The sequence below is a fragment of the Puccinia triticina genome, chromosome 12A (genome assembly GCF_026914185.1).
Source record: "Puccinia triticina chromosome 12A, complete sequence".
NCBI lineage: Eukaryota > Fungi > Basidiomycota > Pucciniomycetes > Pucciniales > Pucciniaceae > Puccinia > Puccinia triticina.
Genome location: NC_070569.1, coordinates 1,771,729 through 1,843,261, shown reverse-complemented (window position 1 = coordinate 1,843,261; position 71,533 = coordinate 1,771,729). Strand labels below are relative to the sequence as shown.

The following is a 71,533-nucleotide window of genomic DNA, read 5'->3' as shown; positions in this document are numbered from 1 at the left end:
AGCAGTTTGCCTGTGGAGTTTTGCTCCCAGGAAGACTGCTTTAGCAGTTTGCCTGTGGAGTTTTGCTCCCAGGAAGACTGCTTTAGCAGTTTGCCTGTGGAGTTTTGCTCCCAGGAAGACTGCTTTAGCAGTTTGCCTGTGGAGTTTTGCTCCCAGGAAGACTGCTTTAGCAGTTTGCCTGTGGAGTTTTGCTCCCAGGAAGACTGCTTTAGCAGTTTGCCTGTGGAGTTTTGCTCCCAGGAAGACTGCTTTAGCAGTTTGCCTGTGGAGTTTTGCTCCCAGGAAAACTGCTTTAGCAGTTTGCCTGTGGAGTTTTGCTCCCAGGAAAACTGCTTTAGCAGTTTGCCTGTGGAGTTTTGCTCCCAGGAAAACTGCTTTAGCAGTTTGCCTGTGGAGTTTTGCTCCCAGGAAAACTGCTTTAGCAGTTTGCCTGTGGAGTTTTGCTCCCAGGAAAACTGCTTTAGCAGTTTGCCTGTGGAGTTTTGCTCCCAGGAAAACTGCTTTAGCAGTTTGCCTGTGGAGTTTTGCTCCCAGGAAAACTGCTTTAGCAGTTTGCCTGTGGAGTTTTGCTCCCAGGAAAACTGCTTTAGCAGTTTGCCTGTGGAGTTTTGCTCCCAGGAAAACTGCTTTAGCAGTTTGCCTGTGGAGTTTTGCTCCCAGGAAAACTGCTTTAGCAGTTTGCCTGTGGAGTTTTGCTCCCAGGAAAAATTGCTTTAGCAGTTTTAGCAGTTTGCCTGCGGAGATTTGCCCTCAGGAATTGGCTAGCACTGGCAGGTTATGACCTACATGGTTGCCGAGCAGGTAAAAGCTCGCCAAGCAGGTACTTTTACCTGCTTGGCCATCGGGATGACCTGCTCGCTGAGCAGGTACAGTTACAGGTACCTGCTCCGGCGCGGCCAGCAGGTCAACTGGCCAAGCAGGTAACAGTACCTGCTGGGCGAGCAGGTACTTGTTCCCGCTTCGAAGCGGCTACAGGTATCTGCTTGAAGATCAGGTCAACCTGCTTACCAAGCAGGTAAAAGCACCTGCTCGGCGGGCAGGTCATCCTGATGGCCGAGCAGGTAAAAATACCTGCTCGGCGAGCAGGTTGACCTACTCGGCGAGCAGGGAAAAGCTCACCAAGCAGGTACTGTTACCTGCTTGGCCAGCAGGATGACCCGCTGGCCAAGCCAGAGAAGGTACGTGTAACTGTACCTGCCCGGCGACCAGGTTGATGGCCGAGCAGGTAGAAATACCTGCTCGGCGAGCTTTTACCTGCTCGGCGAGCTTTTACCTGCTCGGCAAGCTTTTACCTGCTCGGCGAGTAGGTCAACCTGCTCGCCGAGCAGGTACTATTTCCTGGCCAGCAGGTTGAACTGCTGGTTGAGTCGGAGCAAGTACCTGTAACCGTACATGCTCAACAAGCAGGTTATGCTAACGGCCGAGCAGGTAAAAGTACCTGCTCAACAAGCTTTTACCTGCTCGGCGAGTAGTTCAGCCTGCTCGCCGACCAGGTACTGTTATCTGCTTGGCCAGCAGGTTGACCCGCTCGCTGGCCAGGTACCTGAACCTGCTTGGCCTGCAGGTTGACCTGCTCGGCCAGCAGCTTGACAGGTTAACCTGCTGGCGAAGCGGGTATAGTACCTGTACGTGATCGGGCAGCACTGCTCGCTAGTCTGAGCAGTCTGCTTGGACCGGCGAGTCGAGTTCTTGGACCAGCGAGCAGACTGCTCCGGCCACTGTGGCTCGACGTGCTAACTGCCGGAGGGCTCCTCCCCGGGAAAGTTCTCCGAGGAGGGTGGAACAGCCGATGATTCAAAATCATCGGCTGTTGACTCACCGATGATTCGAAATCATCGGTGATTTACCCACCGATGATTCGAAATCATCGGTGATTTACCCACCGATGATTTGAAATCATCGGTGATTTACCCACCGATCATTTGAAATCCTTGGTGATTGACCCACCAATGTTCATTTTACTCGGTGGGTCCGTAACCGAGCTTTCATATCAGATGAAAGCTCGCTTGAGCTGTCAACCGAGCTTCCATTGCTCGGTTGGTGGCGGCCGAGGTTAACTCGGCTGGCCACTGATCGAGGAATTTACTTCGTCGGTCAGACAGCCTGCCGATTTTGGCTCGGCCGCGGACCAGCCCAGTTTGAATCGGGTGGCAAAACCCTCGGGTTACTGTCCCCCGATGTCAGCTCGGATGCGGATTGCATCGGATACGCGCAACCAATGTTAAATCGGTTGCGTGCATCCCAGATTAACGGGGATGCGCGCATCCAAGGCTTAAATGCTGGCAGTGGCAGTTGTGACGTGTCAGCGCTACCAGGCACGCCAAACCACATGTACATATGTAAATTACATAAGCAAACTGTGAAAATTTTTGTAGTCAAGATCCCCCTTGCCTGAGGCGGATCCACAGACTTCAGCAAACCAGAACCACACCCCAGAGAACCCCAGGATCACCACCAAAGAGATTACTACACTCCCAGTATACCTACGGTCACTGGCGCCTAGGATATTGACAGTAAGTAACCTCTTTCACTGAACCTTGTTTATCTCAGAGGTACAACTCTGTGTCTTGCTTGATCTTCTTTTTTCTGCTGGTTTTGTCTTCTTCTTGATCACAGGGCTGTCCCTCCAAATCTACTAGCCTTTGCCTCTATCTTGATCACAGGGCTGTCCCTTCTTATCATTTGGCCTTTGCCTCAAAATCTAGGTTCAGGGCTGTCCCTCAGGTTTCCGTTTAAGAACCTTGACTATCCAGAAGGAAGCTAAAAAATTGTGGCTGGATTAAACTTATCTAATCCAGATACCCTCCTGAGAGGAAGCTGTAGCACTTCTTAGCACAGATTAGCAGCACTCTTCTGAAGAGTAGCATTGCCAGTGGACATGCATTCCCACTAGAATAACCTAGTACTTCTCTTCATCTTGATCCTGCTCTGTTTTCTCTTTTCTCTTTCTCTCTTTCTCTTATAGTTGTATTTTCTTTGTCCCAAGAAATCCAACTATTGCCCCCCATTTCTTGTGTCCTGCTGTCACTATAGAGACTCAGGCTCACAGTTGCAGAGGAGGGCTCAGACCTTGAGGCATAGCTTGATTGACTGGCCTCATCTTGCGTGCCACCGGCTTGTATTTTGTGGTGAACAAAAGGAAATCCCCGCGTGTCCACGCATCCGCCAACGCCATCTGCTTGTGATAGCGTAGACCGTGCTCCATCAAACTCCACGTGCAATGCTCCCCACGGTCCTGGAAGGCTGCCTCATCTGAGAATGGAAAACCAAACGGAAGGGCTTTGCTGTGAGCCTGAGCCTCTATAGTGGCTACAGGACCCAAGAGAAATGGGAAACACTGGTTGTATTTCTTGGGATAAAGAACTACAAACAGAGAGTAAGAGAAAGAGAGGAAGAAAGAGAAGGAGAAAGAGATATGTATGATCTGGAGGGGGTCTATCTACTCTTTATAAGAGGATCCTCAAAGTCAACTTGAACCACCTGGAAAAGTGGTAAGGACAGCTGTGCCAGACCAACAGGGGCTACAGCCTCCGCGCGCACCAAGGAGACGGTGGGGGGACACAGAATAGTAAAACTAATCTGCTCTGATTTTTAGACCAAGTCTAGGATTAACAGAGTAACCTTGATCTTGAGAGGGGTTGATGTGAAAAGTAATAAAAAGAAGGAATCAAGAGACACAGAGAATCACTATGGATAATCAAGGTTCAGAGAAAAGGTATACTTACTGTCAATAACCTAGGCGCCTGTGACAGTAGGTGTACTGGGAGCGTGGTATCCTCTTGGGTAGTGATCCTGGGTTATCTACGGTGTGGTTCTGGGTAGTCTGAATTCTGTAGATCCTCCTCAGGCAAGGGGGATCCTGACTTCAAAAATTTTCACAGTTTACTTATGTAATTACATATCTACATGTGGTTTGGCGCGCCTGGTAATGCTGACACGTCACAACTGCGCATGCGCGCCACAACTCAAGAACTCAGGGAAGGAGTAGAGTTACCAAGAATTGGTAAGTTGTAACTAGGGTTAAAATTGCATGAGGAAACAGAATATGAAGTCAGAACAAGGATATCTCTTAAGATGAAAAAGATATGAAGTAATTCATATGTAAAAAGTAGAAAAAGGAAGACTTTAGGTCAGCTGAGTTGACTCTAAGGCTGAAATTTGCTCACAAGTGTGGCACAAGATAGAGTTTTGAAAACTTGCGCAGCATCACGCCTCGGAGGTGCACATTGGGTGGAACTTACTTCTATTCCCAATTGCCTCCACGGAACACCAAATTCCACCACACCATCTTCGCAATTCACAGAAAATTGTAGTTTACCCTCATTTTGGAGCAGTGCCGCAAACGTTGTGACCGTTGTGTTGCAGCCTGATGCCAAGGAAAGAGGTGGTCCCAAATTTTTGCTCACATTTGTGGCACGTGGTAGAGTTTTTGACACAAGTAGAGCAGATAGCCCGGAGGTGCATAATTGGGAGGAACTTACTTCCTGTCTCCCAAACCTCCGCAGATTCCCTATATCCTCCATTCCACCCTGCGCCATCAAACCATTGCCAAAAGGAAACGTGCCCAGAGCCGCACCAGAGAAAGGAAAATATCCACAAGCAAGCGTGCCGAGAGAACCAAAAAAAAAAAGTGAACTGAGATCTGATGATATGTTTTTGAGGGTTTTAGTGTTTTCTTCATGTTTTTTAGATTTGATATCTTTATTATTGAATGAGAAAGAAAAGCAGGACCGGTGAATCTCTTGATGATGAGTTGGTCCAGCGGCGCATGGGCAAGATCCTAGATTAACACAACTGCTTGACAGATCAACTTGACTCATAAAAAATGACGGCCCTCAACCGGGTCGCCACGCGCCATGCTTGAGCGCGTCAGGATTGCCTTCTTCCCATTGCCAGGAAATTTGCGCTCCCATTGCCCCGAGTCCGTTGCACAGAGGGAAACTTCAATGCGCCTTCCCGTCGAATCTGGGAGCAAAATCCTCTCCCCAACTTCCGCTGAAAAGCTGAGGGTTGTGTCAAAATCCATGAGAAAGGGACGGCTGAGAATCATGGGGCTGCCCATCCGAGTGATCCAAAAGTGACAGGTGCCCACAATTGTCTTTCCGATGAAAAGGGGAACATCCTCTGCAACACCAACTAACTTGCAGGCCTGATTGCCTATGCCATACACCGCCAAACTAAAATTGAAGCGTGGGCTAATGTTGAATTTGTTAGCCATCGCGTCAGAGATCAAATTCAATTGAGAACCAGAATCTACAAGGGGTGACGCGGTACTCTCCTTGTCTCCGACCAGACATGGCAAGTAACCCAGCAGGCACGAGTAGAGCCGCAGCTCAAATCTGTTTGCTTTGAAATCCACGCCCTCAGCCAGAGTACCTGAGGAAACCTTCAGCTCCTCTGCTCCAACCTTGACACGCTTGCGCAATACCCATTGCTTTGTTATGAGCCGCGCTTGCGCGCCGTAGCGCTCTCCACAGACATGTCTCTCATCTGTACATACATGTCACGCATCCCAAACCACAATGGAGAGCCGGGGGAAGATCAATTAGCTTTCCCCATCTAGCAATCTATTCTATAGCTTGAAGATCCAGACCAGAAACCCCAGATTGCCTCCTTACCCCGACAGACTGACTCTAACATATTGCTAGATCTCAACACAGGGAACGAGGCTAAAAAGAAGAAAAAGAAATCAACCTAGAAAACCAAACCAGAAAACCAAATCAGCCAAACAAGCAAGACCCAACTAGAAACCCCAGAAACCAGACAGTACATCGACTGCCCAACAAACAACTCAAGGCATCCAACACCAGATGGCCGACGATGCGACATCTTTACGAGCAAGGGTGGACGAAATGATAGCCGCCGTGCAAGAGGAACGAGGCCACTGCCAGAGAGCCGAGGCTGACCTGGCAGCAGCCCGCGCAGGTATGGTCACACCCGCTGTGATGCCCATTGTACCAGACCAACCACCAGCAGACACCACCGTCAAAGGCCCCAATATAGGACTCCCGGATAAGCACGACGGCACCTGGGGCGCTAAGGTGGAGGTTTACGTTACGCAGATCGGGCTGTACGTGCTGTCCAACCCCAGGATGTTCCCCGACGACCGAAGGAAGGTTATTTTCTCCATCTCCTACTTGACGGCGCAAGCTAGCGAATGGGCCCAACCTTACACGGCCAAGCTATTTGCCGGACAGCCAGTGACGTACCTTGAGTTCTCGACAGCATTCCAGATGATGTATTACAACACCGAACGCAGGTCTAGGGCTGAGAAGGTGATTCAACAGCTGAAGCAAACGAAATCGGTGACGCATTACACCTTCCAGTTCAACCAGCATGCCACCAATACGGGATGGGAGGCGACAACCCTAATAAGCCAGTACCACCAAGGGCTCAAGAAAGACATCCAATTGGCCCTAGTGCTCGCACAAGTACAATTCACCGCCCTCACAGACCTGTGCAACCTCGCACTGAAGATTGACAACAAGATCAACGGCGCTGACCCGTGCTCTACCGATGCAGCACATACAGTGGATCCTAACGCCATGGACATCTTGGCGATGCGGGGGACGCTCTTGACCACGGAAAAGGCCGACATGATGAGGGCCGGTTTATGTTTCTTTTGCGGCAATAAGGGCCATATTGCGCGGGGATGTTCAAAGAAAGGAAAGGGGAAAGGGAAGGCGGCGACACAAATTGCGGAGTTAGAGGAGGAGGTTTGCCGGTTAACAACGAGCACAGGGACAAGCGAGGGCGCGGGAAGAGCGGAGGGGTCAAAAAATGGCGCTGCTTGGGAGTGAAGGTTGTGCCTCCCCCGAGCAGCAGGGATACTGTAGTTACTAAAGTTGGATCTTGTATTATTGTTGACGCCAATGCAATGGATCCGAGGCTGTTTGCCAGCCTCTCATTTACTACATTACAGAAACCCCGAGCCACAACCCCCCTCATTGCCAAATTCCTGGTAGACTCAGGAGCCACCCACAAAGTGCTGAGTGAGCATTTCGCCACCAAAATGGACCTGCGCCTGACCCAGTCATTGGTGGGGAGGACCATCTCCGGATTTGATGGCTCCAAGAGCCAGTCTTCCAAAGAGGTCCAACTGATACTCAACACGGACACAAGCCCGACCACATTCATAATCACACAACTCAAATATGCTTACGACGGGATCCTGGGCATGCCCTGGACTAGGAAACACGGCCACCGCATCGACTGGCGCAAGCGGCAGATGGCACCGTGCCAGACGAGAATTGCCGCTGCTGAAGCAGCGTCGTTACCTCCGCCAACAACCTTGCAGGACGGGGAGGAGCCCGGAGCAAGGCAAGCGAGGAGAATAGACGAGGGGGTGCCCACTTGGTGCGGAATAACACCCCCGCAATGTGAGTCCATTGATAACCTCCAACCAGCAACCCAGTTAGGAGCAACTGGCAAGCAGATTTTCTTTCTAGAACAATCCCCAGGACCAACAAAAAGGAATCAGACCCCCAAGATCCGAGAGAACGTCGAAAGCACCCATCAGTGCATCATTGCGGCCGCTCAGAAGGCTTTTTCCAAGCCAAACAAAACCTCCAGTGGCGGGGAGGAGCCCGTAGGGAGGCATACGAGGCAAAGTGAAGAGGGGGTGCTCGCTTCAGGCGGGATAACACCCCCGTGATGTGAGTCCATCACCCATTCTATTCCAAATCAGCTAGGGACAACTGGCAAGCGGACATGTCCTTTAGAACACATTCCACAGGACCTGAGCATACCACACGCCATGGATGTACCGGAGGGAATTGCTACAGCCACTTGTGTGGCTTCATCTAAACCAAAAAAAACCTCCAGCGACGGGGAGGAGCCCGTAGGGAGGCAAGCGAGGTTAAATGACAAGGGGGTGCGCAATTTAGGTGCGGTAACACCCCCGCAATGTGAGTCCAGAATCCCCCCCATCCACCAAGTGTCCATAAGAGCAACTGGCAAGCGGGCACACCCTTTAGGACTTGACAGGCCGGCAAAGGCGTCGTGGAGCACGTCGGCCCAGCTGGCAGCTCAGGCAAAGCAAAACAAGCCGAAAAAGTCGGTTGAAGAGCTTGTACCGCTACGATACCATCACCATCTTGGAATGTTCAGGAAAACGGAGGCGCAACGCCTTCCACCTAGGCGCAAATACAACTTTTGCGTTGACCTATTGCCAGGCGCGGTCCCCCACGCAAGCCGGGTAATACCACTCTCTCCGGCAGAAAATGAAGCTCTGGATACGTTGATCAAGGAGGGGCTGGAGCATGGGAAAATACACAGAACCACCTCTCCGTGGGCGGCCCCGGTCCTCTTCACAGGGAAGAAGGATGGAAATCTAAGGCCTTGCTTCGACTATTGGAGACTGAACGCGGTCACAGTGAAGAACAAATATCCGCTTCCGCTCACAATGGACCTCGCAGACAGTTTACTCCACGCCAACATGTTCACCAAACTGGATTTACAAAACGTGTACGGTAATCTCAGGGTGGCAGAGGGTGATGAAGAGAAATTGGTGTTTGTATGCCGGGCGGGGCAATTTGCGCCCCTAACCATGCCATTTGGCCCGACGGGGGCCCTAGGATTCTTTCAATTCTTTATACAGGATATATTACTGGAAAGGATTGGTAAAGACACTGTGGCGTATCTAGACGATATTATGATCTACACACAACGCGGTACAGACCATGAAGAGGCGGTGTGTGAAATCCTTGAAATACTAAGCAGACACCAGCTTTGGCTTAAGCCAGAAAAATGTGAGTTCTCGAAAGCTGAAGCTGAATACCTTGGACTACTAATCTCATGCAACCGGGTGCGGATGGACCCGGCAAAGGTTAAGGCGGTAGCAGATTGGCCAGCCCCAACCAATGTAACGGAATTACAGCAATTCATTGGATTTGCTAATTTCTATCGGCGGTTTATTAGCCACTTCTCGCGCACAACTAGGCCACTTCACAACCTAACCAAATCAAATACCCGTTTTGTTTGGGACAAACAATGTGACGAAGCATTTGAAGCGCTAAAGTCACTGTTCACCTCAGCCCCAATCCTGAAAATTGCCGACCTGTACCGCCCGTTTCTCTTAGAGTGCGACTGCTCAGATTTTGCATTAGGTGCGGTCCTCTCACAGGTATGCGCCAAGGATAACGAGCTCCACCCAGTGGTGTACCTGTCACAATCACTGATCCAAGCCAAACGAAATTACAAAATCTTTGATAAAGAACTATTGGCAATTGTTGCGGCGTTCAAAGAGTGGCGCCATTACCTCAAGGGCAACCCAAACCAATTGAAGGCCATCGTGTACACCGACCACAGGAACCTAGAGAGCTTTATGACCAGTAAGAGCCTCACCAGGAGACAAGAGAGGTGGGCGGAGACGCTGGGGAACTTTGATTTTGAGATCATTTTCCGGCTGGGCCGGCAGGCGACAAAACCGGACGCGCTGTCCAGACGCCCTGACCTGGCACCCACCAAAGAAGAGAAGCTGAAATTTGGCCAGCTATTGAAACCTTCGAACATCACGCCAGAGACGTTCACGGCCATCGCGGAGGTCGACGAATTTTTTGTTGACAAATCAGTTGAATTGGAGGATGCTGATTGGTGGTTTGAAGTGGATATACTAGGAGTGGATGAATTCGAGGGGCAGGAGGCGGGGGAACAGGCGGACCTCATACCAACGGACACCGAACTGATAAGTCTGGTCCGTGCCAATACACAAGCAGATCCCAGGCTAACACAGTTAATCAGGCAGTCTCATAACAAGCCATCTGGACAGAGTGGTTACTGCTTCAAGGACGGGGTATTATACAACCAGGGCAGGATAGAGGTTCCAGTGGTTGAATCTGTCAAGACGGCAATAGTTCAAAGCCGACACGACTGTCGTTTAGCAGGACACCTGGGACGCGCAAAGACACTGGCGTTAGTGCGGCGATGCTTCAATTGGCCAGCACAGAAGAAATTTGTGAACCGATATGTGGACGGCTGCGGATTGTGCCAGCGCGTGAAGGCGTCAACACAGAAACCTTTTGGGACGCTTGAACCCCTGCCAATACCGGCAGGTCCGTGGACCAACATTTCATACGATCTGATCACGGATCTACCGGAATCCAATGGCAGCGATAGCATCCTCACGGTGGTTGATAGACTCACTAAAATGGCACACTTCATACCTTGTAAGAAGACCGTCAATGCTGAGCAACTAGCCAACCTCATGCTCAGACACGTATGGCGACTACATGGAACCCCGAAAACAATAGTCTCTGATAGAGGGAGTGTGTTCATCTCCCAAACCACAAGAGAGCTCAGCAAACGACTAGGTATCAGATTATGTCCTTCCACCGCGTATCACCCTAGAACAGATGGGCAATCCGAGATTGTGAACAAAGCAATCAAACAATACCTCAGACATTTTGTAGGATATCATCAAGATGATTGGGAGGAGTTGTTAGCGATGGCGGAATTCTCTCACAACAATCAGGAACACGTGTCAATTGGGATGTCACCCTTCCGGGCGAACTATGGATTTGATTTAACGTACGGGGGAATACAATCTGCGGAACAATGTCTACCAGGAGTCAAACGGCGCGTACAGGTCATTGCGGCGGCGCAAGAGGAATTGAAAGCAAGTCTCAAAGCAGCACAGGCAACGATGAAGAGCCAATTCGACCGCAAATTGGCGCCCACCCCGAAATGGCAAGTGGGGGAGGCGGTATGGTTGAATAGCAAGAATATATCAACTACAAGACCCTGCGCTAAGTTATCTCACCAATGGCTAGGACCTTTTCCCATATCTGAACAAGTATCCCCATCAGTATATAAGCTGACATTGCCTCTTTCAATGGGAGCAGTCCACCCAACATTCCATGTGTCAGTTCTACAAAGACACAAGCCGGACACAATCAAAGGGTGCACAACGGCGGAGCTGCAACCAGTGACATTGGAAGGAGAAGAGGAGTGGGAAGTGGCAGAGATCCTGGATTGTAGGAAGAGAAGGAAGAAGAAACAATACCTTGTGGTGTGGAAAGGATACGGACCTGAAGCAAACTTGTGGGAACCGGAACCAAATCTAAAAAACTGTCAAGAACTAGTGACGGAATTCGACACCAAATTCCCGAATGCGGCGGCGAGGCACAAGAGGACTAGGAGATTTAAGTGATGGGTTAGGCTTTTTCCCTACGGGGTTTTTTTAATGCCACCCAGGGAGAGGACGCAGAGCCGGGGGCTTGGGCGTTAACGGAGGGATAGTGTTATGAGCCGCGCTTGCGCGCCGTAGCGCTCTCCACAGACATGTCTCTCATCTGTACATACATGTCACGCATCCCAAACCACAAGGGAGAGCCGGGGGAAGATTAATTAGCTTTCCCCATCTAGCAATATATTCTATAGCTTGAAGATCCAGACCAGAAACCCCAGATTGCCTCCTTACCCCAACAGACTGACTCTAACATGCTTCATGCCTTCTGCAACAGACGGTGCCACCGCTAAGAGCTCCAAAACCAAAACTCCGGAACCTTGAGACCAGAGATCTTATTGAGTACGCCCTTGAAGGCGTTTGGATGATCCTTGGCGATGCCGCGCTCAAAGCGCACTTTTGGCGATGAAGATGTAGGTTTTGATGGTAGGTCCTGCTCCAAAGAAATGGGGTCCGTCACCGGGGGTCCAGAAATCCGCTCAAAAAGCTCAGCCTCCATGTCAGAGCCTTTGACATCAGAGTCTATATGACTAGCTGCAGGCTTCTTTCCCGGTCTCTTAGCCAACAAAGGAGAAACCGGTGGGGATTTATAAGGTTTAGGCATCTTGTGCTTCTTGCGCGCCGGGTCCACCTGATAAGTACCAGAAAAAGATTGAGAAGAGACTGCGGGGGGATACCAGGGGTCAAGAGAACCACACGTAGCTTGAAATTCAGGAGTTGCCACGCTTGTCACTGGTGCGGGTTGAAAAGAGGCAACAAAGTGACAGATGGGCCTCAAGGAATCAAAAGGAATGAGTGCCCCGTTGGGCAGGAAGAAGTTGTTGCCTTTCTGTTCCACCAGATTGGCCTCCTTGTCCTTCTTGAGCTCAAAACAACACCCCGTCCCGTGCCCTTTGCGGTGACAATAGTAGCAACCGCGCTCCAAGGGCGGTACCTGCCCAACAGCTGCGGTGGCTGAGCAGTAAATTTCTTTTCCAACCATGGCTCAAAGGACTGAAACATTTGTGAAATCTCATTGACTGTAGCCGACGGCTTTGAAGGCTCCTCGGGAGCGGCAGGGCAACGATCATTCTCCATTTGCTGCATGATCTTGTTTCCCTGCTGGAAGGCACCTACAGGAACTGGCGACAACATCCTTGGATCTTCAAAAGTAAGAGCTGTCTGTCCCTCCATCACATTGGCAACGGCTTCTTTGGAAATCTTGAAGGAGGGGAGCTTGAACCTATTATCCAGCATAGTGATCATTGTCTTTGCCTTGATGAGATGGTTGTGAACGCACTCCTGAACGCCAGTTGACAGAGATCTGTAGTAGAAGGTTTGCACCTCTTCCACAGAGTCAATGTGGGCTTTGCGCAACAGGTACGACTGTATAGGCTCCCAGACGCGCCGGAAGTCCTGATAATCCACAAAAGAGGAAACCCCTTCTTTAGCAGTCCATGATTGTGTAAGCGCCTCCAGGTCCGGCAGAGTAAAGCGCGCCTTGTCAACTTGACCCCAATAGGCAAGCATAGAAAACTTCAAAGAGGACCAAACCGGTGGATTGTACCCGTTGAGGGTCTCCAAAACGTTCTTGACTTTGGCCTTGCACACAAAGAACCTCACTTGCTGCGCCATGTTGAACTCTGACGCGCCATCCAAATCCGTGGCCAATTGATAGTCCGCCAAGAAACGCTTGACATGCGTACCATTGAAACCCAAAGCCTTGTCCTGAGGCTTGATTTTCACGCGTCTCACAACAGATCCTGCATTGGCCATCTCAAATGACTGAAAAAATTGACCTGAAACCAAGGGAGAAGACAATTCCAAAGGGCTCACAGATTTGGCAATGTAATGCTTTGAAACAAGTGTAGAGACGCCTAGGAGGTGCACAATTAGGAGGACTTACTTCTAGTCTCCTGTGGCTCTACTGCTGAACCCTAAAAAAAAGAAAACAAGAAAAAAAGAGAAAACCTAAGAGAGAGAAAAAGGACTGCCAAGTGTCTTGAAACCGTGAAAATCAGTGAGACTGTGAATCTTGAGGTTGCTGGTTTGATCCTGGCTTGGGAGACCAAATGTGGAACTCCGTCCGTGCCAGGCGGCGGCAGTTGTTGGATAGGAAAGGTTGGGGGAATGCCCTCCGGGGATTGGTTGAAGAGGAGGCTGGTGAATCTGAGCAATGAGGTGAGAGGGGGTTTGATTTACAACGGCGTTGAGCGCGCGTTGGCGGGGTTGTTTGCTGAGAAGAGGGAAAGAGGAACTGAGATAGATGAGGAAGGTTTGGGATGAGAAGATCGTTGAGGGGCGCCGGAAGGCGGGGTCAGGAAGGATGAGGATCAACAAGAAAATGCCACATGCTTGATAAAGAGTCCCGCAAGTCGACGGGATGGATAAAGCTCAAAGAAAGCGCTTCAAGGCGCAGATAAGGTGATCAATAAAAAAATTTGAGATGAGATTTTTATGGTTCAGAATCAATCCCACGCCCCCCCATCATCTGAGTTCAAACTGAACTCAGACTCTGGGATTGTAACATGCTGCAGGACAGCTCATCATGCCCACGCACGCAACAAACAAGAAGAGGAAGAAACAGACAAAAAAAAGAAATAAAACCAAAAAAAAAAAAAAAAAATAGGACAAACAAACTCAGACAAAAACAACCCACCACATAGCCAAACCATCAAACACGTGCAAACAAGAAACAAAACAACCAACAATGTAGAAATAAATAAAATAAAGAAATGGCTGCAACACTACATAGAGGAAAAGAAAACATGTGCGCCAATCCGCGCGCCATCACCAATTTTTGATCTTGACACCGCGTGTACCGGATAGCGCACCACACCGTGAGGTCAGCGGCAGAGGTATTGGTTGGGAGTGAGTTTTCAGGCATTCCGGGGTGTGTAACCAAGGACAAGGGGAGGGGTGCGATTGGACGAAGGGATGTGCTGTTGGCTGTTGTTTGACCCAAGGCTATCTGTGCTAACCGACAACGTTCAGCGTTTGCTGCCCTGATGATGGTTTCCGGGTCCGTTTGAGGGAGGAGACTGTTGGAGGTAGAGTGTCTTCTGGTGGTCATCCACAGGGGAGATGGAAATATTGGCGGCGGAAAGGAAACAGACAATGGAAAAGGTTGGAAAAAAACTGATGGACTCGAGTTTGGAACGGAGTCGGAACAGAACAGATCGGAACGGAACGGAACGGAGTTGGAACGGAGCAGAACGGAACGGAGGTGGGTGGTTGGGCTTTAGAAAAAAAAGTGTAAGGGGTGGTAATCCCCTTCACTGGAGACTGGCTGGAACGGGGCTTGAGGGGCACAAAGACAAGGTTCTAGGACCAACCAAGGGGGGAGCTTTGTATTGCTTGCTCAGAGAGAAAGACAAGTCAGTTCTCTCCTGATCTGAGAGAGAGAAGTAGAAGTGAAAGGCTTACCTGGCTCAGAGAGAAAGACAAGTCAGTTCTCTGCTGAGCCAGGGAAGAAGAACGGGCAAGCTATATACAAAGGTGTGACAGGTCAGGTGTCCAAGGGTGACACCTTGTGAACCCCAAAGGAGGAGGGGGGTTTAAAAGATTCGCTTTGGAAAACCATTGAACAATGTTTGATATTTTCTGACAGCTTCCCGCATATCCCATTCCAATCTCCCTGGCCCGTTTCCAATTCCTCTTCCCCTTCTGTACTCCTTTGCCTCTGATCTTCCCTTCTCTTTCTTTTTTTTCTTCTTCTGTTCAATGTATGCAGCAAGGGGGGGTGTTGAGGTATCCATCTAGGATTTATTCTCTTTTTGTTTTCCTGCTTTACACATGTCACAGTCTGTTTCTCACATTTCACAAGCCACATTGTATACCTGAGGCAGCGGGTGTGGAAGGACCTTTCCTCATCCTTCCACGTCTCTCTATCACTCACCCGGCATCGTGCCCGCTGTCCTCAGGTACCGTAGTCTTTTCTTTTCATCTCTGATTTCTTCCTTTCTCCATTTTTGCTTTTTCTCACCAACAGTGCAAGAGCTACGCTACAAAAAGCGGCAGCATAGCGAAAGCGTAGCGGTTTTAGCCTTGCTTCGCTAAGCTTTTCATAGCGGACTTGGCGCTTCGCTATTTGCTACATTTTTTAAGGGGAAAAAATTAAAGAAAATAGCGCGCTTTTTTTAGCGCAGAGGAGCAGCAATTCGCTACGCTTCTTGCTATAGTAGCGGAAAAAACGCTACTGTAGTGATTTTGCTGCGCTACCATAGCACCATTCAAACATCAATACTGCATATCATAAAATGATGGAGGATTGATGTTTGTGTACTATTTCTGGCATTTTCCACCAAAAGGCAGAGATGCCCGCTACGCTTTTGACACAAAAGCAACCCGGTTCGCTACGCTTTTGGCGCTAAAAATCGCTATTAGCGCCAAAAAGCGTCAATTTTTCCGCTGCGCTATACTGTGGCGAAGCGGAAAAAAAAAAGCACTTTGCTACGTGCAGGCCAGAACTGCATTAGCGGTTCTGGCGCTTTGCTACCACTCAAAGTAGTGATTTTCTGCTAGCGCTAACGCTATTCTGGATCCAGAGTAGCGTGTTTCCGCTTCGCTACGCAAAAGCGCTGCTTTTCGTAGCAAAGCGTAGCTCTTGCAGTGTTGTTCTCACCCATATGTGCAATGATACTTATCCTTCCACATCTCTCTATCACTTGCCCGGCATCGTGCCCGCTTAAGTCGTTGGGATTGTGGGCAATCAATACTTCAAGAAATCAAGTCAAGAGTCAAGTCAAGCAACACCAGAAGAAAGTCACAAGGTAAAAATTAAATATCAATACATTAAATGTGTCAATCAACTTACACTTCTCATTGATATTCAATCATCTAGTCAAGTCACCAAAAGGTCAACTTGCTCAGGAGTAGCTACTCAACAACATACTCTAGGGTCACATTATGTTTGTGTATTGTATTAGTTGGTTTTGATTAGAGTAACTACTAAAACTTGTTTTTCTCTTTAGTGTGTTCTGTTCTAGTCTTGTTTTATCTCAAGTGTTGTTTACGTTGTTCAGTTTCCAGTATAGATAGCATCTTGGCTCAGTGTGTTATTTCTTTGCTTCTTTTCTTTATTGATTGTGTGATTCTCAACTTATCATATTTGTTTTCATTCATTATTTTGTTTAGTCCATTTATCTACTACTACTGACTGAATATAAATCAAATATTCCAAAAAAAGAACAATTTGCGTATCACCACAGATTGATGAGCAAGAGCAAGAGGAAGACCAGAACCGTCAACAACCTGCGTGCACCATCAAAGTGATTGGACAGCAACACCCAACACTGATTACCAGTGAAATCAACCCGGCTAATATACGCAATTACAGTAGGGGCCAAGTGTTACACACGACAGCCTCTACTGAGCCGCAGAATCATTGTCAAGCAATGCATTCTTCTGAGTCTTTGCACTGGAGAGAGGCCAAGTTGAAGGAAATGGCCAAAATGAAGCAACATGATGTCTGGTTACAAAGACTTTGTACTCCAGCCAATTCTCCAATTCCTGCAAGATGGGCGTTTTGCAAAAAGCTGGGAACAGACGACAAGCAACAGGAAAAATAAATTGCCACCAGACATCAGGTGACATCAAGAAACAATGACTGTCACTTTGTTCCTGCTGTGGTGCTACCACAACCAGGCTACAATGGCCCCTTTGTTTCCTACAGGGGGATGACCATGCGGCCAGATGTGCAGCTGGTGGGTAGCTCATTGGACTTAGGCTGATGTCACCTGTATTCTAGTGACATTTTATTTTTCCTGGTGAAGGTTGCAGAGTTCAAATCCCAAATTTGTGCCCAGGGATTCCGGCAAGCCTATGGCGTTAACTTTGAAGCTTGGTATGTACCAACAGGTCCACCTTGCTCATTACGTCTGTTTCTCTCCTTTGCAGTTGAGAAAAACCTGGAAATACACCAATTAGATGTAAGGAGTGCTCTGAAGAAGATAGGATCCACTGCCTCAATTGTGGATCCATGTGTTTTCTACTGGTGGGGAGTTTCAGGAAGAGAAGATACTCTTGTCTATGCACATGTGGACGACTTAGTTTTCATCAACAAGAAGCCGCGGAAATTCAAAGACAAGATGGAGGCCAAATTCAAAATTAAATACATGGGAGACGCAAAGTTTCTGCTAGGAATGAACATTGAACATACTGAGAACAGACTGCACATCAATCAAGCACAATTCATCCAGCAAAAGTTAAAAGAGTTTAATTTCAGCAAGCTTCACCCTGCAACTTGTCCATTGAATCCAAAAGCCTATCTCAAGAAGGCCAATCAAAACAAAATCACAGAGTTTTGCAAAACAGGCATCAACTTTTGTGCACTGATTGGATTTCTCAATTACTTAAGCGTTCTAACTCAGCCAGACATAGCCTATGCAGTTAGTTCCCTATCCCAAAATCTTGAAAACACGGGCATCCTTCACTACCACACCGCGGTTCAGGTCTATTGTTACCTCTCTGGCACCAAGACCCTTGGACTCACATATTTAAGGAACTCTGACAACTCTCTCAAAGCGTTTGTTGACGCGGACTGGGGGAATTGTCCGTATACTCAACGCTCATCAACAGGCTTTGCTATAATGGCTGGCTCTCACTTACTTGCATGGAAATCATCCATGCAGTCTACAGTTTCCTTGTCAACAACTGAAGCCAAGCATAAGGTGGTGTACACACACCAGCTTTCCAAGAGGTTGGAGAGCTGGTGTACACACACCAGCTTGCCGAGAGGTTGGAGAGCTGGTGCACACACACCAGCTTGCCGAGAGGTTGGAGAGCTGGTGTACACACACCAGCTTGCCGAGAGGTTGGAGAGCTGGTGTACACACACCAGCTTGCCAAGAGGTCGGTGAGCTGGTGTTCACACACCAGCTTTCCAAGAGGGATTCCTCTTGGCAAGCACTGGTGTGGTGATTTATATAGGCAAGCGCGGTAGAATGTCCACGCGGGGATAGCGCGGGCGGGGAATGCACAAAGCCGCTCAGGCATGGTGCATTCCGGTGACATAAGCACTGAGGATGAGGTCAGGAAAGCACGCTAGGAAAGCTTACGGAAAGTCACGCGCGGATTGGAATGCACGGATTGCGGATTTCGGATTGGGTATTCGGATCGGAGCGGAAAAAGACAGTGCTGGACTGCGGCGGGACTACACATGTGGACTGGTAGCAGCGGCGCGTCAGCGGGTGAGCCATGACAGCTCGAGCGGGTTCCATCAGCAGGTGGAACCGGGGTGAAGGCGGTGGCAAGAGAACGACTGACGGGGGCTAGACAGAGGACGGTGGGAGGGCAAGCGTCGGAGAGGAGCGGAGTCTGGGAAAGTGACGAGCGGGATAGCGGGCGGAGTAGGAGGACTAGTGCGGGATTGGGTGGGAACGGTGATGTGTGCGGAGGGGAGGACAGAAAGGGTTTTTGGGCTCTCTTTTTCAGAATCCTATTATATTCTTTATCCTATTGATTACGGATTACACTCATCATCATTGTACTTACAACTACGGACGTACAAGAGTTATTGAGAGAATATCTGTGTTCTTATCCTTATTTGAGAGTTACTTGTGGATTTTTGTGCTTACAATGTGCGGAGCTTTATTCACTCGCGGACTATTACACTATAGATCAGGCTCAGTAAAGGAGAGCTGAAGGCTAGCGGAAAGTAGCAGTGCAGAGCCGAGTTACCAACAATCACACAGCCCAGACATCAATATTCTTGAAGGAGGCGGTTAGCGGACATTCTACATCAGCCAACCAGCTTTCATTCTCACACTGGTATACACACACCAGCTCGCCAAGAGTGATTCCTCTTGGCGAGCAGGTATACACCCACCAGCTCGCCAAGAGGAATCCCTCTTGGCAAGCTGGTGTTTGTATACCAGTGCTTGCCACTTGCCAATAGGAATCCCTCTTGGCGAGCTGGTGTGTGTATACCAGTGCTTGCCAAGAGGAATCTCTCTTGGCAAGCTGGTATATGTATACTTGCTTGCCAAGAGAAATCTTCTATCAGAGGCAGGTATACTGATACCAGCTCGCCAAGGTGCAAGAGGGATCCCTCTTGCAAGCAGGCACATATCTACAAAAAACAACTTGGCGGGTACCACCAGTACCCCCCAGAAAGACCCGGGTGCCAAGTACGGGTACCGGTATCTGTTTTGGGCCAAAAAAGCAGGCAGGACCCAGACACATGGCGGGTACCCGGGTACCAATTGCCATCTCTAAATTTGAGGGATTATGCTGGTGTGACTTCTCCTGTGAGGGATTTTTGGTGCACGGAAGCTTCTCACTACAAACATTATGTACTTGACATGCATGTATAGCAGTTCAAAGTCATGGTATAGCGGTTTGACATATAGTGGTTGCATTTTTTTTTTCAAGTAATGCAGATTGTATTGTTGAATTGAAAAAGCAATTGAATTTGTATAGTTTCAAATTTACATCTTCATGTCAAAATGCATCTTTGAAAATGGCCCATTAGCAGCATTTTCCCTCATCATCTGGAATAGAAGTAGCTTAGAGCATGCACAGTGGCAACAATGGACCTTTACTATACAGATATTGGTATTGTATAGTTATTGTATTTTTTTTGGTCCAATAACAGTACTGTTATTTCCATTTGCCGTAATGAATTTTTAACAGCGGTGGGTAGTTACAATATGCTACGATAACCGCCGTTATCTGCATAGTGTAATGCTTGCCGTTACTGCGCTCAGGCGTGAGCGCTAATAGTAACAACCAGTTGTAACCCCGGGCCTGTATTGTAACAGGCCTGATTTTTTTGGTGTGTTACTCACGTAACTAGTAGCTTAACGCGTTAACCACCGGTTAACGTGATAAAGAGGGGCAAATGGCCCCCTCTGGATCATATTCAGTCTGACATCTGCCCCTTTGTGCGTGCAGATATTGTAACATATGTCATATTTCAAACATCCTGGGTGTGTGATATCGTAACGCACTTCCGTTATGGTTAACGGTAACAGTAACAAGAGAAAAACCGTTACAATATTGGTAGGTTACCAATAACCGTACCGTAACTACCCACCGTTGTTTTTAATACTATATCCAATTACATGAGGATTTTTTTTTTTGAAAATACTATATCCAAATGAAGGAAGAAATCAAAAAAAAAAAAACTCAATACTATACTGGCCAGATGTGGCCAGTACCACTACTCAGTAGGGATGAAAATCTATCTATTTCTTGGGCTTGGGGATCAGAGCACCTAAAGCCTTTCCGGCCTCAGCAAAGTCCCCTGAAAGGGAAAAATCCTCACAAAGCCACATAAGGCTGCTAAAGGATTTTGAAGTAGTTGAAAGGAACAGACAACCACGTCTGGAGCCACACACGTCTTCAGCCACAGAGAACAATCTCTCAACAGAACAAGACCTACCTGTTGTTCCTAAATAAGCCCTTGCTATTGCTGCAAGGACCAGGTAGGTGGCATGGTTTGTCTGTACAATCATCAGGAGCTCCCATGTCATCGCTTTATGTTTACACCTGTTTAAGTGCGTTGTCGTGGTAACCAGGGGCAAAAAATGTTACTATACCTGTATTTTTTGTTACAGAGAAAAATCACAAAATACTATACAGACCAATTTCAAATACTAGTACATTTATTAGTATAGGGTGGTACAACCAGACCTATGCAATAACAGAAAGGCCTGGTTATAGTAGAGTATAGTATAGGCCCATTGTTGACAGTGGGGTGGACAAGTTCCGGAACTGTGAATCAAATGGTGCTCAAATGTTCTCCATTGAATAATCTTCCATAATAAATACTCTTCTCACTGATTTTGGCATTACACTCTGGTGCAAAACAGCAAAAACAGGTGAAAATCTTGCTATTTAGGCTGGGAGAATGCACATTGGTATGGAAAAATGGTGCAAATGTAAATTCAATGGTACCCAAATATTTTCCATTAAATAATCTTGCATAATAAATACTCTTCTCACTGATTGTGGCATTACACACTGGTGCAAAACAGCAAAAACAGGTGAAAATCCTGCTATTTAGGCTGCAAGCATGCACATTGGGGTGGGAAAATGCCGCAAATGTAAATGGAATGATGCAAAAATGTTCTCCATTGAATATTATCTCACAATCAACACTCTCCTGACCAATTGTGGCATTACACACTGGTGCAAAACAGCAAAAACAGGTGAAAATCCCGCTATTTAGGCTGCAAGCATGCACATTGGGGTGGAAAAATGCCCCAACTGTAAATTTAATGGTTCCAAAATGTTCTTAATTGGATGATACACCATAATAAATGCTCTCATCACTGATTGTGGCATTGCACACTGGTGTGAAACAGCAAAAACAGGTGAAAATCCCGCTATTTGGGCTGCGAGCATGCACATTGGGGTGGAAAGATGCCGCAAATGTAAATTGAATGGTCTCCAATTGTTCTTTATTGAATATTATCTCATAAAAAACACTCTCCTTACTGATTGTGGCATTACACACTGATGCAAACCAACTTATATTCCAGATAATGAGGCAAAATCCTGCTAATGGCAAATTTTCAAAGATGCATTGTGTGCTTAATGGGCTGTAAATTTTGATCAATACCAAGTCAAATTCCTTTTCGATTCAATAATTTTCATTTGTAGTACTCAAAAAAACGCAACTGCTATATGTCAAACCGCTATACCATGACATTGAACCGCTATACATGCATGTAAAGTAGATAATGTTTGTAGTGTCTGGTGAGGGATTTTAGCTAGTGAGCCATGTGATAAACTTGTGATCCAACTTGTGACTGATGATGTCATGTGACCATACAGGGGTACTTGTGTGCGCCTGTATTAACTACAGCCTAACTATGTTCTTGTACCTTATTATATACTATGTACTACCACAATTTAATTCTATAGTATTTGATTATTTTTTATCAAAAATAGTTTAATCCAAATAACTTTTGACTGAGTGGAAATGGCCTAGTGGTTCAAGGGTTAAATGACCTGTAGAATCTAATCATGCAATAATACATCCAAGAATATGCCTACTTCTCAGACAGTGAGTCATGAATTCACGTAATTTGATACTTGAAACATATTTAGCATACCACAGCAGCCTGTTACAAATGGTGTTGGATGTGCTGAGTTGTCCAGGTGGGTGTACATCATTGACCCTAAGTTTAACCCCGGCCTAGTATGTTGCACAGACTGGCCTCTCTTCATCTGTTTTTCAGCCACATCTGTTGATGATCATGAGAGGGCATTTAGCTTTGGAGGTGATTATGTTTCATCCAAGAGGCACCAGCTCTCAGGAGTCACTAACTAGGGGGATGGCTGTTGCCTTTTATTTGAAAAATGGGATGATCAAGGAGGGTGTTCTTGCAAAGTGGAAAGATAGAATTCAGACTGTGAAGGGAAAATCAAATAATAAGGGTAAAATAAAAGTGATAGAATTGGATGATTAGTGATCAGAGAGGTGTTAGTGAAAACTGTATGTGATTCAAAATTGAAAGAGATTAAATTTACACTGCTGGTACTGCTGGTACTGCTGATACTGGCGGTAAGTAACTGCAGTACCAGCTGGGTGGTGCTGGGTGTGGTGACAGGTGCCCATTTTGGACCCCAGGTACCACTAGTGGTACTGGGGTACCAATCATCATCCTTACACACTGCTCATCTAGGGCAGTCCAGCTCCCTTTGATGACCAGCATGTACTGGTCATTGAGGGGAATACACAGTTCATTGATGACTGGCATATATTGGTCATTGGGGAATACAGTCCCTCAATGACCAACCTGTACAAGGGAATGTGTATTCTTTCAGTTCTGTCCATTCACCTGAGGCTCAGCTGGGCCCAGGCCATAGCTTAAGGCCTGGGACAAAGCTCAGGAGGACATGGGCTGAAGCTGAGTATCAGCTGCCCAGGCTCAAGGGCAGCTTGGGAGCTGAAACAAAAGCTGCAGCATGTCACTTGTCATCAAGTGACTTATTTTTTTTCCTGGTGTCACAATAGACAAACAATGTGTATTTTGATGCAAGACCATATGATACACAACATACGTCAAGCATTTGTTTTGCCATTGTTGTTAGGGACACAGACAACTTTGAGTTTTACCTAACAAGCACACCCGACCCACCCAACAGTCTTGCTGACACTTTGTGAGATGGCAGGACCACCAATAATTGAGGATACTGAGACCAAAGTGAGAAGGGTGAAAAATAACATTGAATTGGTAGTAAACTGAGGTAGATTTACAAGAACATTGTTTTTTCTTGGTTGCAGTGAGATGATTACAGAATCTGTTCAGTCGAAAAAACAATCAGGCAAGTTTGATGGCACCGGCCAACTTCACACCTGATTCGGATGACTGGTCACCAGATGTTTGACTGGGCTCCATGACTGCTGGTTTGAAGGCCTTAGCAAAGCCTGAAGAGCGAGCGGGTTTAGGATGGGCTTGCTGTGCAGGGAGTTGTTGGCCATCTATTCCAGAAAATTGAGGAATACAAATGCGGCAGAATTCAATACCGTGAACATCAGGATGACACGAAACAACAGTGGACTTACCCTCCGCTGGTGGTTCCTCTGTCGGAAACAAGAAACTTTCATCTGCAGCTACTCCATCAATGTCCTCACCCTCCGGCAGAGGAATACCGACATCTTCACCATCGATAGCCTGCTGGACCTCTTCATCGTCAATATCCACCTTGATGAGTCTTTCATTAAAATCATCTATCGAATTTTGACCGAAGACCATGAACGAATTCCACACGTTGACAATCACACATATCTGCTTCTTGAAATTCTCGGCTTTGATTCGACCCGGAAACGAGCGATAGATCAGGTTGAGGTGATCAAAAACATCTGGTAAAAGCTTCTCTAAAATTTGACGGTACTTCCATGCATTAGGCAAAGAATTTGAACTGTTGTGTAAAATATCCGAGATCACGTAGAGTCGGGCAAGCTTCCTGGGTACTGGAGTCATGTCAATAGTCAATGACTGGACTAAGATTTCAGCGACCTTCAAGGAAAATTTTCGTTGATGGAGACAGAAGCAGAATAATTAGATCAAATCAACTCGTTTAACTTCAACGAGAAAGAAGTACCTCTTCGGCAGCATCCGCGTGATGTAAAGCGAAAGCCATGCATCTTGCAATCTTTTCTCTTTGAGGGGTCAAGCTCCGAAGCATCGCTTGGAACCGTCGACGGCTATGTTTGCCCAATTTGCCCTTCGCAAGCCGCTCGTTCTCAGACTCTTCGGCAGAGTCAGTAGAATAAATAGAAGCGTATCCCTGTTCGCTTTCCTTGTCAGCGATCAATGGCTGGAGTAGTAACAATGAGCCAATCTTACGTCGTCAGCAAATGGGGGAGGGGGTGGGGAAGGGGGCCGATAATGCCGATCAACCAGCATTCGAAAGAAATGATAAGCCGCGGTCTATGACGCCAAGAGAAAACAAATAGGTGGAGAGGTGAGCTGCTAAATGGTTAAAGGCTGTAAAGAACCTCAAGACTATGATTGCAACTTACATCAGCTTCAATCAAGAATTTGAACTTTGGGTTTGTCCGCTCCCTTTCTCTTAAGGTTCTTTCGAAACGTTCCCCATGTTCCAGGACCTTTTTGGCAACGGTGCGGATGAACTTTTCTTCGTCCTCTTGAAGCTTGGGCCAATCTCGACGGTCTCGAGAAGGGGATCTAGACCTGGAGTAATTTGAGGAATAACTCCTAGATGATCTTCTCGAACGATCGTACGACCGTGACCTCGAGCGCGATCTAGACACCGAGCTATATCGGGATCTCATTCGTTTGGAACGTCCTCGATCGCCACCGTGTCTCGAACGCGACCGAGAGCGCGATCGGGATCGAGATCGAGATCTAGACCGACGGTTGTCACGCGAATCGCAAGACACGCTGCGCGATCTTCTTTTTCTATAACCTGGGGAGCGCCCATATCGACGTCTTCTAGGTGAAGGTGAACGGGAAGTTGTTCGGGCATCCCTAGGTAGCTCTACAGAGATGGAAACGTTGAATACAATTGTCCCCTAAATATAACTGATATGATGAGGGCATTCAGCATACCGAATTGGGGCTTGTGGCCTGGGGGCATGGGCATAGCCTTTCCCCAACCGGTTCGAAGTATATGACCCCCCCAATCAAAACCGTCAAGCTCCCTACACGCTCGTTCCGCATCAGATCGCCTGGAGACGTGATTGATGACCGAGAACCTCAGCATTACAGTTGTGATTATCTTTGTAGGCTTTGAAGTGACTTACCGCATATAAGAGATAAAACCATTCAAGCCGCCAGACTTGCTTTGCCTCATGGCAACCATTCCGTATCCAGCCCCACCAATATTATCGCTACCACTTCTGGGCCACATAATCTGAGTGGTGTTATGGGTGGGAGATCCCAAAAAAATCAATGAGCAAATGAACATGGATCCCACGGTTTTTTTTTTTTTTTTTTTTTTGCATCAGCGAAGAGATGAGCCGACTTTGAGTGAGGCGATCGGACCCCATTTGACACAAAAGGCTCCCAAGGATTGTTCGCATATCGTGCCGGGTAGATTGCCAACGTGTACGTTAGTTGTCAGTGGGTCGCCGGTATCCCTTGATCCCCCCGAGAGATGAGGAGCAGTCTCCAAGGCTAGACAAACATAAGGAGAAACGGTGGTTTGAGTTGCTTGGTCAACATGCTGGTAGTTAGTCTGAAAGTCAACTGACCGGCTAGAGCAGTTATACTCATGCCTCGAGGGTCCTTGCTTGCTTTCGCCGCCAATCGGCCTTCACGTTCAGCATCTTTCCTGGAGACAAACGACCGAGATATCGATCAGGATGATGATATCATTGCGACCAAACTGGACCCTCACAACAGAGCGACGCACCTTTTCAATTCTTCCAAAAAGCTTTCTCCAGCTTTCAATTTCTTCGATGTGGTAGGAACTGTGGGATTAGAGGGAGGGTGGTTGTTGGGTGGGAGGATAGGAGTTTCGGTCGAAGGGTGGGGGGCAAACGAAGCTCTCAGAGGAGGCGGGGATTCTTCGACGGGGGAGTCTAGCTTGACCACTGTCCGGGGCGCTCCACCAGGCTTGACAAATGCTGGGCCTTGGGTTGATCTTCCATGAGAGTTTGACGACCCGACACCACGACCTCGTCCGCTACCTCGATCGTTCCCGTCGAATGCCGCTACAAAGTCCTCGTAGGCCTTCGAAGCGAGTTCCTCTTCCTCGCGCTTCTTGGCTTCGGCGGCCTCTTTCTCCTTAACGAATTTCGATTTTTTGATAGGCCCGGAAACAAACGCATTGAGCGCCTCCTGAGACTTCATGTGAGAAGGATTTCCACTGGGGTTCAGGTATTGAGTTGCTATCGTAACTTCAAACATTGTTGGATTTCCCGCGCGGAATATCCGGTAGCGGTCACGTGATATCCGGTAAATACCCGGGATATCTGGTCGGATTCTCGGATTGGGCTCCCCACTCTCACGCCCATCGGGCCCTGTCTCGCACACATCTCAGATCATGGATGCAAAGCTGCCAACTCTCTTGCATCCGTTGGGCCCTGTCTCACCCGCATCTCAGATTGTGAAACTACCATAAAACCCCCAGTTGTATGTGTGACTTGCACCCAGACAATGAAAATAAATGAAATAACAACAGGCCATGAACGGGTTAAGGGGCTTTTTTTTTTTTTTTGAAGTGCAGATTTGATTTAACATTGCGCACTATGCATATTCAACTAGCTTACAAATTTAACTATGTAGCAGAACCATACAGCCTTACAATTGAAAATAGAGGGGAGAACTTTAACGGGCTTTCTGGGAGTTTGCTTTTGAGAGTTTTTTTTTGCTATTTATTTATTTAGAAGAGAAGAAAGAAAAAGGAGGAAAAAGATGGGTGAAAAAGGGAAGAACCCGTGGGGAGAAGTTGGGTCCAAAGAGCTGGAAGGGTGATCTCAAAGGGTATCCCCAAATTTGCTTTCCTGTCGGAATTGAGGGAGTCTGGCCAAGAGTTTGATGAAGGATTTTTGTGGCCAGGAAGGCCAAGGGGTTGTGGAGGAGAGTTCTGGTTGTGACCGTGGTGATCCTCTTGTTGCAGAGGATTGTCCTGGCTACTGCCCTAGCCCCGGTGTACCTGGAACAAGAGACAAGGTAGTGATCCACTGTTTTGGGGACCCCACACTCAAAGCAAATTGGGTATGGAGCTTGACTGCACTTGAATTGGAAAGCATTCAAATGAATGTGCCCTGAGCGAAGTTGATGGAATGCCGCCTGGACAGGAAAGGTCATTTGCAGGGACCCTTTCCATAGTTTCTCCTTCCGGAGCAAATTGGTCTTCTTGGCTGACACGCTGCCCTTGATCGACTCGTCAAGGAGGGAAGCTCCTCTGGCCTCCGCCGCTTTTCTGTTGGCCAGCTTGTTGCCCTTGATCCCAACGTGGCCCAGGCACCATCGGACCATAATCTGTGTTGAGATTGGGATAGAGTCAGCTGTATCCTGGATTTGAGAAAGAATGTATTGGCCTCATTTTTGAGCCCTTGGGTTCCTCAACCTGTCAATGGCTGCTTGGCTGTCTGTCAAGATGATTATTTGGGCCCCGGTTACTGGGAGCTTTGCCGTGCTGCCTATCTCCAGTCCAAGCCGGATGCCTACAAATTTGCACTCAAAGTTGGAGGCCCTGCCCGGCGGACCTAAGAATGCAAGTTCAGACAGACTTCCAACTATTGAGACCGCCGCTGCTCCTAGCCCTTCCTCTGGGTGAGCAGAGCCGTCAGTGGAGATAACCAGGTCAAAAGCGGGGTTTACTGTTTCAAGGAACAATACCACTGATTGTTTTGCCTCCTGCTTGCTGGCCCTGTCAACGACGAGCTCCATATGTCTTTTGGGTCGCCATGGGGGCCTGCTAATGTTGACAAAATTCACCACCTCAAGCCTTTTCTCTGCGAGGCCAGCCAGTACCTCCCGGTTGAGGCAGCGGTGGGCAGATATCTTATCCAAAATTCCACATTTTTGGTTTGTAATTTTGAATTTTGCACACAAAGGTTCAAGTCATCAGCAAGATTTAAAGATCAGGGCTTTTTAACACCATTACCTTCAATTTGTGCCAAAAATATCAAATTTTCATGGAGTAATTTTCTTCTAATCATTTATTACGCAAAAGATTTTCAGTTATCTGTAACTTAGTTACAGATAACTGAAAATCTGTTGTGTAATCAATGATTAGAAGAAAATTACCCAAGAAACATGGGATTTTTTTTGTTGAGATTAATGATAATAGTGTTACAAAGCCCTTATTTTTGAATCTTGCTGATAACTTGAACCTTTGTGTGCAAAATTCAAATTTACAAACCAAAAATGCGGAATTTTGGATAACTTATCTGCCCACCGCTGGTTGAGGGAGGCGTGGGCAGCACTAGGGAAAGTCCTGGCCGTCCACAACACTTCAGTTCAAATTTGCTGCTCTATTGCCGTAGCCCTGTGAGTCACCCTAGTCAGCTTAGTCAGGTGAAAGTTTGTAATACGGTTTATAGCGGTTGTTTTGATGCATCTGAAGGGCCGGTACTTGTCGAGGTATTTGACCGGCGTGGACTTCAGAGCTCCTAACGCGAAACACACCGCCAAGCTTTCTATGAGATCATGTTTGAAACTTTCTGCCTGTTCAGGGAGGTGAACCAGACCTGCGCCCCGTAGAGAACCCTGGGCACAAGAATAGCCGAGATCAGAAGCCAGCGCTCCTGCTCCCGTATTCCCCACGCCAAGCTGCCAATCCTAAGGAGCTGGCCTAGAGTGTCATTGGCTTTTTTCCTAACCTGTGCGTGTTGCTTCCCAAACGTCAGTTTCTCATCAAGCCAAAGGCCCAGACATTTGACGTCCTGCTGCGGGGCCAATTCCTGGTCATTAAATAGGAAAGGGGACTTAGCCGCTTTTGGATGTGTGAAGATCACAAATTGTGCCTTCTGGCTATCGAAGATAGCCCCATGGCTCCTGCCCCACAAGAGCGACTCCTCCCCTATCTGATTCAATTGCACCCTGGCCTCTTCTACGGTCCTTCCCACTGAGAGGTCAACAACATCATTGATGAAGCCTAAAGACACCTCATCCCTATCAAAGTCAAATTGCCTTAGCAACAGATCGGAGTTGTAGATGATGTACAGGATGACTGATAAGGGTGAGCCCTGCAGGAGCCCCTTATCAACTTCAAACTCAGCTGATTTGTAATCCGCGAGGCGAAGTCTTGTGCGTCAACCTTCCAGGAAACGGCCTATGATCTTCCACAAATAGGTGGGGCATCCCTTCCAACGGAGGGAATGAACCAGGCGGCAGGGGTTGACCAACGGGTAGGCCGACTTCCCATCTAAGAACAGAGCCGTGACTGTCTTGCCCTCCCTCCATTTCTGCTTTACCCACATAGTTAGCGCCAGTAGAGCGTCTTCGCACCATTTACCTTGGCGTCCTCCTGAGTGTCCGTTGGGGATGATGTTCTGCAATTCTGCCCAGAAAGTAAGTCGGTCAGCAATGGTTGACTCAAAGACTTTGCTGATTGTGTTGAGCAGGGCTATTTGTTGGTACACCCCTGGGTTGGTGTAATCCAGTTTTGCAAACTTTCTGATAATGACTGTGGTGGTGATGCGCCAGGCAGTGGGGAACCGGTCCTTGTGTATGCATCTGTTGAAAAGGGTAGCAAGAGTGTCAGCCAGCTCTTCAGCGCATGTGGAGAGGATTTCATTGGGAATGTGATCATGCCCTGAGGCCTTCTTCTTTGCCAGTCTACTTAGCACTTCAGTTACCTCCTTGCAGGTGACAAAGGGGTATACCACAAAAGAAGAAGCTTCCACCGGGGGGACATCCAACAAGTCACAGCCACTCAATACCACTGATGTGCCTGCAAAAAGGAGCTCAACCTTGTTGGTATATGTAGATGACATGTACAGTGACCTCGACTACGTGGCCTGTCACATACTCTTGTAGATACTATTTAGATTCATTCCATATGTATGTAATGAAATCATTGATTCCTTGAGCTCTACCTCCAACAGGTTATGAGCCTCTCGCTAGAGCAGCTTGAATTGTTCTAAAAATCTTTATCATACACCCGTAGCAGGCCTTGACAAGTATTCTCTTCCGACACCGCTAACCCCAGTAGTCAACCAGCAAGCCAATAACATCTCCACATTCCCCAGATATCAGTAGCCGGCATTCAGACAAGTAACCTTTGACAAATAATACCAAACCATCAAACATAGTAGTCAGCCGGCAAGCTCTTCTCAGACTTACTTACCCTTTCCTTTTCCCGTAAACCCTGAAAGCCGTACACAACCAATCAACAAATAGAATTTGAATCTCCAACATAAAGAAAAAAAATCAACATATAAATAATCAATTGACTAAATATAACAAAAGAAAAAAAAATCAAGAAAAAAAAATCTTTCCTTTTATCTTCCTGATTATCCAAACAAACTCAACCATCGGGAGAACAGTTCCAATATAAATCCTAGCCTTGTTCACTATCCCTACGGTTTAATTCTGAAAGTGTTACTCTCTAAGCAAGCTTGTGGTGAATATCCTGCAGATATTTGTGTTGGACTTATCACCCATAGCTGTGATGCCGCTGAAAGATAACATTCTAAGTTGAAAATTAGTGGGAGTGTTGACAAGACGGGGTGGCCAAGTCTGCTAGCAACCCAAGCACAATGCCCAGCCTCCGGATCAGGCTCCAACTTCTTTGCAACTGCCTTTTATAATTCACCCGCACCGATTGAGGGGATCAATTCTGAAATCAGTTGCTACTTGAAGGAGGATCCCGAACCACAAGGCACTAAGATCCTTGCCTATTGGGCCATTCAACACAAGACTTATCCTATCCTGTTGATAATGGCTCCTAAATACCTGTTGATCCCAGCAACAAGCGCGGCTTTCAAGGGTGTATTCTCCAAAGGCTGACAAATCGTCTCCTGGCAGCAATCCACCCTCAAACCAAGGAACATTGAGCACCTGTTGTGTCTCAAGGGATGGTACCAGGCTTTCAATGGCCCCTTGTAAAATCCTTTCACCTTTTATCAGTGCCTACACCCATTTCCTTGGGGTTCTTGCTTGTGCTTTTCAGCTTGTTTCATTAAACTAAACCTGTACATACTACATATGGCCATTTTAATGACAAAAAAAAACACAAAATCCAAAAAAAAGACACCACCCCCAAAGAAATCCTCCTTCCGCGAAATAACACTATATAATGCCCTGGGGTTTGGGGCATTTTTAAGGCCCATCCCGATGCCCCGGACCCTGGGGCATGTAAAGAACCTGAGACTGTATTTCAGAGCAAAAAGACCAAAAACTAACAGAATTGACTGTAAGAAAACAATGGGTAATATAAGTAGAAGAGAAGATAAAGAAACAAACCCTGAGACAGATGGCTATCTGTGGAAGAACAACTGAGAGTAAAGATTTAGACAAGTACTGTTGTTGAGCTGAATGTTTGAGATTGAAGATTAGTTGTCGGTGGTAGATGAATGATATAGACAATGAATAAGAGAACAAACCCAGATAGAAAGTAAGGACAACAGTATAAGTCAAGGAAGAAAGTGCGCAAAGATCTAAGGAAAATGACTATGGGAGAATGAAGTTAGTAAAGTTGAGCCAATCAAAGAGAGTCTTCGGGAAATGCAGGGTCGCATTTCTCACCAAGTTGCAAGCTATATATACAGGCGGGCCTAGCTAAAGCTTTGCGGAGACTTGTCGGCGGGAAGTAGTTGACGTTGTGAGTGTCTTGAAGTCTTGATCTTGTTTGAGGAGAGGCGCAAGGATGATCGACGAGTAATGTTGAGTTTGGTTGAGAGTAGTGACAGATGATTAAAGTTTGAGAGTCGATGAGGAACCACTAGCAATCTTGAAGAGTAAGATACGCTGAGAGATTAGGTTTAGTTTGATGAGATCGAGGTTGTTGCGCCGCAGTGTAAAGAGCGCGGTGTGGTGATCCAGATCTGTTGCGTGCAACAAAACTGCCAAAACCTCAACTCACAGCCTACAATACTAGCATATGATAGAATATTATTAGAGAAATAGATTATACATACAAACTTAACCCTAGTCACTCACTTCAACTACCCAGCTAGCTCTTTTAGTTTAGAAGTTAGTTACAATTATAGGTTTAGTACAGGCCATACCCAGGTGGAAAGTCATATAATAAATCATAAAAGGCATGCATATATAGAAGAGTATAGTTAGATTTACTAGTTAGGCAGGCCTCCACTATTAGCTACAGATCACCTCACACAACAGGCCCATTGGAAACTGCATTGACTAGGCCTCCACTCAACAACTCAACAGATTTGCGCAAACCTTACATCAATGCATGCGGTCAGAAAGCCTCCACTTTGGCAGTGCAACCAACCTAGGCGGCCTTTGCCTTAAAAAGTACAAATCACACATTGTCATGCGGAACATCAGTTTAAGTCATGCACCCCTTGCAGAAGGCAGTGCAATCCACAGGGTCACCACCAGCAGAAATGCCTCAAGTGCAGCCCTCACCAGCAAAAATAACTCAGAAAAGAATATATAAGGAGGCCCTCCTCCCACCATTTTTCCATCATCACCCAGGCACCCCAGCTCAGTGGTCAACAGTCATCCTTTTGCCATCAGCACGGAAACACAGTCATCAGGCATCAACATAGAAAACTCATATCACACTCCATCATCACTTCACTCTGCTAAAACCATAAAAACCAACAAAACAGATTCTCACTTGATTATATTCTTCACCCATCTCACCATATTAAGGTTGTATACGCACCTTGTACTTGTTAAAACTGATCTAGGTCTGATAGAGACTACTACATACAAGTTTTCTCCATCATAAAGTCACGCCACAACAATAAATAAATTTGTTGTCAGAATTCTGTGTAGTATAATAGAGGGGCAGGTCTTTCAAACCACCCGTAACAGTAGTATTACTTAGCCGGAATATCATATTGTTATTTCCCCCTCAAAGGACTGCCAACCCATCCCAAAGGAGTTCTCACAGCGGAGCAATGGCGCAAGTCAAGGGAGACATGTCACGACGAGTTTCAACACCCCCCTCAACTTGGTGAGTAATGAACCATAAAGCATTTTGCGCGTAGATGATTGAGAGATTCGGCATTACTAGCTTTTGTAAGAGTTTCGGCTATCATTTCTTTGGTGGGAATTAGCGTCACGCAGATTTCATTTTTGCTTTTTAGATCTCAAAGCCACTTCATTTTTATGTCAAGATGTTTAGTCTTTGAGTTCGAACCAAAGTTTTTTAGTTTTTCAGCCAGACCTTGATTATCAATGTGAAATGTTGATGGATCAAGAGATTCGTTCCATAGTTCTTTGACTAGAAATTTTATCCACTGGTTTTCTTGAACACCGTCTGCCAGCGCGTTGAGTTCGGCTTCTGTCAATGAGAGAGTTATGTTCCGTTGCCTTTTACTGTTCCAAGCAATCGGGCAGTTTTTCCAAAAGCAAATTGACCCGCTGCGAGATAGGCGCGTTTCTAGATCGTCTGCCCATGTGGCGTTGGTATAATGTTGTAAAGATTTTGAGATTGAAGGATCGGGCCGGAGTGTGAGATGCATATCTTTAGTCCCTTTCACATATTTCCAACAGTGCAGAACTTCTTTCCAGTGATTCATCCCCGGGTCGTTATTGAAGCTAGATAAAATTGACACTGCAGGTGCCAGATCCGGTCTGGTTCGGCAAGACAGATAATTTAGAATTCTGGTGAAAGTACGATAATTGAGATTGAGCTTGGCAAAGTTGTCCTTTTCTTTTTGATTCGCCGGTTTGAGTTGTACTGCTACGGAAAGAGGAGTATTGACAGTCTTGCAATCCGTTCATCCTAAAATGTTCAGTCCTTTTTCAATGAGTTTCTCTTGAGAAAGTGTGACTGCATCCTTTGATATAACGACGTCCATTCCCAACAGAGTGTCTGGATCATGCGCTGTTGAGTATGGGAAACAAAGAAGAAACAGACTTTCGAAGACATCCACATTTCCAGCTACAATTAAGTCATTGACGTGAAAGAAAATGGAGGAAGTTTTGTCATTGTGGATGAAAAGACATGGATCCGATGTTGATTGTGAGTAGTTGATTTCTCTGAACCAAGCCGTTGTAAGACTCAAAAGTGGTAATGAAACCCTTTTGCTGAATGGTGAAAGGTATGATGGAGTTGCAAGCTCTGCCCTTCTGTTATCAGTCAACAAGACCCACCAAGCTCAGCTTGGCAAGTTTTATTAAGTGATAGGTCTGGTCTGTTCCAGATGAAATCTGTTTGACTGGCAACGTGTAAGTGTTTTAATTACTTTGTTATAAGGGTTTGGATTGTTGTTATAAGGATTGAATTGTTGTTAAAAGGGTTGATTTATTGTTATAAGGGTTTTAGGATTTGAGTGTGGATGAGTGTTGGGTGACTTGTGAGTTCTGGGTGAAAAACTGGGGCTGGCCGTGTGATAGGTGTCCATGAGGGGTAACTTCCACACTAGAGGGGGTCCAGGGGTACTTCCAGTGGTGACTAGGGGTGAAATTGGCCGTATAATTCATTTCTGGGGTCCATTTGATGGTATCTTGAGGCCTAGGATGAGTAATTATGTGGCATAGAAAAACTTTTTATTTTTCCACTTTTCCGTCTACCACATCCTCCCCCAACTTATTGTCTGTCCCCAGACAATTTTTGATGTGAAAAGTGCTTTCTGTAAACTTTTGAACCTGTGAAATGGTGAATTTAGGTGGTGATTTGCAGGATCCTTGGAGAATTGGCCATTTTGACGTCTTCTGCATGGGCCACATGGCTTGAAAGGCTGCGCAGGGTGAAAATTGGCCAAAAAATTGATTTTTGTCAATTTTGGGATTTTTCTTGACAAGAACTTTTTGTTGGTTCTGGGAGTCAAAGTGCTGCGCGCAGTCCGCAGTCTGCAGTTGCGCAGTTGCGCAGTGGTGCTGCTTGTGCTGTGGTGGCGGCCGCAGCTGTTGCTCTAACGCCTTAGGGTGCGCGCTTTTGAAGCCGCGCGCCTCGGTGTACGAGTAGTGATCGGGGACTCGACCCCGCCCCTGATGATTGGTTGGTCGGGCTTGGGGCCCGGGTACACAGTGCTGATCATGCCTGCCCGTCCAAACTCCCGTTTGGTCTCGAGTGTTTACTCCCTACCCCGCCACGGGGTATGCGTATGTACATATATCGGCTTTACGCCGTAGGGGGGAGGATCTATATGTTCTCTGCCAGCAACCTGCCCTTTGACTTTGCCAATCTTCCGACCTCTTCGACTATGTCACCGGTGCTCAATGAGGGCTTCAATTCTCAAGTCGACTCTCTTCACCTTGGACCACTTTCGTCATATGAGGTGGGTTCTTTTTCCGTTCTGCTGGTGGGTCTTTTGACTTGGGGCCCATTCTTTCTTGGTTCCAAAGAATACAAAAAAAAGAAATCATTTGTGTATGCAAGATCTGACAGCTGACAGCCCTGTTTTCACTTCGACAGCGCTTCTCGTACCACCGCCACGGACAGCTTCGCCTTCTGGACTCAATAGCCCATACTCTACGGTGAGTAAAGATCTTTCTTTTCTTTTTTTTTCGCCGGCGCTAAGAAGGTGAGACTGACGACCGTCTGTTATCTTTCTCTCTTCTTTTTGCTCAGTTCCATCTAGAATTGTTACGGGCCGAGTCGAACGACATGCTCGCCTTCCAATGAGTAGGTCGTTTGATTCTTTTTGGCAAGTCTGGGAGTGGTTTAAGAGGGCTATATATTGACCGGTGAGTCCCCGCTGAACCCGGTAGGGTATAAAAGACCTCCCCCCTCTCTGCTGGATTTTTCTGTCCTCAACCACCATCTCACTCCCATTCGTCCAGTATACCTATTTCTCCCCTACTCCTTACCCTTTGAGGAACCGAGGAGCCTCTTCTGAGACCTCGCGTTGTGTACATCTCTTGTTATTTAGATCGTTCCCCTACTACAGTGTCGCTGACCCGTAAATATACTGTTACTTCTGCTCGCCGGGTTTGTGCGCACAAATCCCCATCCTGATCATGGATGGACCTTTGTCTTTATATCGGGCTGAGACTACCACACCAGCCTGGAACCAATAGACCCAACAACGGTTGGAACCGTTTGAATGGCTCAGCGGGCCTTGGAATCGGGTCGGTCGGCTGAGAAGACTTTCTTTTGCCGGTACATTATTGCCCCGCGTCACCGTCTGAGCTCCCCGGACCCCGTCGCGGGTTCAAACCCCTGTCCAAGCGTTCCTCATTGTTTGATTTTTGAGTATATCCGGCGTCTATTTTCAGTTATGAATACACCTAGTTGTAATAGATTAACAAGCCTTGTTCAGACTGTTCTTCAACATTTTCCTCAATCCAGCCGAAAAAATTGAAAAAAATCTGAACCCAAAAATGAAATGAAAGCCCCCTCCCCCAACTTATCAGGTTGTCCTCAACCTCAAAGAAAGTGAGTTATTTGTAAGAAAGAAAAAAAAGTAAAAAGAGTGTGGTTTTTTTTTAAAAACAAGTGTTGATGAGCACTTTAAACTCTTGCTGAGGAGGTAGATTTGGTTGGAGGTTTCCATAGACTTTTGAGATATTCTGAATTGTGTACTATGAGATTTATGGTGGGAGGACGGTGATAAAAGAGTGACTTTTTGAAAGAATGTGAGTTCCTCCCCCAACTTGAAAGATTTAAGCCCCAAGAGTTTCACGATTTAGAGCTGATATCTGTTTGTGATGATTTAGAAAAGAGAAAAATGATAATTGTTTAACCAATTCCAACAAGGAGCCTTGGGCGGTTGAAGTGTGTCTGAAGTTGTCCAAAGCGGTCGGGCGGAATCTTCAGTGACGGTTGAACCAGGAGCTTCCTGAGTGAGTAAAATAAGCAAATAAATTGATTCCTTTGTGATTCAAGATGATATAGATCATTGATTGATCCTTTCAATTCTTTTTTAGGTTCTGAATGGTATTCATTGTGTTTGGAATTTGTTTTTGTTGAGCTAATATCTGGTGGTACCGACGCAGGCGGCAAGATAAAAATGTCTTCAGAGGATGTACAGATTGGATTTGGGCTGATTAGATTTTGTGAGTCTGTTTGGTTGAGATCTGTAGTAGTACTAATACTTGGGTTGCATATACTGATAGTCTTGCCTTCATTTTCTCCAGGGTCTGTATCTGTGGGTCCTGGGGCTTGAAGGGACAGTTTGTTGAAAATTTCTTCTTGTTGATCCAAGTGAGGTTTAAAGAGGTGCTTGTTGAGTTTCAGTTCTTCCTCCCAAAGCCATCCTTTTGGTCCAAAGTTAACTACCTTCAGGCGCTCTTCAGTAATCCTGGCTGTAGGTTTCTTGGCCACAGGTTTGTACTTTGTCATGCACCATAAACTCCCCTCCTTCCAGCTTTGACATAATTTCTCCTGAAACAGTGATCCCAGCCCATTGGAGAGTAACTTTCCTATTTGCTGCCGGTCCTTATCTGGTTGATTTATCCTTGTGGTGTTGATGGAAAAACCTGGTTTGGAATCAGATATGCCTTTGGAAATGGATCTTAATGGTAAGCCTTTCTTCATGGCACTGCAGAATTTTAACAGTTTAAAAAACATAATAAGGATGTTCTTTTTGACTGAGAAGAGTTTGAACAGCAACACGGCTGTTTGTCTTGATGTCTTTTGAAAGTATTTTACACAAACAGATCTGAGCCAGTCTAAGAAAACCGGTGTCCGAGACATAACACGCTTGACTAGCTGAAGCGAGCTACTCCCTAGATGGCCACCGGAAGTCCTAAAAAATGCTGAGTTGATTTCTTTTTGAACATGCAATGTTCTTCGCCTTCCTCTTGAAGCGGATCCAATGGAGGAGCAGGCCTGATGACATTTGTACTAAGGTTTTTCCGATTATCCCAGCCTCTTCCTTGCCCAGTTTGTGCCAACGGTACTGAAATTCGTCTCCCTTTGCTTCCCTGGGCAGTGAGTGTTTCTCCTGTTTCATGGTATTCCAAGGTACATCCATGGTCAAAGAGGAAAGGTTGTCCTAGAATGCAATCTTGAGCCTTTGGTGATATGAAAAGATGCGCTGGCCCGGAGAATCGACCAATTTGTATTGAACAGTTTTCCACTCCTCCTGTTATGTCGCATCTGGCTCCACCCACACCTTGCATTGGTATGTTCACTATTACTGACTCCAGCGCTAAATCTTCCACTACCGATCGAGCAATGACATTGACCATGGATCCTGAATCCACCATGAAGTCTACTTTTTCTCCCCCAACTTCTGCAGTTACATATCCCAGGGCACAACTGTAGTAGCAGGGATCTGAGAGGTCTTCATCTTCCGCAGGTATGGTCATTGGTGCTGCTATGTTAGTTGCCTCTGTCTTAATATAAGTTGTAGAAGTGCTTTTTCTGGGGAGGCGTTCCTGCAACCTGGCTATGACTTTCTCTGCGTACAGGGGGGATATTGTCGTTAGCTGTGCAAAAGTGGTAGGGATTTTCACATTATCCAAGTCCTGTAGTAGTGCTTCCTCAGGCGAGTCCTTCTTTAGGATTGTTGGTACCCGCTCTTGGCTCCAAACTTTCTCAGGTGTCCTTTTTGGAGTGTCCTTTGGAGTGTTATCTGATTCCTCCTCTTCATGATCAATATCCATGGCTTTGCGCTCTGGTTCTTGGATCCTGACCCCTTGTCTACCCTTCTGAGCTTCTGACCTAGTGATAGGATGGGCTCTTATGAAGTTCTCGGCTCCTAGAGTAGGAGGGCTCCAATGGATGGTTTGTACTGAGGCTTTCATTGTTGGGGTGTTACCATTTCCTTGTTGCCGTGATTCCGCCAGGGCTCTGATTGCTTCTTGCATCTTGGGGTCAGCTGATGCCCCTGCAACCACTGTCCGTATTGGCCTTGAAGGTACAAATGGTATTTGTTGTCCATCTGGTAGAAAGTAGTCTTTACCCCGACGGCTTACTAGCCCCTGTTCTTTGTCTTTTGCCAGCTCCGGGCATCGATACGTTAAGTGACCATCTCGTGAACAGTAGAAACACAACGGATTCTCATATTGGGGAGTGATTGGCCAAGGGGTACCACGTGAAAAGTCCTGTTTGTCTTAGGGACCTTGTCTATTATAGTTTGTGGGCGAGTTGCTCCCCAGCTTTGTCTTTCTTGCTAACATGTTTGTTTTTGACTAGGTACTTGAGAATTTTGGTGAATTTTCCCAGATATTCTTTGTATTCTTGATAAGTTGAGATTCCTGACTTTGATTGCTGCTTGGCCAGTTTTATGAGGTCTTCTGTGGTGTACATAATGGTGTTATCTAACTCGCCCCAGGTTTTGACCATGTCAGCTTGCAGCTTGGTCCAGTCGTATTCTTCATACCCCTCCATTTTCTCGAGTTCGCACTTCAGTTCTTCTGTTTGTATAAACTGTTGTATCTGAATTGCTTTATCACGATCCGTGGCACCATACCCATAGGCTACCCGTTCAAACCAATGTAGAAACTTCATGAACCAACTCCCATCATAGTAAAGCCCTTCTTTGTTCCTGATGATGTTAGGTTTGTTTGAGTGCTCAGGTTGGGAATAGACGTATATTGGCTGAGGTTGCCGAACTGGAATTTGAGGTTGTTGTTGTTGTTGTTGGAAATGAGGATGATACATATTTTCTTGGTTGTTTTCAGTGTTATGAATACCATAACCGGTTGGTTGTTGTCTTGGGGTATTATTTCTTGGAGGGTTATTTTGAGTTTCATCTGAATCTGACATTTCTTCTTCAGCAGGATCTCTGAAGTTATTTTCTGGACCCTTTCCTTTGTCTTTCCTTGGTGGTGGTGGTGGATTGTTCGTGGCATCGCTTGGCCAAAGTAATCCTGAAGTTCCTGCCAATGGTCTGTTCCTTAAAGGGGTACTTGAAGCAAATCCTTCTCCCATTTCTAATGTACTGAAGGGTAAACTCATGTTGATTCTTGTTGAATCCTAGTTTTCTTAATATGACAATTGTTCGTTAACTGTTACTGTGCTCTGAAAAAGAAACAATAATATATGGTCTCTGGTTTCTTTACCAGGGCAAATTGGGGGTTTCTTTCTAATATCTAAAATAACTTTACCGTCCTGGGAAACTTCTTCTAACAGTATCTGCTTATCCAAATTCTTCAGGTCTTACTCTTGCCCTTCTTGAGGTCTTACAAGCAGCTGCTTCCTTTGAATGATTCCGGAGCTCTCTTCTACCAGGTTCCTAGTTATCCAAATTCTTCAGGTCTTACTCTTGCCCTTCTTAAGGTTTTATAACTGGCTGATTTCTTCAAGAGTCTCTTTTCAGATCCGGTGGTTACACGTTTTCTTTTCAGAGGTTTGTAATCAGTTCCTTGGATGGTTCCTAATTAATTGGCTAGTTGTCAACAGAATAACTGAATATGCCGCTGAGTGTTATAGATTTGTTTGACGAATTTGATTCCTATCGCTGCTTGAGGTTGAGATCCGTAGACAATGGTTTCTGGTTTTCTTTGGTTGAAATGTTGTTGATCAAACAAGATTATCCGATCACATTGGGGACTCCCTTGTAAGACTCAAAAGTGGTAATGAAACCCTTTTGCTGAATGGTGAAGGGTATGATGGAGTTGCAAGCTCTGCCCTTCTGTTATCAGTCAACAAGACCCACCAAGCTCAGCTTGGCAAGTTTTATTAAGTGATAGGTCTGGTCTGTTCCAGATGAAATCTGTTTGACTGGCAACGTGTAAGTGTTTTAATTACTTTGTTATAAGGGTTTGGATTGTTGTTATAAGGGTTGAATTGTTGTTGAAAGGTTTGATTTATTTTTATAAGGGTTTTAGGATTTGAGTGTGGATGAGTGTTGGGTGACTTGTGAGTTCTGGGTGAAAAACTGGGGCTGGCCGTGTGATAGGTGTCCATGAGGGGTAACTTCCACACTAGAGGGGGTCCAGGGGCACTTCCAGTGGTGACTAGGGGTGAAATTGGCCGTATAATTCATTTCTGGGGTCCATTTGATGGTATCTTGAGGCCTAGGATGAGTAATTATGTGGCATAGAAAAACTTTTTATTTTTCCACTTTTCCGTCTACCACACCGTTAACGTTTCATACCAATTTGCGGGTGCCTGTTTGAGTCCGTAGAGCGATTTCTTGAGTCTTAGAAATGGTGCCTTCCTCTTCGAGCCCTCCGGAGTTTTGATATACAACTTTTCTTGAAGTGGACCGTATAAAAACGCGCTTTTGACATCAAATTGTTGTATCGGAAGTTTCTTATCAATTGCAAACATCAAAATTATAAGCAAAGTGGTGAATTTTCCAGTCGGTGCGAAGGTGTTCCCATAGTCTTCGCCTTCTTTCTGGAGGAAACCTTGAATACATAATTGAGCCTTTTTTCTTTCTTCTGCCGACAGAGTGGCGGGTTTAGTTTTAAAGATCCATAGAGTCCGTAAGAATGAATCCGGAGTTTCAAATTTGTCCTCCCATACTTCATGATGTTCAATGTTATCAAGCTCTTCATTCACCGCTTTTGACCATTGATCTTTTTCAGTCGATTTCATGGCGTTTTTGAATGAGGTTGGATCGGAGGACAGATATGAGTACTTGGAAGGTTTGACTTGAAGAGTACAATCTCGGAGAGTGCGTCCGACATCGGTTTCAGGATTTAAGCTAGCTGCTATCTCATCATTGCTTTCATCCGACAGATCTTCAGCGCTAGAAGGAGTGTCTTCTTCATCTTGAGGAGAAATATCTGAAGTGTTGATTTCCTCAGGAGGTTTGTCGTCTTGAATTGCAATATCCCAATCAGAACTCTTGTTTTCAGGAGGTTTGTAGTCGAGAAACTTCACATTTTTTGTGTCTATGATTTTTCCTTCGTCTGATAGGATGCGATTAGGTTGAAGTTCATCAGTGAACCCAATGAGTATTCCAATTCTTCCTTTTGGTTTGAGTTTTGAGAATGACTGTTCAGGGAGCAGAAGGTAGGAGACTCGAATTCCTAAAGGATAAAAGTAGCTGAGCGGTAAGCTTTGATTTTTGAAAAGTTCAAATGGAGATAGCTTTGAGCGGTGAGTCGGAATCTGATTGAGTGTCAAGGAGCTGACTTGAGCAATTTCACTCCAATATTTCCCATCTATTCCAGAATCTTGAAGTATAGTTCTCATGGATTCGAGAATCGTCCAATTGAAGTGTTCAGCCAACCCGTTTTGCTGAGGTGTATAGGCATCAGAGGTTTGTTGCTTTATTAGATGAGCAATGCAGTATTCCCTCAAGCTGGTATTAAGAAATTCAGAGCCTCTGTCCGAATGAAAGATAGACGGATAATATTCAAATCTTTTGGCTTCAATATCGACTAGATAGGAGATAGTATTGGGAGTGTCACTCTTGCTTTTTATTGGGATGGCCGCGCAGAATCAAGTACAACTGTCTAGAACCGTAAGAATGTATCAATGTCCTTCATGAGATGCAGGCCATATCGGTCCAATCAGATCAAAATGAAGCTCTTCAAACGGTTTAGAAGCTGGCTTGTGATTCGATTTGAAGGAGGCTATAGTGATTTTCCCCAAGGCGCATGATTCACAGTTGCTTAGGATTTTCAGAGGAATGCCTAGCTTCTTTCTCAATTGGTGATAGCTTACGTGTCTGAGAGACTTATGAAGAAATTCTGCTGAAGACAGATGGGATGAGTGCTCAATGTTCTCAAATTTGAGACTAGGAAGATTACCAATGTAGTTGCCTTTCATTGCGACTTCATTATTTTTCAGGATTTGAAATGAGTTTTTGTTGAAATGAAAAATGTAGTTTTGAAGCAAGAGGCAGCGAACTGATAGCAGGTTTAAAACTATGTCTGGAATGTAGAGAACATGATCTAGAAAAAATTCCCCGAGTTTGTTTTTAAGCCGAATCGACCCTATCCCTTTTATTTTGAGTTGATCTGCAGAGGAGCTTGTTTGAACGCAGCCTAGTTCTTTGAGCTCTATATTGTGAAATAGATGATAATTCGAAGTCATGTGAGCAGATGATCCCGAATCCACGATGAAAAGATGTGGAGATTTGGATAGGGATGAGTGAAAACTACTGACGGAAGACTTGTTCTTCTGAGCGGCTAGTTTCTTGAAGTGTTTGGTTCGCTTGTTGGGATAAAGCTTCCAGAAGTTTTCCTTCGGATGATCAGCTTTGGGATTATGATACTTCTTGCGAAATCTCTTTGCTTCGTCAGTGTATAAAGTTATAGGATTTGATTTTGATCCACTGGAACTAGCACAAATTTCCGAGTTGTGTTCGTGAATCCTGAGATGCTCAAAGACGACATCAATTGATGGTTCTTTGTCGGAATGAGTGATTTGATTAACTATGTCATTCATATCGGCAGGGAACTTGTGAAAAATCATATGGCCCAACGCATCATCCGAGAACAACCATTTGACTTCAATGAGCTGAGTTTGAAAAGTCTTCATGGCAGTGATGAATCCAGATACATCGCTAGGAGTGTATGGAGCCCTTAAGAATGACTGGAACACCTGAGATTTGTTCGAAGTTTGATTGGAGGCGAAAAATTTGACAATAGCGCTCCAGATCAATAGAGCGTTGTTCTCGTTTGCTGAGTTCACAACATTAGCTTGGACGGAAGATTCAAGTTTAACTACCAATATTGCCTTGAGATAGACATTGTTGTCAGGGCTGAGAACACCGGTAGGACTGGTGAGATCGGTTTTGAGTTTAACTACATCAAGAAAATTTGAAGTACGTTGTTGCCATAAGGTATAGTTGTCCATTGACAGAAGTGGAATCCCTTCGACAACAGTCTTGATGAGAGAGTTATGAATTCCGTCCATAAATGAAGCAGTTGTCAAAACAGGTTTTTGGTCTTTGAAGACAGCGGTAGAGCTTGGTTGAGGTTTAGCAGGGTTATCGCCGCTGGACATAAAGGTGGATCGGTCTCTGGGGTTTTGACTGTTAATCGTAAAGAACCTGAGACTGTATTTCAGAGCAAAAAGACCAAAAACTAACAGAATTGACTGTAAGAAAACAATGGGTAATATAAGTAGAAGAGAAGATAAAGAAACAAACCCTGAGACAGATGGCTATCTGTGGAAGAACAACTGAGAGTAAAGATTTAGACAAGTACTGTTGTTGAGCTGAATGTTTGAGATTGAAGATTAGTTGTCGGTGGTAGATGAATGATATAGACAATGAATAAGAGAACAAACCCAGATAGAAAGTAAGGACAACAGTATAAGTCAAGGAAGAAAGTGCGCAAAGATCTAAGGAAAATGACTATGGGAGAATGAAGTTAGTAAAGTTGAGCCAATCAAAGAGAGTCTTCGGGAAACGCAGGGTCGCATTTCTCACCAAGTTGCAAGCTATATATACAGGCGGGCCTAGCTAAAGCTTTGCGGAGACTTGTCGGCGGGAAGTTGTTGACGCTGTGAGTGTCTTGAAGTCTTGATCTTGTTTGAGGAGAGGCGCAAGGATGATTGACAAGTAATGTTGAGTTCGGTTGAGAGTGGTGACAGATGATTAAAGTTTGAGAGTCGATGAGGAACCACTAGCAATCTTGAAGAGTAAGATACGCTGAGAGATTAGGTTTAGTTTGATGAGATCGAGGTTGTTGCGCCGCAGTGTAAAGAGCGCGGAGCAATGGCGCGAGCAATGGCGCGAGTCAAGGGAGACATGTCACAACGAGTTTCAACAGCATGACCTGAACCCCGCTTTTGGGGCACAGCCTTATTGCCTGAGTCTCAAGGAGGTTGTCTGTGTGATTAGTGAAGGAAGAAAATATTGAAATGGGTAGCGTGAAGACTTTTGTTGATGAAGTTGGGCTCGAGGGGGGAAAACAAATCCCAATCCCCTACGGGGCTTGGGGGTCACAGTCATGCTCTGTTACCGGAAGTGCAGGTCTGTGCACCTGAGGAAATTGTAAAGCAAGTCTTGTAGCCTAGCCCCTGCGCACACGTGAGCTAGGCTAGAGGCCTCCCCCCGGCCAAGAATTGTGGATTGGTTATGGGGTCAAACTGGGCTTAACATACTAGTTTTGTCCTGAAAAAACAGAACGGCCAAATATGTTAGTGCCAAGGTGAGACATGAGTACCATCAAGAATTCTGCCCAGGAAGGTCAAAGCAATGGAGGGAAAGGGAAGACGCACGATGCAATAGATTCCAGCCAAGCGTCAAGCGTGCCAATAAATAGGATCAAGTGATCAGGTCAGTTTCAGCCAATTGCTTGCTGTTGGAAAGGCGCCAAGGGGCTGGAGCTGCAGTTGCGGAGGGGACCTTCCAGCGCGTGGACGTCCGCAATTGGACAACAGAAGCACATTTTGAGACTGCAGGGTACATAGCATTGCTAGCTGGCGCTGCATATACTTGGACTCCCTCATGGCAAAGGCACTATGTAGCGCAGGGAAAACTCCTTGCAAAGACAGAAATCATGAGTGATTGGCAGTGGCAAGCTCTGCTTTAAGGCAGTAATTTACCACCTGAATTGGAACAGAAGATTACCTGAAGAGCTCAATCAACTTCATTTGAGATCAACACACCATTTAGTTGATTTGCAGTTCACAAAAGACAAACAGTGTTGATGAGAATAATAAAACAGGATTTTTATTTGGCTAAAAGATAATATGTATAATCTTATTGATTCACATTCAATCCTTTTAATTTCAAATCTTCCCTCTTACTCAAACCAAACAGCACAAGCAGGGAAGTATGTGTACAAAAGTAACAGAAAATGAGACCTCTACAAAAGTACTTTCATGGAGATAACAACACCAGGAAAAAAAAGTAGTCACTTGATGGCAATTGACATGACTGTACACAGCTTTGTTTTCAGCTCCAACACTGCTCCAATGCTGCTCCTCTCCACCAGCACATCTAGGGCTCACATGATAGGTGTCAGGATAAAAGCACTCAATGTGAAAAAACCAGATGATCCTCAGCTTTGGCCCTGGCTCAGCTGATGCTTAGGTTTTACCCTAGCTCAGCTGATACTCAGTTTTTCCCTTGGCCCAGCTGATGCTCAACTTTGGAACCGGCCACCTGATGATCGTCTTTGGCCCTGGCACAGCTGATGCTCAGCCTTGGCCGTGGCTCAGCTGATGCTCATCTTTGGCCCTAGCCTAGCTGAGTTTCAGCTCTGATCCTGTCCAAGCTGATTCCCATCTTTTTCCCTGGCCTGGGTCAGCTGATACTCAGCAAGCTGAGCATCAGCGGGCCAGCTGGCCCAGGACTGGGTCAAAGCTGAGCGTCAGCTGGGACAGGACTAAGAGAAGGCTGAGCAAGGAATGGTACAAAGCTGAGCATCAGCTGCGCCAGGACTAGTACAAAGCTGAGCATCACCTGGGCAAGGACTGGTCAAAAGGCTTTATTCCAATTCTGAGAGTGAGCTGCGTAAAAAAGCTGAGTATGAGCTGGGCATAAAAGCTGAGCATGAGCTGGGTACCAAAGCTGAGTATCAGCTGGACAGAACTGAGGATCAGTTGGGCTCATCAAAAACTGAACAGGACCTCCTTGGTAAATTTTGGAAGTTGAGGAGATGGTTGGGAGATTGGGGTAGATAGTGGATAGATATTGGATAGATGGTGGGTAGCTGGCTGGAGCAGGTGTGATGTCACTTGTCATCAACTGAATATTTCATTTTACTGGTGCAAATGAGATTGGCAATTCTTGATGAACCAGGTGTTGGTCTATTTCCTGAGAGTTAGCTGAGGTTTCCACAACTGTGGCTGCCAAGTTTGATCAGGATTGGTTTGTGGTTGAAGGGTAAATGCAGACAAAGCAATCATGCTCATTTTTCTTTTTTACTGTCCAATTCTGCATGATCACCAATAGGTTTGATAGACTCCCCTAGTCAATGGCAGAAGAAAACAAAAATAATTAGTTCCTCAGAGCCTGTGCAAATTGACGGAGGGGCACAAATGGACGCATGGAGATCTGGCAGTAAGGGGTTTCTCATGAATCCCCAAGATTTTCTCTGGTGTTAATTGCACTTTTTTTATGGCTTGTTCCTGTTGCTCTAACTCCCTGACTTTTGAAAGTCACAACTGGTTGGCTTGTAATTCCTGTATGAGGGAGCCCACAGTTAGCTCATTGATTGGGAGGCTCATTGCTGATACATCCGAGCTGTCTACCTCAATTGTTGGTAGCTGCTTTTGGGTGAATGATAACCAAGCCAACCATTGTGGCAGTAAATGGTGAGTATGGTACCTGAAGAAGCACCACTATTTCCAATGGTCCAAGATAGCTACACATTTAGTTCCTCAAAAACTATGGGGTAGGATCATTATGATTCAAATTCAAAATTTACAAATTGCCTGGGAAGAGGCCCTGTGAGCAACGGTGGGCCAATACACTAACATTATTTGTTAGTGTAGTGTATTTTAGCCAAAACCAGCTAACAATAACAACATTTTCTGTTATCTTGTTTTTTGTGTTGCTAACAATACAGGAACTTGCCCAGGAAATAGTGATGGATAACATCAATAACTGTTATTGTATCCTGTTAGTAGCAATAAAAGGCCTGTTATTGTTGTTATTGCTGTTATTTCCTGTTATTGTTAGTATGGATACTGGTATCTCAGATAACAAATAACATGAATTTGGGAGTAAATAAAATGACTAAACTAACAGTTATTTTCCAATAAGGTTAGTGTAGTGCAGTGGCCCATTGCTGCTGTGAGTGAAGGAAAATTGTTAATACTATTGAATTGTCAGAGATGCAGACAAACACAGATAATTTACCTGCTCCATCCTACATAATTATAACCACCAAGGATGGTAAGACTTGTATAATTGGTGATCTGGTTTAACAAATCAACTCAGTTTGAACAAGTTGTACTAGAATCTGTTGAAGCTATGGCTGGAGCAGGGTAGCCTGAGACAACGGTGGGCCGCTACGCTGCACTAGAAATCAGCTAACTGACAATTACAGCGGCGCAGCTGGCATCAGGATTTTCCAAAATCCCTGAATTGTGCAGGCCTAATTGACTGATCCCTCTTGGAGGCTTATAGTTCAATCCACACAAGGCAAGCAGTTGAATGCTGCAAAACAGAACATGTTAGCTGAACTGTCCTCAAAATGGAATTTTGGCTCTGCATCTGGTAACCAGGATGTTCTGACTCCCTGATGCAATGGTCCTGCTGGACCATTTTGATCAGGGAGGCTCCTAGAATATTCTCACCAGTTTAAGTGGTTCAATGCTGCGGAAAGGGCCGCGTAATTTGCTGTTAGCTCATTTTTTGGCGTAGCGTAGGGGCCCACTGTTGCCTGAGATCAGCAAACTTAACTAAGCCCCCGTCCACGCTGCGGCGCAGGCAGATTTTACCTGGGGAGAGAAGTGTAGCACTGTGATCTCTCCCGCGTGGAGGGGGCTTATGAACTATTGGCTTGTGTTGGCGTGAGAGCATTCACCAATTTTGGTGGTGAAGGATGTTATTCCTCCACAGCACTTTCAGTATCAACCAAGTTCATGATTCCTCCTGACCATGTGAGCTTGAGCATATTCTTGTTGATCACGTCTGCTCAGAATACCTATATTCCATCTCCATCATGCCCAATAATCTTTCCAATTCTTGGATTTTGGGTTTTTCCGCTGGTTGGAAGTGGTCAGCTACCTCGACTTCCTACCAAAACCCTAGTTGCCAAAAGGAAAAAATTGGTAAAGGGCCAACCCAACTTGAAGGAGTTGGCAACTTCAAAAAAAGATAGAAAAATACAAAACCAGTTGGAGAGAAACTGAGCGGACAGAAAGATAGCCAAGATCCCAGTGCTTAGCTGGGATAAAACAGGAAAATAATTACATATTGTGGGGATTTGTGAATTGGAAGCGGCAAAACTGTACCCCTATTTCCAAGATAGCCTCACGCAAACATGTTCCTTTTGGTCATAAGCCCCGCTTGCACCTACACAACTTGTGGTGCTCGCGGGTCTTGTTAAGCTTGTGAGATCAGGGATGCGGAAAAAATGAGAGAACTGTCACAAATGACAGGAAGATGGATGGCTTGTGAGAGGGAGTCTGACCAGATGCAGTTCTGGGATTGACATGGTGGAAAAAATAGAAGAGAACCAATGGGTTTGATTTGCATGGTTAGGATATGGTATAAATAGACTAAGTACATGCGGCAAAGATGTGGTTGATGCAAAATGAATTAGATATCAACAAGATAATTTTGCGGAGTCTACACATGAAGATAAAATGACATGACAATCTCTACTACTCAGGGTTCAAGACTACAAGGTGTGAGAAGCTGTATGATTAATCTTACTAGTAATGCTCACTTAATGATCTATACATGGATTTTATTCAGTAAACAATGGGATTGAGGTGAGAGAATTCCAACAGAATCACTTTCATCAATCAAAAGGCCACCAACTGCAATTAGATGCTTCTCATAGTAGCTGAGCCTGTGTGTACATCCAAAAGAGTTACCCAAATGTTCAGCAAGCAGCATTTTAAGCAATTTGACTGAGACATACATACCTATTTCCAGCCAAGTCATTTCCTGCAAAACAGATGACAAATATCACCAGGAAAAATAAACTATCACTAGACTACCGGTGACATCAGCCCAAGTCCAATGAGCTACCCACCAGTTGCACAGGCTCTTGTAGGAAACAAAGGGGCCATTCTAGCCTAGTTGTGGTAGCACCAGAGCTGGAAAAAAGTGACAGCCATTGTTGCTTGATTTCACCTGATGTCTGGTGACACTTTATTTTTCCTGGTGAATGTGACAGTCAGTGGCAAAAATTGGTAATCAGAGAAACTGCTTGGAAGCAAAGTTTTTCAACAGAAAATACTGACCAAAGTAGAACCATTTCTTGCCAATGGCAATATCAAGGGCCTGTTGGAGACATTGAACAACAAGTGTTATCATTTTGGGAGATGCAGTATGCAGGATTCAAGCAAGCCAAAATGATTGTCTCTCCTCCATCTCAATTTAAGCATCAACCGGGCCAGTGGAAACACATGCTTCTATCAGGACTTTTGTAACACCTTGCATCACACAAAGTCACCTGTCATCCTTTCAGCGTATCCAACATAAGGACCAATATCTATGTGGCATTGTTGCCATTGATTCTGATCTCAAGTGAATTCAAGCTTGAATACCTTTGAGTTTGGAGTCATAGTTCAAGTTCAATGATTATTCATTTGATGTATGATGAATTACAAGAAGAGAGATGCAAGAAAAATGATCTGGTTTTCTGTAATCCATTGTTGCTAGAGTAGTAGACCCATAAAAAGACATTGACAGTCCATATGATGTTCCTGGGACATGTCAACTTTGCCCAATTCACAAGATCTGCTTGATGACTGAACACTACAAGAGAGTGAATAACCTCAGTAAAGTATCATGATCACTGTGCTCTGAACCAGCGGCCTCAGCTGCCCCAACAACACAACAACTATCAGATCGAACCATTCTTCCAAGCTATAGAGAGTCCTAATAAGCTTGCATAATAGGAGAAAAGAATGTATCTAGATGACCTGAGGTTCTTGCGAGGACAGCTAATGATGACGATGAAGATTCAAGATGACTGAGAGAGAGAGAAACTCTCCCCCTCAAGGGCCTGATATCATAAGACAGACCAAGGGAAAGAAAGAAGAGTAATACAAGTCCCATGAACAGAACCCATGTATCATCACTCATCATCATCATCGTCCTCATCTTGTTCTTTCAAGAACTTGACCAGGGGCTCAGTCGATTTGAGGAAGTGTTGGCGGGCCTGGGCCTTGCTGCCCTTGCTATGCCAGTACAAGATCGCCTGTTCACTAAGCGCATCGTGCGCGTAGAGCTCCTTGATGATCTTTGCAAACGCCCCCATCACTTTCGTGTTCCTAGGAACACACAGGTGTCAGCAAAGTCAGTCATAAAAAAAGTGATCTCTATCAAGCGCAGGACAGAAGATCAAAAGCCTACTGACTCGTAGGCCCAGACTTGAATAGTGTTAATCATCGAGATTTGAGTCCTAGCGTTCTTGCAAAAGGCAGCCAATACAGGGGCTACAGCCTGCAGAGCAAACCACAAAAACCAATTTATGAGCATATGTACTTTGGGATAGCTAAATCAAAGAAATGCTTACGACGACTGCTCTGACGACCATGTCGACAATCTGATCCGGTCGACTGCCCATGTCTAGTCTATCCATCAGGCCGTGCCATACCAAGGCGATGAAGTCGACATCAGGAATCAATCCGCTTTGTGCTTGCTCTTGCAAGAAGCTGATGATCTACACGAAATAAGCAAGTGTTAGCGCTGATCACATCTACCGAGGGAGACTGGTAAGACGGCCAAACCTCGCTCTGTGGGTCCTCTGAAGCAACCATCTCTCGGAGCCTGACCAAGGTCTCGTCTCTTACTTGCCCGCTTCGCTGTTTGTGGGCATACGCGACGATCGCGTCCAACTTTGCTGCTTTGAAGTGGGCCTCCAAATCAGATGGCTCGCGTTTGTGGGGCGGGAAGAAGCCGTACATGTCCACGACCCCACCCCGACGAAGAGCTCCCGAGAGATGGTCTGCTGACTCAACCTGTAAATAGGCTGTAAAAACTTTGGTGATGAAGTTTAAAGAGACGCCTGCAGGATACATATTGTTAATAAATCGAGTCTAATGGAAACAAAGAAACTGTGAGGGTGCCGACTATTTACCATCTTTAACCAAATGCTCCTTCTGCAAAGTTAAGAGGACATTTGAGCTCGTCAATGCGGTAGACATGAATAAGGCCAAGGAGTAGGCCAGCTTCTCGAGGTCAGGTCCTTCAAACTTGTTGATGTACTGAAGTAAGCCGGTGAGAGCGTTCTCTTCGAAGATCTTTTGCAAGTACTTGTATCTGAAATGAGTTAACGAAAAAAAGTTAGCAGGAGTGTGCTGATATAGGTAGGGGGAGGGTGAACCTTCTGATGAGCTTGTTGAAGACATCGACGTGTTTCTTCATATCGGCTTGATCGATTGGATATTGGGTACTTGTCAGTATACTAAACGGGCTTCTTTCTGCACCATCATCGACAAAGCTTCCACCGGGAGCGAGGATACCACCGACGAGGAGGACCTCGAACAAGGGGCCTTCATATTTACGGTAGTCTAGTTGGTTTCCGAGTGTGTCGAGTTTGGCAGCTACTGCATCAAGATCGTTGGGTGGTAAAGTCGAGAGATGTTTGAGGATCTGATCGCGAAATTCTGTGATACGTATACAAGGAGAAATGTGAGTTTCGGGTCAATAAGGCCGATCATCAACGTTTTCAAAAGCTTGTTCGTTGGATCGAGCGAGCAGGAAAAAGTGTTTATGTGAATCTACATACCTTCGGGCTCGAATTTAGCTGCAGCTTTGGCGACGCCTTTTCTGATATGTGTTGGAAGGCAAGGACAGGCCAGCCAACAAGAACAGCAAGAGATGTTCAGTTTCGAGTTCGATCGGGTGATAAATAACAGAGAGCACTGACCGTTGTTTGTTCCGGACACCGGCAAGACTGGGCTTAGCAGCAGCAGCGGCAGACATCAACTAGCGAAGGGATTTGATGAATCGATTAAGCGTAGTCTCGACTTGGTTGTTTTCGGCTGGGTAGGGCTAGGTAGGGCTCTGTTCCGGAGAGGAGGGCGTGCTGGCTAGGAGGGAGGATTGATGATCAATGATCCCGATGGTCTGCGGAGGTCGAGGCCTGTACCCCAAGCCCCCGGGTGAGAGCCCCCGACCCCGAACCCGACTCCGCAGGCGGGATGAATCTAACTTAACATGTCACAAGTCCTCCACCTTATATGTAAATCAATCCGTCTCTTGCGCTGGGCAGAGTGTGGAGCAGCGCCCTTGTCAAAACACAGGGAGTGAAAAAAAAAAAACATTCAACTCCTTTTTTTTAGGTTCTGTCTTTTTGCACACCAAAAAAATCCCCTGCACACACCAAAAAAGCTGTACACTCCAAGGTTTTTTTGGAGTGCACAGGCGTGCACTCCAGCATTTCTTGTAATGACTGTAGAATGAAGATGTGTCTGGTGAGAGTCAAACTCACAACCTCAGCCATGCTGAGACACATACTAGAGTGCTGCCTTTACCGACTAGGCTACAGATGCTTGTGGCTGCCAGCTGGGTGGTTGGTTGGTAGTGCTCATGAGTCAATCCAACAGCCCGCCATACTGTGGTGATACATCATGGTAGCAGACAAACAGACAACTCAACATTTCTTGCAGTGAAAATATTTCACTACAAAAAGACGTGGTTTTTGGAGTGAACTATTTTCACCCCAGGAAATGCTGGAGTACGCAGAAGCGCACTCCAAAAAACCTTGGAGTGCACCCTTTCACACTCCCCCCTTGATGGCCGCCGCAGACCAGCCATTGGGAGTAAAAAAAACCTCTCAATGACCGGTGCTGGTCATTGGTAGGACACATTACTTGCAATGTCTGGGGCTGATCATTGGGAGGACTCATCCCTCTTGATGACCAGTTGAGACTGGTAATTGGGAGGAAACAACCCTCTCAATGACTGTTGCTGGTCATTGGAAGGACTCATCCCTTTCAATGACCAGGAATGTCAGCTGGCTACACAGCACAAGCCACCATGAAAGTAGAACTTATAAACTTCTGCCTGCAAAGCACAAGCCAGCATAACATAAAAAGACCTCACTGAAATAATATTACATTATAAAAAGAATGATCAAAAGGGTCTTGGCGCGTACTGCCGCGAACTAAAGGATGTGTCCAACAGCTGTTTTGGGTTTTCAAATCTGTCATGCAAAATAGGCGGCAAGCGGGTCATTAACAGACAAGTGACAAGTCCCCATGAATGGAAACTGTCACCTATAAAGCTCATCACTCAAATACCAGGATTGGAGATTCAGAGAGATGTCCCACTAACCCCAACTGGCCACTTGCCTCTCACTTGATCCAACAAAGGACTTGAAGACTGACCAGGATAATGATCTTCCCTTGGAGGAAGAAATATTATTAAGGAAGTTAGTTCTCCTCTCCTGATTCCTTTCTTCAGCTTCATACACCCACTTGATATTCTGACAGCACTCAAATTCTCTTCCTCTTGATTCATTATCAAGCAATCAGTAGATCTTGCTCTTAGGAATTTGTTGTATTAAGCCTTCTATTTTTCCGTCCTCACATACTCTTTGAGCTAGTTTTCTCTTGGGGAGGTTATTCCATAAGTAAGTAATAGCCCCTCCCCTACACAACTTGCTCCCCCCACTTTATCTATCTCCTGGGATCACAACCACACCTGATTAGCAGGATCCAGCCACCTTTCCAAGGAATCTAAACCACCCCTGCTCTGTTGGGCTCCTCTTTTTTATTCTATTATGTCTTGTTTCTTTGAAATAAAACATTCCTACCTCTCCGGTGTGAGAATAAAGGTTGGTTAGTGGGTAGAAATGTCCCCTTTCCAAGTTTTCCATAAGATGTTTGGATATTTTTGGCACAAATTGAAGATAATGGTGTTACAAAGCCCTGATCTCTAAATCTTGCTGATAACTTGAACCTTTGTGTGCAAAATTCAAATTTACAAAGCAAAAATACGGAATTTTGGGTAACGTATCTGCCCACCGCTGGAACTCGTAAGTAGGGCAGGAGATTTTAGAGCAGCAGCTGGAATTTAAAATGGTCAAACTGATAAGCCAATCTAATTGAAAGGAAGGCCATCTCAGAAAAACCTCACAACTTACATGGGAACACTATTGTCTTGCACCCATTTTTTTCAAGTTGGTCAGAAAGTATAGGCAAGGCACAGGTAAACACCACAACAGTGAATAAGTATCCAGAAATCAAACGCGCTTGAAAGATTGACCATTAACTTACAGCAGAGTTGTGTTTGTCAAGAATAACAATTTTGTCTGGAGGGTTGTCCTCCTTAGCCCCATACAATGTTGCAGTCATCTAATTCATAGTTTCCCAGAGTGTCAAAGGAGAAAGACTCAGCTTGAGCTTCAGTTGACTTAGATTAAGCATCATGCTTCTTCTTGATAGATAGATTTGGGCACCTGGTTGAGTGATGGCCCTTCTGGCCAGAGTTCCAACAGCCTAGTTTAGGTTTGGTCTTTGCGGCGGAGGCAGTGGCATCAAAATGCTTGTTCAAGACTTGAGTTGAGACTTCATGCAACTCCAGAGCACCTATAGCATTTTTGAGAGAGAACTCAACCGGAGAGTAAACAAGATGATCCCAAATTGGTTTCCAGGAGTCATTGAGACCTCAAAGCACCAGGAAAAAACAATGATCACTTGCCTAAAAGTGACATGAAATAGTGAAAAGGCCCTTTTTTACTTTGCTATGTCACCTGCAGACAAGTGATCATTGTTTTTTCCTGGTGAAGGAGTCAATCACAGATTCTGATTGTTTGGGGTAAGCTTGACACTAATGAGGTCTGTTGCTGTGTTGCAAAACCAAGCAATCCATTTGCCAATGCAAAGACTTTGGTTGTGTCTGGCACACCAGAACAAGTCTTCAAGCATCTGTCTGCAGGCCCAGGTGTTCCTCTCATACGCTTTGCAGATGGTATCAAACAGCTTGCTGGTGGGCTTGAGATCTTTGTAGCAGTGCCAGATGGATACGTCAACCAAAAGCGTAAGCTTGATGGTAGAGCAAGCTACATCAGATAGTGTATCCCAATTAGTCCGGAATTCTTCTGGGTTGTACCCTTTCTCCGTGCAAACAATTGGGTTTGCATCAGACAGTTGTTCTTGTGGGTGAGGGACCTTCCTGTGTACAATTTCAAGCACCCACCACCTGAATAGCTAAAACATCCTTGAATCTGGATTGCCAAGCAGGGAAGTTAATGGAGTTGCCATCCAGTTGGGGATCAAAGGCAAAGGGGTTTTGAGTCAAACAATGAGGGATTTTTTACCAAGCAGGTGATGATCTCAATAGCAGAAGAATAAAAATGGAGTAAAGCTGTCTTGGACAAGGGTTTTGATCCTGAGTTGGCTTTTGTCAAGGTAGAAGAGTGGAGCTAGAGCAACAAGGGGTAAGGGGGCTTTTTTCTGATAATTTTTCATGTTTCTAGGGGAAAATTCATCCTACAGCTGTATTGCAATAGTCTTAGACAGTCCTTGGAAATTTTTTACCTAGCCTGAGAAATAAACATGTACATGGATATTTATTTATGGCACACATTGTGAGGGCTCCTGGCCTAGGAGCAACAAAGGGTAGTTACGCTACGCGTAACACGTAGATAACGGTAACGTAACAGATTTTTTGTTGTTATCTACCCGTTACGCATAACGGCGGTGCAATTACATTATTGCACCACATGAAGCCGTTTTTTTATGCTTGTTGCGTTATCCGGGCGTGCGGAGCCCCTGAGAGTGGGCAAAAATGAGGCTGAAAAAGCCTTAATTTGAATGACCCGTTATTGCGTTATCCCCCGGATAACTTAATAACTGGCCTCATTTCTGAGGCCCGTTGCGTTATGCGCCGGGCCTGAAATGAGACCATTACTAGTAAAGTAACGGGGGGCCTCAGATAACGGGGGTAGTTACGTTACCCAAATTGTGCATAATAACACAACGTAACGTAATTACCCTTTGTTCCTAGGAGCAACACTGGGTCGCTACGCGTTAGCGTAGCGGCAAAAAGCGCCCATCTATTTTGCATAGCGTTAGCGCGCTGTTAGCGCCGCTACGCTGCGCTAATTTTCAGCGGCGCTAACAGCGCGCCAATTCTTTGTTAGCGTTAGCGCGCCGCTTCAGTCGCTACGCTACGCTGCGCTGCGCTACAGCGCTTTTAGCGGAAAAAAAGCCCTTTTTCCCCGCTAAAGGCGCTGTAGCGCAGCGTAGCGCGCGCTCTTTTGCGCCCTGCATGTTTAGCGTTAGCGCAATTGCGCGCATCTGCGCTAACGCTACGCTATCAGCTAAAATAGCTGCGCACCGCGTGCGCGTAGCGTTAGCGCATATGCGTGCAATTGCGCTAACGCTACGCTAAAAAATAGCGCATTTGCGCTGCGCTACGCTACGCTAACCGCTATGGTTAGCGTAGCAACCCAGTGTTGCTAGGAGGAAGAGAATTTGGAGACAAGAACTCACAATGGTTCCTGCTAGCAACACTTACAAAGCATAAAAATTTTGTAGAAAACACACACACAATTGTGGTGTGGTGACAAGTTACCTCATCATGTGGTTCAAAGCAGTTTACAGTCAAACCTGTCTAAGGGCATACCTTTTGGGAGAAGACTTTTGGTATGACTTTAGGCAGGTTATGCCCTTAGAGATGGTTATTTTGCTGGGAAATCAAGAATCTGGGGAAGTCTTTTTCTATGCTGTTAGGCAGATTATGCTGTTAAAAGGGCATGCCCTTAGACAGGTTTGACTGTAAATACATAACTTAACACTTAAGTACATAAAACATACTTTATAATTCCATAGTATACCCCAAAAATATGGGGTTAAAGGCAACCATTCCAAATTTGACAACCCAAAAAACTGATAATGTTTGATTGAGGCATCCCAGAGGGATCTGCTACATAAAACTCTTCTCTGCAAGCTCCATAGAAATATATAGTATGTGGCTATAGGGCAAATTGTGAACAATTTATGGGGGCATAACATTTTTTGCAGGCACAGGGTAGTTGAGAAGAGGTGCGGGGCACTGTAGGTTGCCATAAATCAAAGTTTTGAAACAGATTGCTGTGCAACAAGCCAGGTATGTGTCAATAGACTTTACAACCAGTTATAGTATACCCGAGGAGCATTTGAGGTTGAATCGTCCGCTGCTGAGGTTGAAGCGTCTTCTGCATTGGTTGGACCTTTTTTACGCCTGGCACTTCCACTTCCAGGCGGCCTGCCTCTTGGTCGTTTGGATCGGATGGGGGGCGGTGCGCCAGGCTCTTTGTATGGGATGAGGGGCGGTGCTCTAACCCCAGTAATAGGATCGACCTGGTAATAATGTTGATGATGACCACATGCAGTGAGGGTCGCATCGCCCGGGACATTCCGGCCCGTCCACTTGTGGCATGCCTTACACCACAAGATCTGCTTCCGGCATTGGCGTGCGCAGGATCCTTGGGCGCCAAGGTCGAAGCCGCATGTGTCCATTTCCTCGAGCTGGTGGCCTGTCACCTTGATGTCAGCATCTCCTTTCCCACAGTGGGCGCATGTGTACTTTGCCCAGACGGTCGATGACAGGAGAAGAACCGCTAGGAAGATCCCTTGGGGCAGTGTTGCAAGTTTCATGGCGGCGGGCGTTTCACTCTTGAGGATGGACTGGCTTGGGTGCGGCTTGAACAGGCGTTGGCTGGTGTTGATCGAGGGGTGTTGAGACCTTACGATGTGTTGGTTCCGTTGTACTACCGAACGGATGTTGTCTCTCCCTTTTTCAGACGCAATAGTCCCATCGACACCAATATTCCAGAGTTGGGATCAAAAGCAAAATGGACTGGTTCATAATCATGGAAATGGCTGTACACCAGAGAAAGAAGAAAATGGTTGTTACTGAAGATGCAGGACCCAACACTCGAATAGTGGCAGGCAACATGAGATGATGGAGAATGACGAACTTGGATAACGAGGCCCGCGGACAGCGCTTGGTGGTGGTCTGACAATCAATCCAGGCGACCGTGCAATTCTTGCGTGTTCGTAAATATGTTTGCTCCTGACGTTCGGCATTAATGTGGTTTGCTTCTGACCACACAGTCTGCTCATCGGATTGCCTGCGCTTGATCCAGTTATTTATCGCCTAGTGACTGCCAACTGGGATGGAGGACGCGTACCTTAGGGGCCCCGATGTGACCTATAAGAGAGTCCCACGGGGCGCGAAGCTGGCTGAAAAACGAGGCGTGGGCGTGGCGGTCAACTGGAAATATTGGCCAGCGGAACATCGATTGCCAGCCTTCGGGTGCGCCCGGGATGACCAACTGCAACTGCCGATTCGCAGGCCCCAAGTCGCCCAACAGCCGTCTACGTTTTCAAGTACTACCGCCACACTGCAATCGGCGTTAGGAAACTCGTCAACATGCTCAGCATCCGTCCCCAAGTGCTCACTGCCTCCGCTGAGGCCCGAAACTCCAGGCCGTTACTCCCGAACTTGTACGGCGGCCGGGATTGCCCTGTCATGGCAGATGCCCACTCCGGCCCTTGTCGTTGATGTCATCAGTCTTCCCAGCTTGAGCAAATCAAAACCTCACCCTCCCGGACACGAATCCATGCAAGGGCACTTCGTCATCCATCAAACCCACCCTCAATTGTTTGGCTCCTTGTTAAGTTAGGACAAATTTCAGCGCACGCAGCGCAGCACATCCAATTGTCACTCGCATCTGAAGCAAACTGAGTTCGACCACACCCAAACCTAACCAACATCAGCAAACCTAACCAATACTTTTCCGCCGCACTCAAAAGCAAAAGTATTGCCACAACTGACTAGTCTCTTTCCTTCACGCGCATTATATCAAAACATTTGTGAAGAAGAGAGACTAGTAAGCATTCAACCCCGATCACCCAAAACAACATCAACAAAACTGACCATCCAAATTCCTCTTCTTTCCTATATTGTTTGTCCTATTCCATCACTACCACCCATCTCAGATCAAATCCTCGCCGCGCGTTGAGGGACTCCTGTCCATACAAGCGGAGGCAGTCGTGTGAGGGGATGGGTGCTGTTTAGGCTGCCCTCGTGCGGTGGTCCGTGGAGATGAGCGCGGAAAAGGATCGAGGATAGCTGGTGGTTTTGAGATGTTCGCCGGGGTTTTGGATCCTCGGCGGCGGTTGTTTTGTTTGCGGAAAAGGGAGGTGTGATCTTAAGGAAGCGGAAAGAAGGGGATCTGGAAACTCTGATGATGAATGATTGGCGAGCGGAGCTCGAATCTGAACTCTGAAGATTGATCTATAAACTCCGTGATGGACCGTATTCTGGGGATCAGAATGCTATGCCTCTCCCATCATCCAAGTTTGGCGAACTTGGACTCCGGGAGAGCCACATGTCACATAGATTTCATCACATCCTCCGCGCGCTACGCGCGCACACACACACAACAAACAAGAGAAACAGGAAAGAAAAGAAAACACAAAAAAAAGAAACAAGGAAATCAAAGTGAGATGAGACAGAAGGAGAAGAACCAGAGGAAAGAAGAAGGAAAAGAGGAAGGAAGAGGCAGAAACACTCAGGACAGAACAGACAGAACAAAACAGAAAGAAGAGAACCAGAAACAACCAGGGAATAAACCCACAGCAGGCGCTGTGTTAGGACCAAGAAAGCTGAAAAAGGCTGGGAACTGAGAAAAAGAAGAGGGGATATGGAAGGAGAGAAAAAGAAGAGGGGAAGGAGTATGGAAGAGAAGGGTAAAAGATGAGGAGAGATGGGGAGTGTAGAATTTTGAGAGTCTTGAGGATCTTGAAGGGGGGGGAATTCTTGAGTCTTGAGGAGTGAGGAGGAATTTGAGTCTTGATGGTCATCCTGCTGGCGGAGGCGGTGGAATTGCTCCTGACTATCTGGCCACAAGAGGGGCCACCACATCCACCCACCACTTGGAGTCTGTCCCCAGACTCCTTCGACGGATGCGCGGCCAAGAGAGAGAGGGAAAACCTAAAGAAAACGGAAAGAGGAGGGGTCCCCGCAGGCGGCTCACAACAGTGGCTGGAGTAGAGCTTACGACTATGACGGCAGTAGAGCCCAAGGTGCATACTAAGGAGGGGGACTTACTTTTGGTCAGTAATGCCCCCACGCGGAAAGTACCGCTTGACCTGATCCGCCGCAAACTGGCGCTTGAGCTCCGTCCCATCAAGCTTGGCAAGGAAGTAAGAGCCTCCTTGAACCTGCTGGACGATCCGGTAGGGGCCGTTCCATTTGTGAGCAAACAGCTGCCCCCACTGAACTTTGAGAGATCGATTATAAACAAGGACGAGGTCGCCCGCGGAGAGCGGAGCGCGGAATCGACTAGAATTCTTGTCCGCCCAGCAGCGGACTGATTTGCCGCGCGCTTTCATCAAGCGCTCGTACGCCACCGCCCAAGTTTCTTTGCTCCACTCCAGCTGTTTCGACCGCGCCACCAACAAACCCGCCGTGTCCCGGACCTCTTCCCAGTCAACACCCAAATAGGACTCTATGTCCAGATCAATTGGCAGCGCCGCTCGCTGGCCAAAAACAAGCTTGTACGGGGAGTATCCTGTCGTACGCTTAGTCGAGATCCGGTCGGCAAAAAGCACCAGGGGCAAAACTTTTTGGAAATTCTTGCCTGATTCTCCGGCTAGTTTCACCAACGCCGCCTTGAGTGGCGCGTGCCCACGCTCAACCATGCCCTGAACCTCCGGATAGTAAGGGGTAGATACGCGATGCTGCCCTGGCAGCGCCCGGAGCATCTCCGCAAGCGCTCCGCCGGACTCCGAGCCTCTGTCCGTTGAATAGGAGCGCGCAAGACCATATCGCATGGTCCAGTGCTCGTGCAAAAATGCGGCTACGGCCTCCGACGATAGATTGTTGAGAAATTTTGCTTCCGCCCAACCCAAGAAGTCGTCGCGCGCAACGATGAGGTTCTTGGCCCCTCCGGCTTTGATGTGGACCACGTCCATCGACACTCTTCCGAAAACCGTCTCCTCCCCAGTCGGGTACCGCGTTTCCAAAGGCCGCCAGAGGTCCCTCTTCTGGCAGGCCTCGCAGCTCTGGCACCAACGCGCGACGGCCTGCTTCAAAGAAGGCCACCAGAACCGCTCCGCAACCCGTCGGTAAGTTTCCGCAACTCCGCGGTGGCCCAAATCTTTGTGCAGCCTGCGGAGAATTGAGTCCTGTTTGTCCGGGATTGTGACTACGATGCGGGGTAGCGGAGAACCTCTCTTCAAAAGGCGTCCCGCCTGCACGAAAAACTCCGCAGCCTTCCGCCGAAGCGCGCGGAACTCCGCCAAATCCATACCGGGAGGGCAGAGCAAGGTCGTCAAATAGAGCTCCATCTGTCTCCAAAAGCCTTCTTGATACCTGTGATAGTCCGCGAGCTCCGCACCTGTATAAGAATGCAACGGCTGGACATGCGGAGCGTCCTCATCAAAGTCGGAAGGGGGAGGGTCCGACTCGTCATCCCCTCGTGGACGACGAGATAGACCGTTGGGCATCGTGAAACTTTTACCGGGGCGGTGCACCATGTCGAAGGAAAACAAATGAATGAAAGACACCCAGCGCGTCATCGGGGCGTTGGGCAGGCTTGGGGAATTAATCATTTGAACTAAGGATTGGGCATCAACAAGAAGCTGGAAGTGTTGCCCCCAAAGGATCGTCTGCAACTTCTTCAGGATCCTTGCCACTCCGCACAGCTCCAGTTTGGGCTGAGAGTAGCGCGACTCCACCTCGGAGAACAATAGTGATTCATACAAAGCGGGGCGGTCCCGCCCTGCGGAGTCCGCTTGAGTGAGAACAGCACCAACGGCGTGGAAACTAGAGTCGACTGCGAGTTTCAAAATCCCCGCTTCGGGTCCGTAGTTGATCTTCACCAAGACAATATCACTTCCGACCAAAGCCTTCAGCCTCCCAAACGCCTCCTCGCAATCGGAAGACCAAACAAAGTCCGCATCCTTGCGCATCAGACGGCGGAGCGGAAGACAGATTTGTGAGAGTGCGGGAATGAAGATGCGCACGTACACTACCACCCCTAAGAAACCCCTGACCTCCGTCGCATTCTGCGGAGTAGGCCACGAGAGAACCTTGTTCACCTTGCTTCTTGCCATCCTCCGCCCCTCCTTGCAAACGACGTGCCCCACAATCTCAAGAGCCGGAACACAAGCGGCGAGTTTTGCAGCGGAAACCGTCAGCCCCGCCTACTCAATCCTGAAAAGCACTCGCTCCAGCGTCTCAGTGTATCCCCAGATGAATCTCCGGATTCCGGAGTGCCAACTCAAAACCTCATTGTCGTAGTCAGATGCGGGACCCTTGATTCCGCCATCATCAATGAACACCCCGGCATGCTCCGGGATCTTGTCCTGCAGTACCCACATCATTTGGGCCTGATGGACGGCTACGGAGTTGGTAGCCCCCTGAGGCAAGCGAGTGAGTTGAAATCTGCCAAGCGGAGTGTCGAAAGTGGTCAGCAGACGGGAGATAGGATCCAGTGCGCGCTCATCGTAGCCGCCAAGAATATCTCCAAGGCCATAGCAAGCGCGTCCGGAGAATGATTCGACAAACTCCTCCGTGGCGGGCGGAATGCCCGCATCTTTGACGGTCACTTTGTTCAGCTGCTGGAGATCGTGGACAACGCGGAGCTTCCCGTTGCTCTTAAGGACGCAAAAGACCGGACTAGTGTACAAAGAGGTTGACTGCTCGTAGAGCCCGTTGCGGACCCGCTCTCTCAAAATCTGAGTGTACTCGTCCATCTTTGCCGCCGGAATGGGGATCTTCTTCTGCTGCCAAGGTGAGTGTTCGACGACGGGGATGATGTATGGGAGACCGTATGAATCTTTTAACAAACCCCACTCCGATTCATTGAAGGCGATGGCCGCATTCCGCTCCGCTAAGACATTCTTGATGAGATTGAGCTTGTCTGGGTATAGCCACCCTTTGGGCCCGAAATTCACTACAGAAAGACGGTCCGCAGTCACCCTTCCCTTGGGGACAAACGGGCCCGCCAGTGTTGTGGGAAGCCCTTGATATGGATCCCGCGAAAGCGGAGGGCGCTGGAGCGGCGGATTAAGTCCCTGAGGCATCGGAACATTGACTGGTTTGATCTTGCGTGCGACTGGCTTGTACTTGGATGCAAAAGCCAAGTACTCTCCGCTCCGCCATGCGCTAAGGAGCTCCGCCTGGGATCAAGGACTGAGACCCCGCTGAAGAAGACTCCACGTCCGGAGTTCCGCCAAATCGTTGAAAGGGGCTTTGTCTGCATACGAAAAACCAGAGGGTAGGGGATGGCTCACAACTGTGGCGAATCGTAGGCTTTCCACGTCTTTGGTGGCATCCAGCCCCGGAGGTGCACATTGGGAGGAACTTACTTTCAGTCTCCCAATCCTCCGCAGAATCCCGAAATCCACCCAACCTCCCTCCGCTGGAACCCAGTTGTGAGCTGGTTGAGATGCTAGTTTATCCTCATTGCGGAGGGTCACGGAGGACGAAACTAGATTACCCTCATTGCGGAGGCCGTCAACAGACGTAAATAGTTTAGCCTATTTGCAGAGGGGGAGTAGTTTATTCTCTTCGCGGAGAATGAAGCCATTATCTTGAGATGAAACATCTTGAAGGGAAGTCGATGAGGGATGAAGGTCCTCTGCGGAGCTTCCACGGTAGGATGAAGGTCTACCTGAAAGCGGAGAAGAAGGCGGAACCAAGGGAACGCTCACAAGTGTGGCACGCGGTAATTTTTTTGATGAAGCGGTAGAATCTACCCGGAGATGCATACTATGGAGGGGACTTACTTTTGCACTTGGTGCCCCCGCTGAACACCCATGTTTCAATTTTTCCGCCTCGCAAGCCCCTCCGCAGGCCCGGCGGGTCCGCTTTGCGGAGTCAAGAGAAAAGGTTTTGGAAAGAAGCGGAAACGGAGAATGGAAAACGGCTGAGACTGCATTTTTTGAAGATTTTTGATTTTGCTGATGTTTTTGGATTTCGAATTTTTTGTGAGTCGGAATGAGAGATGAAAGCGGAGAAAGAGCTGAATGGAAACCGCAACTGTGGGTCTCTGAGAGTTGAGTTGAATCCGCCGGTAGAGTTCGAGACCCTACATTAAAACTACCAGCAAATGGACCAACTCCTCTCATAAAAAAGGCGGTTCCTCCACTCCCTCGGCCAACTCCAAGATGCGCCCGCAGTGAGTCAGGACCGCTTTCCGTCCATGTGCCGGGAACTCCCTTTCCCATCGTCCCTTCTCGACGGGACAGAGTGACACTTCAATGTTCCGCCCCTCAGAATCGGGAAGAATAATCCGCTCCCCGGCCGTTGTAAGACTCAAAAGTGTTCCTGAGAGCCTTTTGCTGAATGGAGAAGGGGATGATGGAGGTGCAAACTCTGCCCTTCTATACTATCAGATAACAAGACCCACCAAGGTAAGCTTGGCAAGTTTTAATGAAGTGATAGGGTTGGTTGGTTCAAGATGAGCTTGTTGATGACACTGAATAATTTTTTGTTATTGTTAATGTAAGGGTTGTTATGTATATGTAAGACTGTAAATGTAAATGTTGGGGTGACTGTAATTGGTGAGTAATGAACTGAGGAAAAGACCACTGAGGGGGGGGAAGAGAGCTCCTTATATAGACAAATGTGAGGGAATTTAGCTACAAGGAGGCCCTGTATGAGGGATTTTAGCTGCAGGGAAACTGAATGAGTGACTATGATTGGTCAGAACATGAGGGATTTAATGTGGTACTTCTATGATGTCACCTGCAGCTGTCAGTTGTGAAAATCCACTAATTTAGAATGTATGTACATACTATGCAGTGTAGATGAGTATGTGTAGCTGTCCAGCAGCTAGGTTGTGTATGTAAACGCGAGGTTGTAATAGGAGGTGAGATGTATATGTAGCTTGGAATGTAACTTCTAGTCCTGTCAAGTCCCGTCCTTGCGCCATAGTCCATGATTCCTGATGAATACTATGTAAAGAAAAGAAAACAGAGAATTTTTTTAGTTTAGGATGTAGTGGAACCTTTCCGTCTACCACATCCTCCCCCAACTTATTGTCTGTCCCCAGACAATTTTGCTGTGAAAAGTGTGGTAACTTGCAAATTGAGAGGTTTGAAACTTGAAGAGTTGTCCTTGAGTCTCTGCGGCGCGTGTCCTGAGAGGCTGAGTGAGGGGTAAATTGAACTCAAACCAGTGGGTTTTGTTATTTTTGGTTTTATTGGAGGGGTTAAATTTATTTGATGTCTGGGAGTCGAGGTGCTGCGCGCAGTCCGCAGTTGCGCAGCAGTCGACGTCGTGTGTCCATGGCGTCCGCAGTGGTTGTGCTAGTATTCTAGAGCGCGCTGGTCCTGCGCTGCGATTTGCGCAGCTCTCTGCTTCCTAGTCGCGCGCGCTGATCCAAACCGGACTCAACTCGATTGTTTCCCCGACCGGCCCCACTCCTACCATATACATATGCCGGCAACACTACATCTCTTTCGCCGCCTAGGTCTCAGTCTTCCGAGTTCTTTGATTGGATTTGCAGATTGGTCGCCATCGCACGTAAGTTCCTTCTTTCTTCTTTTTCTTTTTTTTTATGTTTGACAGCTGACTCTCCATTTCTCTTCTCTTTCTAGTGTGATGACGAAATGGGGGAGCCAACAATCGTTCCTCGTACGATTCTCGAGCCACCGTGGTCCACCACTTGCATGTAAACCTGGATCCTGCCGCCGCATTGGTCAGGATCCTGGAGCTGATGAGTTAGCCTTGTTTGGTGTTCCGAAGATCGGTGAGTCAAGTCTTCTGGTTGGTCAGAACCGGACGCGACCTCTTTTCCTCAAGAATTCACGTCCTGACTCTTGTGCCGAAGTTACGAGCCCTTTTTATTCTCGTGTAGCTGCTTCCTTTACTTTAAAAGGTGGACCAATCGCCGCCTGTTTTCTCCTCATTCATCGTAGTCCCAAGTTTTATCCTACTCATAGCTTCATCATGACCCGTCGTATCCATCGAAATCGCCCAACCAATCGTCCCTACGTCCGCTACGCTTTGCGTTCGCGCCCTTCCAACGTTGCTTCCCCGTTTTTAGTGCGCCTTCCTAGTTATGTTATATATATGTACTTAGATTCGATACTTATTCTTTTTTTTTTTTTCCTTCTCTAGACGACCAGCCCAAATGGAGGAGCCTCTCGAGAGAGCTCCTTTACCCCGGTCCTGAATGCTTCGCCAGCCGTCCCATCTGAGGTTTCCGGGTTTAATTCCCTGACAACCCCGCTTTGTCCCCGTACTCCTCCCGGTTTAGGAGGCCCGCATCTTCAATCCCCAATGTATCAGGCTTACCCTGAGTCTGAACTCGATCGATCCCCGGCCTATCAAACTCAGCATTCCTCTCCTGTCCGCCCTCAGTTATCGCCTGGGTCCAGGCCCTTTGTGGTCAGTAGTCCTGCACTGAACCGTTTGAATGAGGTATGTTTTCCTCGTTGATCGTTCTCTTGTATGCTGCCACTGATGAAACCTTTGATGTTGCTTATTCCACAGATGCTCCAGTCCAACCGAGCTATCATCCCGGGATTCTGGTCGCCTCCGGCTGCTCCTCGGCCTTGTGACCTGGACACTCCAAGTACCGCAGCTAGTCTCCTTTCCATATCCAGCCCGGCTGCTCCAGCTTCCTCGCCTGTTACCAAGTCTTCAGCTTCCAACGCCACCAGTGTTGATGAGTCCCGATCTCGTCGATCTTCTATCAGTGCACCTTTCTCGGCTAGCGGTCGAGCTCATATCTACCCAAACGCGAATCTTGAGCGTGTTGCTTCACCCAATCCACCCGGCCTTTATGACCCAGATGAATACCACCGTCTTGACGACCGTCAAATTGGAAATCTTCTTTCTGCCAATATCGACCCTCGCCGATTTGATGTCTACGCCACCGGCCCTGCTGAACTCGACCAGATGTACCAGTGCTTCATGAACGCCTTTGTTCATTACTGCAACCTTTGCCCGGCTTCCAATCCGTTCCAACACATGGAACGCGTCCGCCTCTTCAAGTTTGTCACCCGTCAATACCTGCAACTCAACCACCGCCTTCGAGTCCGAACCCATCCTACTGATCGCTCCTCCTGGTAAGTGTTTCGTTCCTACTTCTTCTTTTTTTCATTATTACTGATTGCCTTTCTTTCCTGTTCTTTGATGTTGTTTCAGAATCCAACCAAGTCTTTCTTTGCTTCTGTGAGCTCAATTTTTCTTCTTCATTTTCCTCTTTTACTGTTTGCTGATATATTTTCCTTAGTTTTTGTTTTCTTGTTTGTTCCCTCGGCTGTGCTGATGGTGTGATGGACTTGGCTGTCCTTGAGCGACGCCTATTCGGGGGTTTGAAATCACAAAACCACAAAAAAATCGCTAGATAACTTCTAAATCCGAAAAAAAATCGAAAAAACCGCCTAAATCTAAAAAAAACTGATTTTTTTTTTGTTCTTTTATCTTGTTATACTTATGTTTTAGTTTGTTTTATTTATCTTTTTAGTCTTGATGCCAATCTATCCTCCTCCCCTCCCCCAACTCCGGTTGTCCTCAGCCGTCGCGAACTTGTGAGAAAAACCCGTCCATCGTGATGAGCGGTCTTGAAGAAAAAATGTGACGTTCCCAGACTGAATGTTTTAAGTGAGTGTACCCTCCTGGGGTTTATAAAAAATATGCATATCCCAAAATTAAGAATGGGGAAGGCAAGTAGTAGAGGAAAAAGAAGTGACTAATAAAGAATGAATGCAAGTCTTCCTCCCCCAACTTAAAAAATTTTGCTGGTTAATCTGAATTAGAAGAGTGACCACTGGAGAACTCTTCTCCTTCCTCATCCTCTGACTCCTGTTCTTCTGATGAACCTGATTGATTGGGATCCTCGTTGATTTTGATTTCAGAAAGCTCCCTTCCCCTAGGATAAAACCGTTTGATATGGGAAGCTGCATAGGCCCTCTTGAGTTCCGTCCCGTCTAGTTCTTCCAATATGTAAGCTCCTTTTGGTAGTTGTTTCTTGATCCTAAAAGGTCCATTCCAGCGGTGCGCAAAAAGTTTCCCCCACTGGTCCTCCAGGCTTTTGTTGTAAACCAAAACCATTTCACCAGGATCCAAGGATCTTCTAAGCCTAGCCGCCATCCGCCGATCCCAATATCTGACTGATGATTCCCTCGCTCTTAGCAATTTTTCATAAGCTATTCCCAGAGTCTCTTCCCGTTGCTCCAGTTGCTTGGTCCGGGCTTCCAGGAGTTCCTCCGTCGTATGAATTTCGGTCCAATCGATCCCAAGAAAAGTGTCCATCTCAATATCCACGGGTAGCACTGCTTTTTGGCCAAATACTAGCTCATATGGTGAGTATCCAGTTGTTCGCTTGGTGGAGATTCTGTCTGCAAAAAGAACTAATGGTAGATATTCTCGCCATTTACCACCCGATTCTCCGCACATCTTGATCAGGGTGTCCTTAATGGGTCAATGGCCTCTTTCAATCATGCCGTTAGCCTCAGGGTAGTAGGGTGTAGGTGGTTTGAAAGTAGCTCCAATCTTTTCTACTGCCTTTATAAACTCGTTCTTGAATTCTGGTCCATTGTCTGCCGTGACCGTCTTGATTACGCCGTACCAATAGACCCATTCTTCAAGGAGAAATTTTCCAATGGTTGCGGCTGTCAGTTTCACCAGAGGAGCCGCTTCGACCCATCCGGATAAATCATCCCGCACCACTAGTAAGTACTTATATCGTCCAGCCTTGATATGACAGACATCCAAAGCTACGCGCCCAAATAAGCTGCTCTCTCCTGTCGGGTGCCGTATTTCCCGTGGAACTAGTGGGTCCCTCTTTTGACAAGGTTTGCAGCTCTGTACCCATAACTTGACTTTTTTCTTCAAACTAGGCCACCAGAATCTACACACTAATCGCTGATATGTCTCTTCAAGACCACGATGCCCAAGGTCTTCATGTACCATTCGTAAATTTTGCATTGGTAGGATGTCTTGGAGATGACTAGTTGTGACATTGGTGAGTGCCTGCGCATGAGTCGTCCTTCTTGGATAAAATAGTTTGCTGATTTTCGCTTGAGTTTCTGGAATTCGTCTGAGTCCATAGAGTGAGGTTTACGAAGCGTCCTGAGATATTCCTTCAAGTCTGTCCAGAATCCTGGGGCCTCCCATTCAAAGACTTCTGTGGTGGTGGATGTCTCATTAAATTGTGAGCAGACTTTGATTACAGGTTCATCTTCATCAAAGTCCTCTGTGTCGTTATAGAATTCTTCTTCTTTGTCACTTATCGGTCGTCTAGAAAGTGCATCCGGCATTGTGAAAGTTTTTCCTGGCTTGTGGACCATCTCAAACGAAAAGAGTTGGATGAATGCTACCCATCGCGTCATGGGTGCATTTGGGAGCAAAGGTGAGTTGATCATCTGAATTAGGGACTGTGCGTCTACCTGAAGTTCAAAGTGTTGGCCCCATAGAAGTGTCTGTAATTTCTTCAAAATTCGCGCCACACCGCAGAGTTCCAATTTTGCCTGCGAATATCTCGACTCAACCGGCGAAAACACTATTGATTTGTATAATACTGGTTGGTTTAGTCCTGTTTCAAGCTCCTGTTGTGAAAGTACTGCTCCAGCCGCAATGAAACTGGAATCTACAGCCAGTACGATCAGCCCTGCGTCCGGAGAGTAGTCGAGATTCTTGAGGGTGATGTCTTCTCCAATTATCTTTTTCAACTGGTTGAAGGAATTGTCGTAGCTTTTGTCCCAGAGCCATTCTATGTCTTTTCGAGTTAACTTTCAAAGGGGAGCCGCAATTTCAGACAAATTTTTTACAAAAATCCTGACGTAAGTTACTATCCCCATGAAGCCTCGGAGTTCCGTAATGTTGTTGGGAGTTGGCCATGTTGTTATTTTATTCTTTTTCTGATCCGATACCCTCCAACCTTCTTTACAGACCACGTGACCCACAATATCCAAAGCAGGTACACAGCATGCAAACTTCTTTCCTGAAATAGTGAGTCCTGCTTCTTCTATTCGAAATAATATTTGCTCCAGTGTTTGAGCGTATTCCCAGATAAAACGGCGTATTCCTGAATTTTCTTCCAGAACTTCGTTATTGTATGTGGTGCCTGGTCCTTTAATACCTCCATCGTCGATAAACACTCCTGCGTGTTTTGGTATTTCGTCCTGAAGGATCCACATCATTTGTGCTTGATATACTGCTACCGAGTTGGTGGCGCCTTGTGGAAGTCTTGTGAGTTGAAATCTGCCCAAAGGAGTATCAAAGGTGGTAAGGGGTCTAGATTCTGGAGCTAATTCTCTTTCGTCGTAACCGCCCATAATATCCCCCAATCCATAACAGGCACGACCGGCGAACGATTCGACAAATTCTTCGGTTGCGGGTGGTAGCCCTGCATCTTTAATGGTAACCTTATTCATTTCTTGCAGGTCGTGAACTATCCTTAACTTTCCGTCATGCTTGAGTACACAAAACACCGGACTGGAATAACTTGATGTCGATTGTTCATAGAGTTTATTCCGTACCCGTTCGCGTACTTGCTCCACATATTCGTCTTTAATGGCGGCTGGGATTGGAATGGGTTTCTTCTGCCACAGCACGTGGTCGATTACTGGTATGACATAAGGTAAACCATACAAGTGCTTCAAGAGTCCTCTTTCTTCTGGCGTGAAGGCAACCACTTTTTCCCGGATCACAATCAGGTGCTTAAAAAGTTTCAACTCTTCTTCCCAAAGCCACCCTTCTGGCCCAAAGTTAACTACCTTTAATCGTTCCTCAGTGATCCTGGAGGTAGGGGTGAAGTCTGGAGGGTTTGGTGTGAGTGGCGTTTTATATGGGTCCCGTGAAAATGGAGGTCGCTGAAGTGGAGGATTTAATGTTTGCGGAATTGGTTGGTTGATTGGTTGAACCTTCTTGGCGACTGGTTTATATTTTGTCATACACCATAAGTTTCCGTCTTTCCAGCTTTGGCACAGTCTGTCTTGAAATGTTGA

General features: G+C 46.5%; 4 protein-coding genes across 4 annotated transcripts; 1 reads left to right on the top strand and 3 right to left on the bottom strand.

Moving 5' to 3' along the window:
• Window positions 1-23,439: 23,439 nt before the first annotated feature.
• On the bottom strand, window positions 23,440-26,439 carry PtA15_12A177 (uncharacterized protein; the record flags this gene model as incomplete). The annotated part of the gene is made up of 10 exons (XM_053161760.1): window positions 23,440-23,600; window positions 23,685-24,138; window positions 24,224-24,409; window positions 24,469-24,552; window positions 24,645-25,123; window positions 25,195-25,313; window positions 25,389-25,498; window positions 25,610-25,761; window positions 25,839-25,918; window positions 26,000-26,439. 10 exons carry the CDS (start codon window positions 26,437-26,439, stop codon window positions 23,440-23,442), a joined length of 2,265 nt encoding a protein of 754 aa, XP_053025746.1.
• Window positions 26,440-47,907: 21,468 nt separating this feature from the next.
• Window positions 47,908-52,547, bottom strand: PtA15_12A176 (uncharacterized protein; the record flags this gene model as incomplete). Its single annotated transcript, XM_053161759.1, has 9 exons — window positions 47,908-47,928; window positions 50,743-50,890; window positions 50,977-51,062; window positions 51,136-51,282; window positions 51,350-51,627; window positions 51,700-51,881; window positions 51,946-52,228; window positions 52,351-52,391; window positions 52,492-52,547. The coding sequence occupies 9 exons, from the start codon at window positions 52,545-52,547 to the stop codon at window positions 47,908-47,910; spliced, it is 1,242 nt and encodes a 413-aa protein (XP_053025745.1).
• A 5,150-nt stretch (window positions 52,548-57,697) lies between these two features.
• PtA15_12A175 (uncharacterized protein) lies at window positions 57,698-58,210 on the bottom strand (the record flags this gene model as incomplete). The annotated part of the gene is made up of 1 exon (XM_053161758.1): window positions 57,698-58,210. One exon carries the CDS (start codon window positions 58,208-58,210, stop codon window positions 57,698-57,700), a length of 513 nt encoding a protein of 170 aa, XP_053025744.1.
• A 521-nt stretch (window positions 58,211-58,731) lies between these two features.
• PtA15_12A174 (uncharacterized protein) lies at window positions 58,732-59,241 on the top strand (the record flags this gene model as incomplete). Its single annotated transcript, XM_053161757.1, has 1 exon — window positions 58,732-59,241. One exon carries the CDS (start codon window positions 58,732-58,734, stop codon window positions 59,239-59,241), a length of 510 nt encoding a protein of 169 aa, XP_053025743.1.
• Window positions 59,242-71,533: the final 12,292 nt, after the last annotated feature.